This window comes from Barbus barbus (assembly GCF_936440315.1).
Source record: "Barbus barbus genome assembly, chromosome: 1".
In the NCBI taxonomy this organism is placed as follows: domain Eukaryota; kingdom Metazoa; phylum Chordata; class Actinopteri; order Cypriniformes; family Cyprinidae; genus Barbus; species Barbus barbus.
Window position 1 is genome coordinate 2,262,501 of NC_136729.1, and position 58,376 is coordinate 2,320,876.

The 58,376-nt window shown below is 38.4% G+C and overlaps 5 protein-coding genes across 9 annotated transcripts in view; 3 read left to right on the forward strand and 2 right to left on the reverse strand.

Moving 5' to 3' along the window:
* Positions 1–2,259, forward strand: part of LOC306872078 (rho guanine nucleotide exchange factor 11-like) — a 50,285-nt gene extending 48,026 nt beyond the window's left edge. For all 3 annotated transcript variants that reach the window (XM_079420442.1, XM_079420444.1, XM_079420443.1), the window contains one exon: positions 60–2,259. In XM_079420442.1, the coding sequence (XP_079276568.1) occupies positions 60–118 (59 nt within the window). In that variant the 3' untranslated portion in view covers positions 119–2,259. The remainder of the gene's footprint in view (positions 1–59) is intronic.
* A 2,809-nt stretch (positions 2,260–5,068) lies between these two features.
* On the forward strand, positions 5,069–19,939 carry LOC306863785 (vang-like protein 2). 2 transcript variants are annotated; one of them, XM_079407338.1, is made up of 8 exons: positions 5,069–5,348; positions 10,590–10,844; positions 11,124–11,247; positions 12,109–12,716; positions 14,004–14,140; positions 14,262–14,397; positions 17,215–17,458; positions 18,578–19,939. In XM_079407338.1, the coding sequence occupies exons 2-8, from the start codon at positions 10,774–10,776 to the stop codon at positions 18,836–18,838; spliced, it is 1,581 nt and encodes a 526-aa protein (XP_079263464.1). In that variant the 5' UTR covers positions 5,069–5,348; positions 10,590–10,773; the 3' UTR covers positions 18,839–19,939. The 2 variants fall into 2 exon arrangements, with proteins under 2 accessions (XP_079263464.1, XP_079263465.1); XM_079407339.1 differs by lacking the exon at positions 5,069–5,348 and adding an exon at positions 5,525–5,623.
* A 7,495-nt stretch (positions 19,940–27,434) lies between these two features.
* Positions 27,435–34,639, forward strand: LOC306871744 (SLAM family member 5-like). The gene is made up of 6 exons (XM_079419875.1): positions 27,435–27,823; positions 28,084–28,398; positions 28,483–28,764; positions 32,794–32,916; positions 33,004–33,052; positions 33,124–34,639. The coding sequence occupies exons 1-6, from the start codon at positions 27,775–27,777 to the stop codon at positions 33,215–33,217; spliced, it is 912 nt and encodes a 303-aa protein (XP_079276001.1). The 5' UTR covers positions 27,435–27,774; the 3' UTR covers positions 33,218–34,639.
* Positions 34,640–37,830: 3,191 nt separating this feature from the next.
* On the reverse strand, positions 37,831–45,445 carry LOC306871732 (CD48 antigen-like). Of its 2 annotated transcripts, none has more exons than XM_079419855.1 (9): positions 45,414–45,445; positions 45,169–45,231; positions 43,545–43,630; positions 42,223–42,531; positions 41,763–42,023; positions 41,538–41,642; positions 41,382–41,446; positions 40,519–40,593; positions 37,831–40,241 (listed from the first exon to the last, which is right to left on the reverse strand). In XM_079419855.1, the coding sequence occupies exons 3-9, from the start codon at positions 43,606–43,608 to the stop codon at positions 40,161–40,163; spliced, it is 960 nt and encodes a 319-aa protein (XP_079275981.1). In that variant the 5' UTR covers positions 43,609–43,630; positions 45,169–45,231; positions 45,414–45,445; the 3' UTR covers positions 37,831–40,160. The 2 variants fall into 2 exon arrangements, with proteins under 2 accessions (XP_079275981.1, XP_079275980.1); XM_079419854.1 differs by having other exon boundaries at positions 43,545–43,738.
* A 7,082-nt stretch (positions 45,446–52,527) lies between these two features.
* LOC306870641 (SLAM family member 8-like) lies at positions 52,528–56,669 on the reverse strand. The gene is made up of 3 exons (XM_079418032.1): positions 56,555–56,669; positions 54,652–54,960; positions 52,528–54,382 (listed from the first exon to the last, which is right to left on the reverse strand). The coding sequence occupies exons 1-3, from the start codon at positions 56,616–56,618 to the stop codon at positions 54,096–54,098; spliced, it is 660 nt and encodes a 219-aa protein (XP_079274158.1). The 5' UTR covers positions 56,619–56,669; the 3' UTR covers positions 52,528–54,095.
* Positions 56,670–58,376: the final 1,707 nt, after the last annotated feature.

Here is a 58,376-nt window from a genome sequence, read left to right on the forward strand (position 1 = left end):
GAACAGGAAATGTGTATAAAGTCTATTATGTTGTATTTAATATTTCTGTGTTCGTTCAGGTAAAGAGGGAGTCTCAACAGAACCAGCTCAGCCAGAAATCCAGTCCACAGGTTTCTGACGGTTTACACTGGACCTACTGGAGGACTTTCATCTCGCACACACAGACTCGCGCAAACACACGCTCTGCACTCTATGATGTAGCCCCTTCCCAGCATGCCTTGTGCCTGGAAGCGCCATCCAGGCTAAATTATGTGTTGTGTGTGTCAATCATAAATTCGTGACTTGGGACGGACGACCCTTCGGCCAGCGCTGAGAAAGAAAGGAGGAGAAAGAAAGTAGTAGCGCATTTGAGAAAGAAAATGTAATGATGTTGACGAAGAACGTAATTGCGATGCGTGAAGAACAGGAAGTGAAAAACGCAAGTGGACCGTGAACTAGTGCGGCTGAAGACATGACTCTGTCCCACGAAGGAAACCCAGCACTTTACCTGCTGTTCGTCTGTTTCTCCTCCATTCAGCTCGTCAGGAAACTCGCGAATAAAAACGGGCGATGTTTCGGTCGCGCATATCGTGAGCCGCGTCCATTTCCAGATGGACGGCGTCGACAAATTCAGGTTCTTTTGCACTCGGACCCCTGTGGAAATAAACACGGGGGGTGAATAAGGACGTCTCACGATTACCGTTGTTCGTTCGTTAATATCTTAGCTTGTATTTCATTGCGTAACACTATGCGAAAAAAAGGAAGGAAAGTGAAAAAAGCTGAAGTTTTGATTTTGAAGGTTTGTGCTCAAATGAACTTTTTTTTTCGGTTTGTACGCACACTATCGCACAGTTCGTAACTGGACTCCTGTTTATATATCGTACAGAAACGACAAAAAAGGGGCGTGTTTATGAATTCTGATATCATGTCATGTGACCTGCTAGCTGACACATTTGTATTACGTGTAAATACTGTGAACTTTTGTCGCACGCCGTTTGCGGTAGTTCATTCGCAGCTCAATGGGTGCTTGAAACGCAAATGAAGGGATCGGGAACTCTAATAATAAAAAACGACGTAATTATTACGTTTGAAACGCAAGCATCTTTATAAGTGTTTAACTCGTACACCTAACCTGCCAAAGGAGGATTTTTACCTCACCTCCTTTTAAGTTTTTGTTTCTTATTCTTTTGTATTTAATTGTTTTTTTTGCGAGTTTGTGTGACTGCAGAGCGTTTTTATCGCAAATTGAATTGGGTGCGGAGGCTTGTATGGATCACGACTGTTAACTCAGGTGGAGAAATGTAGAGGGGTTTCTCTCGTTAGGTTTAACTCCTCATGCGTTTCCTTCTCGTCTTTGGTTTCTTGCCTCATTCCTCCATCTTCAGCGGTCACTCATACTCGTCAACGGCTCGGCGATTTGTACGCTGCACAACGAAGAAACCCGTACTCGTGCGAACTACTGTACGTTAACGTTTGTTTTTATTTGTTTTGACATTCTCTCATGTAATATAGTTGACGGCCTGTTTTATATGTTCATTTTCTGTAAAGCTCTAGTCGTTTCTTTAATTTTATTTTTGTAGATATGACAAACGAAAAGATGTGTAAATTATTTTCTCTCCCTCTTTTTAAAAATGGCGAGATTGGTAGATGCACAGAAGGAAAACGAAAACACTCGTGTTTAAAAAAAAAACTCATTTGTTTTGTGAAATTAAAAATGTTTAAAAAACCTCGCTGTGTGTTTTTGGTGGTGAATTTTAAGAAGGGTTTCTCGTATTCAAAACCTGTCCGGACCGATTTTCTTCTCCCATTCCAGTAACTGTATCTCTAATACTGAATGAAAAGCTGCTTTGGAATTGGATCTGGTCTTTGAAAACAGGTTGATGCATGAAAATTGATATCTGCCAATATTGGAGTTAGCACTAATGATATTCAGTGTGAAAAGCACAGGAATGCAGCTTTTATTGAATTTGCTCAGTTTCCAAGATACTTTTTTGGAGGGGGATATATAATATATTTTTAATAGGCTACTGTCAGTTATTGTGGAATTATTTGTGGGATTATTTATTTTATCTTTGCGGTAAATTGGAACTGTGTTTTCAGGAAAAGACTTATAAATGTCGGATCAAAGAAAAAAAACTGAGCAAAGTTTTTATTTGTTTCAATTAGCAGTTTTGGATGGTTTACATTGGACCTTAATATAAACAATCAAGCTATTAAGATTTACTATATTGTAAATAATTACTAAGTATAAATTATGTAAATAAAATGCGTAACCAAGTCATTTACTGTATTTTTTTTTTAGTTTTCCAAAATGTTTCAATATATAACAGACAACAGAGGCAAAATAAAAGTCTAGAGTCTAGTTTAGTGTATGTGTGTGTGTGTGTATATATATATATATATATATGTGTGTGTGTGTGTATATATATATATATTAGTGCTGTCGAATGATTAATCACATCCAAAATAAGTTTGTTTACGTGTATACTGTGTATATTTATGTATATGTAAATACAAACACATGCATGTATATTTTTAAGAAAAATGTTGTTTATATATTAAATATATTTATATAAAATATAAGAATATAAATGTATATACATGTAAAGATTTTCAAAATATATACTGTATTTGTATATACATAAATATACACTATCATTTGACAGCACTAATAAATATATATATGTGTGTGTACTTAAATGTTACTTAAAGTATTAATTATATAAACGTAAATCAATATACAAGTACCAAAAAAATCAGACTAATCTCATAAATCTCAAATGCATAAAATTGAAAATGAATTTATTTGGCTTGAAGTGAAATCAGTCATATCACAGCATAATCGTTACCGCTGTGCACTCTATATTCCACCTCAAGACTGTCCCTATTACAAACAGCAAAGCTTTCTAGAGTTGACATCTTACACTTTCAGTCAAGAGGACATACTCTCATATGTGGAGACTTAAATGCCAGGCCCGGAAGAGAACCCAGAACTTTTTAAAAAAGCTTTCGGCTGTATTTGGCATGATGGTTTACTATACAAATTGGCATTGGTGGAAAAACATTTGATGTTATACATCCATGTATAAAAACAGTAAATGTGAATCTCAGAAGTTCTTCCAGCAGGGTCGTGGAGTGAGGCAGGGATGCAGTCTGAGCCCAACCCTGTTTAACATCTACATCAACGAGCTGGCAGAAGCTCTGGACCGCTCCGGCAGCATCCCGGGCCTCGCTCTGCACGACTCTGAAGTCAGATGCCTGCTGTATGCAGACGACCTGGTTCTGCTGTCCCCCACAGCCGAGGGTCTCCAGCACAGCCTGGCCCTGCTGGAGCAGTACTGTGATGAATGGGCTCTGACGGTCAACCTGGACGAAACCAGAGTCATGGTGTTCCAGAAGAAGGCCAGGTCTCAGGGAAGCAGATACCAGTTCAGTTACGGAGGAGAAGTCCTGGAGCACAGCACCAGCTGCACTTACCTGGGCATCCAGATCTCTGCATCAGGGGGCTTCAGTCTGGCTGTGAAGAAATCAAAAACATTTTAGGGGTCCACAGAGGTATACGTCCAATGATGCCTGCAGATCTGAATTAGGCTCATACCCACTGAAGATTGAGATCCAGAAGAGATGTGTTCAGTTCTGGCATCACCTCCATCAATCTGATCCTGATTCAATCCAATGAAACCGCAGAATCTCATCCTCGAAACACACTCGCTCTTCAGCTAGTCCATAAACCCAGCTCCTCGCTGACTACAGCTTCAACACCAAAACCATTATTAAAGAACTTGACAAATCTAAAAGACACTCGTGATGAATCTCTAAAAATACCTTCAAAATAAACTCCAGTGCTAATCAGCCCTCAACAGAACCACTAAACTTTCCAATTATTTATTGATTAAACCATTTAAAAAAAGACAAATCCTCTCCAAATACAGATGAAGTAAGCATGATTTAGAAACAGAGAGAGGAAGACACAGACAAACATGGACCGAGCGAGAGCAGAGGATCTGTAGACACTGATCTACAGCAAATAGAGGACGAGAAACACTTCCTGCTGATTTGTCCTATATATCACAATGTGATGGAAACAGTTCTCCCCAGATCTGAAGCCCTGATCACATCATTTACTGAACTTATGATTCTGAGAAAATGCCCTTCTTACTTGAAGGTAACACAGCTGCACTAGCTGCTAAATATGTATTAACCAGTCACAATGATAGATGTTACACATGATTAACTTGAAACTGACTTACTTGATCTTTTCATTTATTTAGATGGATTTTATTATTATGTTGTTGTTATATATATGTTAATGCTTTGGCAACATTTTGTTACACAGTCATGCTAATAAAGCTGAATTGAATTGAGAGAGAGAGTAATGTGTGTGTGTGTGTGTGTGTGTGTGTGTGTGTGAGAGAGAGAGAGAAGTGTGTGTGTGTGCGTGTGTGCGTGTGAGAGATGTGTGTATGTGTCTGTGTGAGTGAGTAGTGTGCGTGTGTGAGAGAGAGGTTTGTGTGTGTGTGTGTGTGTGTGTGTGTGAGAGAGTGAGTAGTGTGTGTGTGTGTGTGTGTGTGTGAGAGAGAGATGTGTGTGTGTGTGTGTGTGTGTGTGAGTGAGTAGTGTGTGTGAGAGAGAGAGTAGTGTGTGTGTGAGAGATGTGTGTCTGTGTGTGTGTGTGAGAGAGAGAGAGAGAAGTGTGCGTGTGTGCGTGTGAGAGATGTGTGTGTGTGTGCGTGTGAGAGATGTGTGTGTGTGTGTGTGTGTGAGTGAGTAGTGTGTGTGTGTGAGAGAGTGAGTAGTGTGTGTGTGTGTGTGTGTGTGTGTGTGTGTGAGAGAGATGTGTGTGTGTGTGTGTGTGAGTGAGTAGTGTGTGTGTGTGTGTGAGAGAGTGAGTAGTGTGTGTGTGTGTGTGTGTGTGTGAGAGAGATGTGTGTGTGTGTGTGAGTGAGTAGTGTGTGTGTGTGAGAGAGTGAGTAGTGTGTGTGTGTGTGTGAGAGAGAGATGTGTGTGTGTGTGTGAGTGAGTAGTGTGTGTGAGAGAGAGAGTAGTGTGTGTGAGAGAGAGAGTAGTGTGTGTGTGTGTGTGTGAGAGTAGTGTGTGTGTGAGTAGTGTGTGTGAGAGAGAGAGTAGTGTGTGTGTGTGAGTAGTGTGTGTGTGTGTGTGTGTGTGAGTGAGGGGAAGGCGGAGCAGGAACGTGGGGGAGGTCGGGTTTATTCTGGGCGTGCTTCAGCTCAGGTTTGAATGGAGAAGGAAATATATGAGTTTCTGTGAAGAAAATAGAAAAAAGAGAAACACGGACGCAGCCAGAGAACATTTCACCTTCACTGAACCAGATTAAACTACTACAAGAGGATTTTACTCATCTGCAAACTGTGAGTTTACCAAGAAAAGCGGGATTTTTCCTCTTTTTGTTGTGGATTATTGTTCTACTGAAAGAGACACAAAGAGCTGCTGCAGGGGTAATTTGCAGAGGGTATCATTATAATTCTGTTTTAAAACATTTTCTCATTAATATCTCATTCGGGTGAGTTTCTACAGGGACTCTTATATTCAGTCTGGTGTTGCAGGAGAGGTTTAAAGTGAAGCAGTTGGCCGTGAATCTGTCGTGGACTGCGTTGAAATGCATTGTTTGTGTAACTGAATGAAGGTTTGTTTCACAGCTTCTTTTGTGTTCAGAGATCCACAAATCCAGCTGTTTAGAAGAAAAAACACGGCCGATTATAGCCCAAGACGTTTTAGGTGTTGAAACTTTTTTTGAAACCATAATTAATAGTTTGAAATCGAAAGAAAGTGTGTGTTTTTCAGTTTGGATGAGTCTCAATACAGTGATATTTAGCGTAATGATTCATTTTAGTGAACCGATTCGCTTTAGTCATTGTTCGAGACCCTCCCAGAAGTGTTGCGTTTGAAACATTTTGCGATTGATTTTGTACATATTTACCCTTTTAAACTGTTATTTAAATACGCGTTTATGTTCATGATTCCAACATACCAGCTGCCTCGCAGTCGAGTGATTTATGAATGTGGAGCGAGTCGGTTCGTCTGAACGATCACACTGAATCGGTTCAATAGAATGATTCGTTGGCATCGCTGATGAGAATTAATCACTGGATGCTGTTACACTTAATGATGATTATTACTCAGTGCCAGTAATGTTCGAAACATTCATACAATTAATACATTTAACTTTTCAGAAATATTTAGTTTTTTAATCGTTAGCGTTTTCCACCAAACTAACTGCACACCATCTGAGTTTAGTGATTTTCATATTTTAAGTGCATCATTGTAAAACAAACTCGTGTTTTTCATTGCACGCATGCTTTAAAAGTGATTTATTTATTCATTGTTTGTATTTCACTCTCTAAAGCGTAACGAGACCTCAATAAGAAATGCTTGCAGTAACGTTAGTTCATATTGTGTGGTTTTTGTTGTAAACTTTTTTATTTTATTAATTATTTACGTGCAGAACGTAGACAAAATAGACTTATGTGTTACTTGGTTTTGTTCGGTTACGTCGTATTTAGGTTAGTGTGTCACGTCGAGTAAGGTCGCATGAAGGCCCTAAAGCCTCGGACTCTCGTAGGCGAGGGTGGCGGGGATGTAGTGCATATCACGTGGCGTGATTGACGCCGCCAGTCCGCGGCTTTGAGGCCCGCGCGGTGCGATGAGCTCAGATATCTCCTGTGCAGTCTCCTAGGAGACTGTAACCCGAGCATAGCATTGAAACACTCAATGGACGCTCATTTATAAACAATCAGACGTTCACAGTATATTTTCCATTCATCATAAACGAAAGTACAGTGTAGGTGATTTGTAGGCTTCATTTGGTGCCTGTAATGTGCCTTGTGACACTCGAACGTGTGTTTGTTCAACTGTGTTGTTGTTTAAATAGGTCAGATGAGACCAGCAGTAATGAGTAACTGTATATGCAGGCAGAATCCACACCTGGGACCGGTGTCTTCGTTCATAAATCACAGCTGCCACGCCTCACCTTCACAGTTATTACTGCAGCTGCCAAACCAACGCATGGCACTGAATACATGATCAACTTCTGCACCTTTACAGTAAAACTGCAGTGTCCTGAGCTGATATATTTAGATGCAATCTTGTAGGATGCGGACACTTAGTTTGGGAGCATGGACTTCTTCAGATCTTGAGCTATTTTTCAAGGTCTGTCTGCTGATTTTAATGTAGTCTCATGTGGTTGTGCAAAGATTTATATATTAGATACTTATACAGAAAGCTGAGATTGCTAACTGATATTGTGCATGTTGTTGTTGCAGTGCCTGTTTTCTTTTTTCAGAGCTGGAGCATCCTCTCATATTGTCCATCTTATGTGATTCATATTTTAGTTTCAGGTTGTTTTGCTCATCACACCTGTATCTGAAGCATTTACGAGCGCTTCCCACATAAACACAAGAGTTGGCAGCTGGGTCACAGGTGTCTCGTTTAAAGGTGCAGACACAATCAAATTTTGCTGGCAAAAAGGTTTGTCGTCAATTAAAACAGCTTTGTGTTGGTCAATGGAGCAAATTCACATCCCGATCACGTGGATTCCCATTGAAATGACTGGATTTCGCTTGCAAAAATTCACCGAACAACATTAAATGGAAACCTATATACGACTGTAATGATTCTGATCCAACTTTACGATTTAATGAACGATTATTTCGGTGATTTGGGGGCTGATTGCTATCTTGTACAAAAAAACACACGTGAGAAAGTAGCACTGGGTCAAGACTGCAGAGAGGGAGAAAAAAGCACAGTTAAGTAGGATTTTGTGAAACAAACATTAATTTAGTTGCCCTCACTCAACAAAATCCTTTAAATTCAACAGAATATAGAACAAAAAATTGTAGAAAATAGAAAATGTAGTGGCATTCCTTATAAGCAACATGTATTATAAACAAGTCTGTTTAATGTGAAACTGAGTTTCTAGCATGTAGAAATTGCTCTATATACAAATAAACTTAAGTGGCAACAGTTGACTTGTTGCACTGATCGATATTTCCATCTTTGACCAAAATCAGAGTCACGGTGTATATAAAGTATAAAGATAATTAATGATAGCAATGCAAGAACTGATATGTTGTGTGTGCGCTTTATCCTAAGTAGCTCTTGAAAATAATTTAGCATGTTTTAGTTAGATGATTAAAAAAAAGTTACGTGCATTCTGTCAAATCTGGTAGTGTAGACTAAATGATACTGTTCCAAAAACCTATATTTGAGTTTCCAACACTGCTTGATTCACAGCTGGGACTCAGAAGACGGGCGTTCCTCCTCAGACTGATGGGTGACACATGTTCTGAGTCCGTCCTGGACAAATGGTGTCTTATCAGCTCTGTAAACAACTCCTGACGGCCCACACACACACACACACACGTGTGTGTTTGTGCTTAAACGCTGTCTGTCTGCTTCCGTCTCACATGAGTCCTGTTAGCAGACAGAAATGTGAGTGTTAAGAGCAGAAATAGACTGCAGAGTGCTGGCTCTTATTTAGATAATCAGATTGAGCCGTTACTTAAGAAACGGGCAAAACAACTCGGCTCATTTGTTGAAGAAAACAATGCATAAATAGACGAGTGTTATTCTTCATAGTGGTTTGAGTGTTATATGTTCATATATGGTGGATGTGTAAAGGTCAGAAGCACACAGCCCCTCCTGACCCCTCACACATTCATTCCCATAGAAACAGCCAAGCTCGGTTGCTGTGGAGATGACAGGCGATGGCTGGGGAATGTGTGTGTGTGTGTGTGTGTAATGGGGTTTTTATGGAGATGCTGAAGTCCTTGTGCAGGACGCTCGGCTTAGATTAGTCTCTAAAGTGTTTTGATGATCTTAAAGTGTTACAGAAATGCTTTAGTTCCTGTTTATCGCAACAGAAGTCTTTAGAGTTATTTCAAAACGATTAGGAATGCAGATAATGTGTGTGTGTGTGTGTGTGTGAGATGTTCAAATACAATGGCCATCATTCACTCACATGAGCAGAACGAATTTCTGTGGAAAACCGTTGTTTGCCTGAATTGTTGTGATTTAATTGAATGAGACAATTTACGTGAGAATGATTTAAATACAATTTCCGCAGCCTGTGTTTCTCAAATGAAGCTCAGTGTTTTTACACAGAGGTCAAGTGTTGGGTTTCTGGTTTGAATATGTTCGTAAATTAGGGCTGCGTTGTATTGAAGAAAAACACCATATGCAATAATTATTAACCCTACTGTTGCGTTGGGGTGAATTTGACCTATATTTAATCAAGTAGCTTGAAATACTGGTTAAACTGTTAATTTCTTCTTAAACTCGGGTGATTATTTCTCGTTTAGGATCATGAATGTGCATGCAAAGTTTCAACACATAGATGTCTTTTGGAAAGGCTGTTTAAAAATGACAGATTTTGTGTTGGGATTATGTTGACCCCCATTGGTTTGCATGCAGTTTACCAAAAATCATTGCTTTAAAAAGCAATAAAGAGTCGGGTAAAGCAAACAGAAGACTTTCATTATAGCTTGGCAAACACTAAATATGAAATAAATGAGTGCTTATGAAATGTAAAACACAAAGTTTCCTCAAAACTGAGACTTGTCTTCTAGAGTTGTCCAAGAAAAGTTTGTTGTTGTTTTTTATCAAATTGAGTTTCTCAAATCTGTTAAATGTTGTTTTTGGTTTGTTAATTCTTTGGATCTCAATTACTAGTCTGTTGCAACTAAAAAAAGTGTGAGATATTCAGCTTACCCTCACAAGGGTTTGAGGAAAAAGACCAAAAACAAGGTGAAACAAGTACAAATACTTATTTGCACCTCAGTGTAGATTTTTGGCAAATGAAATGGAAACCAGTGTGGTTAAATAACTCTTAACATAAAGGTTGTACCCAGTTTTTGAACATAACAGGAGGATTAAATAATGTGATATGCAAGCAGTTTAGGGCCCGGTTTCACAGACGGGGCTTAGCTTAAACCAGGACTAGGCCTTAGGTAAATTAAGACATTTATGCAGCGTTTATAAAAATGCCTTGGAAGAAAGCGTTACTGGTGTGCATCTTGACACAAAACAATGTGACTGGCATGTTTTAAGATATGTCAGAGCAAGATATTTAGCTAACACTTTAGAATAGGGAACACTTATTCACTATTAACTACAAATTTTCCCTCAATAAATTGCTAATTTGCTGCTTATTAATAGTTAGTAAGGTAGTTGTTAAGTTTAGGTTTTGGGTAGGATTAGGGATGTAGAATAAGGAGTTAATGTGTTTAATTTGTACTAATAAATGGCTAATATTGTAGTAATATGCATGCTAATAAGCAACTAGTTAAGAGACCCTAAAATAAAGTGTTACCTATATTTTTAGTTGAGACGGTTCAAACATGCATTTTAGTCTAGGACTAACCTTAAGCCTTGTCTGTGAAACCGGCGGTAGATGTGTAAAAGCAATTTAGATTTTTATTTTTTTTTATATTTGAGAATTTAATCTTTGACACTTGTAATTTACTTGAGTTACATATAGCTTGGATATTTTGTAACTTTTTGAAGTATGATTTGGTTGTTGCGCTCTGTTGCGATATGCATATCCATAAGTCCAGAAATTCATAAGCGTTAATTTTCCGTGGTTTTCTTCACAGGTCCATCCTCTCCTCTCAGTCAGCCTCCAAGATAGATTCTCTCAGGAGTAAGGTGGAACTACTGAAGTTGCCGTTGACTCTGTCGTCCAAATCCATCTCGGAGCGCAAGACTCAGCTGGGCGGCACCACCGAGCGCTCCAGGGGCGGAGCTGGGGCCCACAAACCCCGCCCACCGGCCCCAGACATGGACAACGAGTCGCAGTACTCGGGCTACTCCTACAAGTCTTCACATTCACGCAGCTCTCGCAAGCACAGGTACACTAATCACGTATTCACACAATCAGTCCTGCCCAATCCTGTTCCTGCAGAGCTCAGTTACAGGCCTCATCAAACACACCTGTCTGTAATTGTGAACATGGACCACAAAACTAGTCAATTTTTCGAAATTGAGATTTATGTATCATCTGAAAGCTGAATAATCTTTCCATTGATGTATGTATTGAATGGTAGTTTCTTCAAATCTTTCAGTGTAAAGCGTGTTTGTTTTCTGCTCTGCTGTGTTGTGTAACTCGTGGCTTGTCCCGTGTGTTTCAGGGACAGGAGAGACAGGCATCGCTCGAAGAGCAGAGACAGCAGCAGCAGAGGAGACAAGTCTGTGACCATCCAGGCTCCTGGAGAGCCGTTACTGGACGCCGAGTCCACACGCGGAGATGACCGGGTCAGTACACACTGCAGAGGAGGATTAGAAAGTGTTTGGAAACAATGAGTTTCACTTACTGTATTACAGGAATGAGAATAATACAAATGACCAAAAAACCTTCAGAAGTCAAACATCAGGACACATAAGCTCAAAACATAGTTCTTTTCTTTGGCTTTCAGCCAGCCCTAGAGATTGTTTTATTGCTGCTTATTACTATATATTCTAGCCCTGTATTTATTTTTGTAAAGCACTTTGGTCAATATGTTGTTTTTAATGGTGTTATGTTAATATAGCAAAGTGGAAAATGCGTCATGAAACTGTCACTAAACACAAATATTATCGTTTCCCAAAATAGACTTCAGCTTATTGGCACCAAAATGGACAAAAAGTACAATAAATATATATATATATATATATATATATATATATATATGTATGTGTGTGAAATAATGTCTATTACTATTAGCAAAAATATTTAAACTGAAGGTTTTATCTGTTTACACTTATTTCAGCTTTTTCAATGTTTTAATGACCTTTTATTGTTGTATTTTTAGTATTTTAATTTTAGAGTAAATTGTAGTTGCAATTATATATAATGTTTATTTAATATTCATATTTAGCTTTTTAGTAACTTTAATAATTCAACTTAAACTTATTTCAGCAAGTTGCCAAAGCAACATTTCTATTTTTTAAGTGTTCATCTAATATTTATATTTTATTTCAACTTTTAGTTATGAAGCATTATTTGTAATGGTTTTAATTGACAAAAACAGCCGTGCCTCATGAGCATCGTCTGATGTCGTACGATGAGAATCGGACTCATATTTCAGACGTCTCCTCTCAGCATCACTCACAGCCTCTCTCTTGATCTCCCGTCAGGATGATAACTGGGGCGAGACCACCACCGTCGTGACCGGGACGTCCGAGCACAGTGTGTCTAATGAGGACCTGACGCGGGCGTCTAAAGAACTGGAGGACTCGTCGCCGCTGGAGTGCCGTCGGTTCGCGGGGCCCGTCGTGAGCGGCGTTCTGGGTGTGTTCGCGCTCCTGACGCCGCTGGCCTTCCTTCTGCTGCCGCAGCTGCTGTGGCGCGACTCTCTGGAGCCCTGCGGGACCCCCTGCGAGGGCCTCTACGTCTCGCTGGCCTTCAAGCTGCTGGTGCTGCTCATCTCGTCTTGGGCCCTGTTCCTGCGGCCACCCCGCGCCACGCTGCCACGCTTCTTCGTCTTCCGTTGCCTGCTGATGGCGCTGGTCTTCCTCTTCGTGGCCTCGTACTGGCTCTTCTACGGCGTCAGGGTGCTGGAGCCCCGAGAGCGCGACTACAGGGGCATCGTGGGATACGCCGTCTCGCTGGTGGACGCGCTGCTGTTCATCCAGTATCTGGCGCTCGTGCTGCTGGAGGTCAGGCACCTCAGACCGGCCTTCTGCCTCAAAGTGGTTCGCACCACAGACGGAGCCAGCCGCTTCTACAACGTGGGACACCTCAGGTTAGTACTGCTCATTACTAGCGTAAAGGGATAGTTGCTGTTAATTTACTCACCCTCGGCCCAACCGAGATGTAGGTGACTTTTTTTCTTCTTCAGTAGAACAGTAAAGTAAACGGTTTCTTCCCTCAAGCAATCCATCTCATGAACATTTGACATTAAACGTGGAACACACAACTCTATACATTATTTATTCACCACACATACTTATTTACATTTCTAATTTGCACACATCAGACCTGTACACACATAATTGTCTATATTATATATTGTGTTTTTGCTATTTTGTTCATTGCCTATTTGTATATTATTTTATTATGTGTCCTGTCCTGTTGCTGTCTGTCTGTTGCTCTGTGGAGCTTCTGTCACTACAACAAATTCCTCGTATGTGTAAACATACCTGCTAATAAAGCTCATTCTGATTCTAAAGATTTTTAGCTAAAACTACAGTACTTGCTGATTCATGTAATCCAGCTGCCTGTATTTGAGGGAAAAAAGCAAACCAGGCAGCACAAAATTAATAAATATATGTACCTCCAGAAGATATACTGAGGCCTTATGAAGCAAAATCATAGGTCTGTGCAATAAACTGAATGTTATTACCTGTAATCCAGACCCAAATGGTCCAGAGTGATGTCTGGTATGTGAACAAATCATTGTTTTGAACCAAATGAATGCACATAATATTAATCACAGTCCTATCCCTGGTAAAAAAATAAATAAATTCAAATGCAATGTTAAAATGCGTTTATTAAAAAATAAATACTATATGATTTTATATATAAATGACTTGAATGAAATATTTAATATTACTAAATATAAAAAAAATGCAATTTTAAAAATGAAAATGAGTAGTTATATAATATAAAGTTTATAGCATTATAAAAAAAAAGTTTACCTTTATTTTACAATAATTGTAGTTTTATTTTACATTACAACTGTAAATTTACAACACTCAATTTCTGGCATTATTAGTTTTCAAATGTTCAAACGCTGGGCAGAAAACTGTATGAAGACCACAAGCTTCGTCTTTGTTGACGAGCTGGTTTATAAGTGCTGTTTATGAAGTTTAAGGAAGATGCTTGGCACGTGTTGCTCTTCACTCTGAAACACACGTGAAGAAAACAAAGTACGTTTTATTTCCTTAAATGCCAGCGTTTGATAACAGCACTAAGCCATATTGCAATTACTATTTTATTTCAGTAAGTCATGCACCTCTGGAATAAATCAGTAAATAATGTGATAAAAGCTGTGAATTCAGAAGGTTTGTGTGTCTGTGTTTTATCTCAGTATCCAGCGAGCGGCGGTGTGGGTCCTAGATCACTACTACACTGATTTCCCCGTCTACAACCCTGCTTTACTCAACCTGCCCAAGTCCATCCTGTCTAAAAAGATGTCTGGATTTAAGGTGTACTCCCTGGGAGAAGGTACACCAAATCTTCCCCATTTTACAGATAGTTTAGTCTCTGTTCCACACATTCAGCTGATGAGAGATTGAGCAGGGCTGTTTGTTTCCAGTGCTTCTGACCGCTTGTCTTTCGTCTCCAGATAGCAGCACCAATAACTCGACCGGTCAGTCTCGAGCGATGATCGCCGCCGCCGCCCGCAGACGAGACAACTCTCATAACGAATACTACTACGAGGAGGCCGAGATGGACCGCAGGATCAGAAAACGCAAGGCCAGGTCAGAGTCAAAGAAATACTTCCTGATAAATCATAAATATCTGGGTAAATCTCACAAAACAAAAGTGAAAAATTACTGTTACATTAATGACAGTCTAATGAATATATAAAACTCACTGTATTTAATCAGAATGTGTTTATGAAAATAATCAATGCAGAAAATCTTACGTATGCATTTTTAAAAATTATTATTATTTACGTTGTATTATTTGTAATTTAATTTTTAGTGCTGATTAATCGCATACAAAATAAGTTTTTGTTTACATAATATATGTATACTGTGTATTTATTATGTAAATATAAACACACATGCATGTATATATTTAATATAAATATATAGACAACATATTTTTATGTAATATAAAAAATATGTAAATATTTCCAAAATATATACTGTATGTGTGTGTATTTATATATATATATATATATACACAATACACATGCATATATTATGTGAACTTTTATTTTGGATGCGATTTAATCGTTTGATAGCACTAATAAATACACACATGCATGTATATATTTTTATGAAAAATATTATGTTTATATATAGTAGGGATGCTCCGATCGATCGGCCGATAATCACATTTTATGACTCGATCGGTACTCATACATTTGGCCGATCTCACGAACCGATCGCAATTTGATGATGTCACCGCGTGACGACGTATATGATACGTGGGGACATATGCTGCAAGTCATCGCCAGTGTGGAAATGCTATGACGTTTCGAGAAACAATGAAAAATGTGTTATATGTCGTGTATGTTTTGCGTGATGATATGATGAATGGGTGGTTCATTTTTAACAGCAGATACAGTGACGTTAGAGCTGATCTGCGCATCACTGCACGTGTCTGCAGAGCCCAGGCTTTGGAAACGTCTTGTTACGTCTGGTTTGAGTCGTAGGTTATAGAGCTGATAAAATGTAAAAACTGTAACTTGAATGCAATGTAAGTCGCTTTGGATAAAAGCATCTGCCAAATGCATAAATGTAAATGTAATAGATAGATAAATAGATGGTAAGAAAAATAACTATATTTGCAACATTTTTTTTTCTGCTGTATTTTAGTGAAAGTAATCTATAATTTTGCCTCTCGCCATGTTTCTGTCGTTGTTAAAATAACTGCGGCAGCTCTTGAACTTGGTGTCGACGCACGTCCGGAGACAGAGAGAAAGCGCACGGAGCTGAAAGGGCTCGAATAAAGCGTGTTTAGCTTTAGATAAAAATACTAGAGTATATAGCGCTGAAAGATATTTACCATAAACGACCCTGAGCGCTTGTTACGTGAACCGCTCCGCTGTTGACGTGCTGCTCACTTAAAACAGTGCTGCTGTTACGGCTCGCGGTCCGGATGGATGGCAGGGTGCGGATGAGGTCCGCCTTTTGAAGATCAGTTATATAAGTATTTAAGGATAAAAGACTCGAGTTGCCTTTAAATATCCACAAGTCCTTTTCCTCGAGTCGAGTAAAGTCTGGAGTCATTTCAGGTCAAGTCCAGTCTGAAGGCTATAAACATGTGACTCGAGTCCGAGCCCATCTCTGCCTTGGGTTGCATCAGAAACATTTTGTTTGCATTTATTTTTGTCTTATATTGAGTATCCTGATACACGTTATGCATAAACACCATTTTAAAGGAATAATAAAATTCACTGTATAAGGAATAATTTTTGTGATTATTTATATAACATTATTACATATGTTATATAAAGCTTGAAGCATCAGAATCGGCATCGGTATCGGCCGATCACCATGACCAGAAATCGGTACTCGTATCGGCTGCAAAAATCCCGATCGGAGCATCCCTAATATATAGTATACATTATATTAATTTAAATATATTAGTGCTGTCAAATGATTAATCGCTTTACATAATATATGTGTGTACTGCGTATGTTTGTGATGTATATGTAAATACACACACATACAGTATATATTTGGGAAATATTATGTGTATATACATTTATATATTTTCTATATATATATATACATTTTTCTTAAATATATACATGCATGTTTTTGTTTTTATGTACGTAAGTATACACATTATGTAAACAAACTTTTATTTTGGACGTGATTAATCGTTTGACAGCACTATTATTATTTTTATTATTTAATATTAAATTAATTAATTAATTTATTAAGTTATTATTAATTTATATTTTATTAATAATTATTATTATTTTTTTTTTTGCTCTTTATTTTTATTTTATTTTCTGGGTGAATTGTGACCAGGGGTCCGTTCTTCATACCTCACTTAATCCATCTGAGATGATTTGAAAGATTCCAGATCTAATAATCTTGATAATTGATCTCTGGCTAATTTGGTTCTTCAAATGAATTTGCGTATTAGATTAAAATATCTGGATTAAGTTGTCTAAGATTACTGCGCGTTCTCATGTTCCCCGGAAAGGGCAGATGTATTGATACTCGAAACCACGATCAGCAATGCAGCGATTATCACTTATTTTGTTATTATTATAAATTATTGTCCTTGGACCAGTAGGGTGATCTTGTAATGAAGTAGCGGTGGCTGGGACAGATTTTAATTACATGAAATAAGCTGCTCCCGAGCAGGTTTAAGCTTACGGACCTGTTGCTATGACAGCAAGTCCAGGATGAGCTTCGAAGAACTTAATGAGCCAAGATCAAGTGAAATCGGCAGCAATCAAATCCTGCTAACTGAGTTAGCGACGTACGAAGAACGGACCCCTGGACACATTGTGTGTGTAACTGCATGTTATTCTGATGTACCTGACTCTTGTATTCAGTTTTTCTCCTGTGGAGATCGTTTGCTCACAGTTGTGTTTCTCCTCCCAGACTGGTGGTGGCAGTAGAGGAGGCCTTCACTCACATCAAAAGGCTTCAGGACGACGAGGCGGCGACGTCGCCCAAGCACCCGCGTGAGGTGATGGACCCTCGAGAGGCGGCCCAGGCCATCTTCGCCCCCATGGCACGAGCCATGCAGAAATACCTGCGCACGACACGCCAGCAGCCCTACCACAGCATGGAGAGCATCATCGCCCACCTGCAGTTCTGCATCACTCACAACATGACGCCCAAGGTCAGCAAACACAGACAAAACTCAGCCGTCCGCTACTGTCCTCCACACCGCAGCTGCTCTGTAACTCACCGGTTCTGCAGAGTGTGTCATGTAATACTCAGACAACTTATTACATGTGCACTATCTACACAGACTTTACTGTGTGCTATATCCCACAGTGCAATGTGCTCAGCAACAAGAAGTAACATCATTGATTTTTAACCTCTCTTTCTTGACTGAACTGCTGAAAGCAAAGGCATTTTGCACAAAATTGGATTAAAATAACTAGACTGCACTTAGCGAATTAAATGTGCAATGTAGTGATGTCATGAGACTTAAAAAATGTAATATACTACATTCAGAAATATTGTTCAAATTTGCATATACTATTTGGCATTGCATAGGAAATTTGATTTATTTGACTTTTTTTTTTTTTTCTTCTTCTTTTTGACAGAATGGAAAAAAAACATTTGATAAATATCAAAATGTGTTTTTAAAATGTTTTATTTTTTTATATTAATGTTCTTAAATTAATATTTAAATTACGCTTAATTTATTATTTAATATTAATATCTTTAAATTTCTGCAAACAATCCTCCTTTTCTTTAAACCACGAACAAACTTTACCTGCATAAATTTAAATAAATGTATTTTTATTTATTCATTTATTTGTGTGTGTGTGTATGTGACCAAGTAATTTTAATTTATTTATTATACAAATAAATATACTTAAACATTACATATGTATTTGAATATTAAAAATTATTATTATTTTAGCCTTTTCATTAAAACACAAACAAACATTTGAGCCTTTCTTTCAAATACATTTAATTATTTTCATGTCTATATGGGTAGAAAAATACATAATGTGCCCAAAGATCTTTTGTCATTTCTATATGCGTGTTAAAGTGTATATTTTACTGGTCAATGTTTCACTTTTCATGTTTTCAATCAGCTTTGTCTCTCACTAGTTCATTGTAAATGGTCCTGTGTTGTGAGAAAGTCAGTAAAAGAATTAGCAAAATGCCATTTATAGTACTTTTATGTAGAGCATAGCATGCAAATAAGCATGCATGTAACACAAGGAACACACACATGATGACTGGTCCTAATGTGCTAAATGTCTCCGTGTGTGCTCAGGCGTTTCTGGAGCGGTACCTGGCCCCGGGCCCCACCATGCAGTACCAGCGTGAGAACGGCAGGGGGCGCCAGTGGACTCTGGTGAGCGAGGAGCCCGTGACCTCAGCGCTGCGGCAGGGGCTGGTCTTCTCCCTCCGCCGCCTCGATTTCGCTCTGGTCGTCACGGTGACGCCCCTCCCCTTCCTCAACCTGGGGGAGGAGTTTATCGATCCCAAGAGTCACAAGTTCGTCATGCGGCTCCAGTCAGAGACCTCAGTATGAGACGACCACAAGAGACTCCGTTACAAGGACACAACCACTCGTTTTTTCTCTTTTAGATATCACTTTTATGACCGTATGTTTGTTTTTTACACTACATGAACTGCTTTGATCTAGAGACTGACTCTGGGCCGACTAACTCTTATGCATTTCAGCTGTGAATATAACGTGTCACGGTGAAATACTTTCACACATCAGTGCTGCACAATACAGATGATTTACCAGCAATCCCAGGCGTCATAATAACACTACGCCCACACATGAAATAATCACTCAGAATTGATGGAAACACTACAAGATTGTAGCTGAGCAATCAAGTGCTTTAATTTTATGATTGTCGGTCCAAAAAAAAAGAAGCATGTTTGTAACTCTGTATCTGTCGTGAATGTTTTTAAGACGTCGTATGTATCGCAGTACTTTATTCTAATGAATCGAGGGGCCTTTTATATTGTTGGTTTACATTGTTGAAACGCACCAGCAAGCTCACTGACTTTCTTCAAGACGCTGTGGTTTTTTCTAGCGGTTGATTGGTGCTTCTGTCATACATGACCAATCAAATGTGACCTTTATATGACATGAAATGCAAAAACATGAATGTGTGCCAAATGTCATATCTGTGCCTCGGCGGCCGGCGTTCTCGTGGCTGCACACACACCCTTTTCTTGCTGGTTAAAGGGCAATGAGTTAACTGGTCCTTCCCTTTTCCCTAACCAAGCTACCAACTGTGGGCCATTGTAGTCTGTTCCTCCCTCCTTCACCTTTTGTACATAACTCATTTTTCTTTTAGGCGCGTGTACGTCACTGAAAGCAGGATTTGAAATGATGTAGGTGGTGATTTTCAGAACTGACTGTTTCATTTTTAGGCCTGATGCATGCATATAGGCGATGCGGTTTTGTACTTTTTTTTTACTTTATCATTTTTTTGTATGGAAGTTAAGCTAATCTTTTAACATTTTCCCTTTAAAAAAAAAATGGTTTGTAAAGAGATTAGTAGATTATTATTTTTTTTTGGTTATTGTGTGAAGACCTATTTGGCAATTCATAATTTTAGAACTAAAAATGTTGGAGCATTTTTTTTTTTTTTTTTAAATAAATGATCAACTCTTACAGAGTTTGGCTCCTCTTTATAGAAGTATGTATGAAGTTGAATGTGTGGTAGCAGGATGTTGATGGTGTAAGTGGGCGTGCAGCGTGTCTTTAAGCAGTAGTTCGCAACTTTAGTTGGACACCAATTTTCAAAGGCCACCTTAAATAAAAATAGTTTTAAAAATAGGTTTTTAAAACCGTGAATTTCCTTATCCAGGTATTATTGGTTAAGGTTTTTTTTTTTTTAATGTTAACTGTTTCTACCCAATTAAATATTTTCGAGCTTGGCTGCATAACTTATAAAATGCAAATTCATTATAAAAAAAAAAATACCCATTGTGCTTTAAGATTGTATTGACTGATATGAGTTTTCCAGGTCTAGAAATCACACTTTTAAATCCAGATTTTCCAAGAATGTGTATTCTAGTAACTAGAATCTAGTTCCGGTTGAAAGCTGTTGTGGATGAATTAAAATGAGTATTTTATAAATCATTATTTTAGCTCATTTTAACACACTGGTTCTCTTCGGTCATTTCTGACCAACAAAAAGTGACCCCCCCCCCCCCCCCCCCCCCCCCCCCCCCGTTCCCCATCTAAATGGTACAAATCCTGATAAAGGTTTTGGCATGGACATGATTTGAAAAGGTTAAATGGTCCTTTGTGGTCAAAAATGGCTTTATTTGAAACAAATTTAATCTAGTGGAAATATTTGGTACTGCGCCCAAATAAATTATTTTTTTATCAACCTAAAATTTGGAACACAACTTTAGATTTATGGTTTTCATTTAATTACAGTTTAAGTAAAACTTGTTTGACTGTAAAACAGCTCCTGTGGCAGGTTGAACTTCCTCACAGAATAACTCACGGTGACTCTGTATCCAGCACAACACTGGGCCAATGTCTCTTACAAACTTCCACTTTATGTCCTCTTGGCGCTCCTGTTAAAAATACAGAATACGTGTGTGTTGGTCCACTAAATATTTGTCATAAATAGAATTTACGTCATCATTTTGCATACAAGAATATTTATGATTTTAAACCACAAAAATCAATCACTACAGTACCTAGAGAAATGCTCCCACCATTCCTCAATACGTCTCTTTACTGTTGAAACAGCAGCAGGAACCCCTCATCCCAGCAGAACCGCTCTGCATCAGGCTAGGAACAAAAATGCGTAGAATGCTGTAAAACACGACAAACAAACATTGACAATCATTATGTGATTTTTCCATTAATATAGAATAATACAAAGACAATTTGTCACAAACACAGTTATCCAACAATTCATAGTGAAAAGATGTGGTTGCTCAACCAAGTTACTGTGCAAGGGTACTGTGATCAGTGTATATGATTAAAAATATCATGTATGTGAGTGAGTGAACTGCCAAAATACAGACAGCACATCACATGTCCCACCAGAGACAGTAATATATTGGATCACTGTTACGTAACAATAAAGGACACATATCACTCTGTTCCACGAGCAGCTTTAGGACTCTCTGATCACTGTTTGGTTCATCTTATTCCATCCTACAGGCAGAAACTGAAGTCAGCTATACCTGTATTAAGGTCTGTAAAGAGATGGACTAATGAGACAGAGTGGAATTTACAAGCCTGTTTCTCTTGGACTGTTTTTGAAGCTGCTGATGATCTGGAAGAGCTCACAGAGACTGTAACATCATATATCAGTTTCTATGAGGATATGTGCATTCCTACCAGGACTCATCTAACTTATAACAACGACAAACCATAGTTCACTGCAAAACTCAGACAGCTCCGTCAAGCCAAAGAAGATGCTTACAGGAATGGGGACAAAGTCTTGTATAAACAGGCCAAATACACACTGGAAAAGGAGATCAGAGTGGCAAAGAGGAAATATTCCGACAGGCTAAGGATCCAATTCTCTTCTAGTGATACGGCTTCAGTGTGGAAAGATCTGAAAGACATCACCAATTACAAGACACCATCCCCCAGCACTGTGGAGAATCAACACCTGGCAGACGATCTGAATGAGTTCTACTGCAGGTTAGAAAATACACCATTCACACCTCCTGCAACCCCCCTCTCCCCCACACATGCACTGCAGATAAGAGAAGATGACGTGCGCCAGGTCTTCAAAAAGAACAAGAGATGGAAGGCACCAGGCCCAGACGGTGTGACACCAGCCTGTCTGAAATCCTGTGTTGACCAGCTGGCCCCCATCATCACACAGATCTGTGAGAAGGAAACCCAAGATAACAGGACTTAACGACTACAGACCTGTGGCTCTAACATCTGTGTTCATGAAGTCATTTGAAAAACTGGTTTTGGCTTATCTGAAGGACATAACTGGACTCTTACTGGACACCCTGCAGTTTGCCTACAGAGCAAACAGGTCTATAGATGCAGTCAACATGGGACTGCATTACATACTGCAACACCTGGACAGACCAGGGCCTTATGTGAGGATCCTGTTTGTGGACTTCAGCTCGGCCTTTAACACTATCATTCCAAACCTCCTCCTGCCCAAACTAACTCCGTCTCCGTCCCCACCTCCGTCTGCCAGTGGATCAACAGCTTCCTGACAGACAGGCAGCAGCTAGTGAGGCTGGGAAAATACACATCCAGCACTCGTACCATCAGCACTGGAGCTCCTCAGGACTGTGTTCTCTCCCCACTGCTCTTCTCCCTCTACACCAACGACTGCACATCTAAAGACCCCTCTGTCAAGCTCCTGAAGTTTACAGACGACACCACACGAGTCTGCTTCTAGACGAGTATTTTCCACTGCGTGGTACGACTCGGCTCGGTTCAGAACGGCTCAGTTCGACTCAGTTTGTGTTTCCACTGCAGTTTAGAACCGCTTTAGAGTGGCCAGGATTATTCACGTGTTGTTATAGTTGCTCCGCCTCTACTGCCGTGACTCCTGAAAAACTTTTTAATTCCGCATCACTCCATCACGCTCTCACTGGAGCCGCTCCTCGGCTATCACGAGAGGACAGTCTGTACTTCCTCAACCGACAACGAAACGGCCATTTTTTAGTTGTTAAAAGAAAGGTGCGCTCATTCGAAACAGTTGTGTTCGATCCTTCGCTGGCTGTGCTGATTTAAATCTAGCAGGTCTATTGTGTCTCGTGTCGCAAGTTCAAATGACGCAAAAAAGTTAAAATGACGCAGGCAGTGACGATTTTCTCCGGCCAATCAGTGATCAGAAGGGTTTACATGTCACGTTTTAGTAACGGTACGGCTCGCTTGGAACCTCGGCTGAGGTGGTACTAAAAAATTACCAGATACTGTACCCAGTGGAAAACCCCCCAAAAGTGAGCTGTACTAAACCATACCGTGCCGTACCATGCAGTGGAAAAGCACCATTACAGACAGGAGGTTAAGGAGCTGGCTGTATGGTGCAGTCTTAACAACCTGGAGCTCAACATGCTCAAAACAGTGGAGATGATTGTGGACTTCAGGAGAAACCCCCCTGCTCTCCCCCCACTCACCATCATGAACAGCACTGTGACTGCAGTGGAGTCATTCAGATTCCTGGGCACCACCATCTCTCAGGACCTGAAGTGGGATATTCACATTGACTCCATTGTCATAAAGGCCCAAGAGGTTGTACTTTCTTCACCAGCTGAGGAAGTTCAACCTGCCACAGAACTGTTGAAACAGTTCTCAGCTACCAAATCTGACCTCAGAAGACTACGGAGGGTAGTACGGACTGCTGAGCGAATCACTGGTACAACCCTCCCCAGTCTCCAAGAACTGTACTCTTCCAGAGTGAGCTGGTAACATCACCCTGGATCCCTCACATCCAGCACACACTCCCTCTTTGAACTGTTACCGTCTAGACGGCGCTACAGAGCTCTGAGCACCAGAACGACCAGTTTCTTCCCTCAGGCAATCCATCTCATGAACATTTAACTCTTAACAATAAACATGAAACACACAACACTATCATACTTTTTTTTTTTATCATTTAACACACATACTTATTACATTTCAAATTTGCACCTAACATGCCTGTACATACTGAATTGTCTATTTTGTATATTATGTATTTGCTATTTTTCATTGTCAATTTTGTATATTTGTACATTATTATTATTATTTTTATTTTTTATTACTGTGTCCTGTCCTGTCGCTGTCATTCTGTCGCACTGCGGAGCTTCTGTCACTAAAACAAATTCCTTGTATGTGCAAACATACCTGGCAATAAAGCTAATTCTGATTCTGATTTCATTAAAGTTTTAAAAGGTCATTTTTGACTGCCACCTGAGGAGCACCAGAGGGGTTAAAGCTTTTGTCTGGTTTTAAATATTCTTGACTTAGAAACAAAACGTTTTCTTTCCCTCATGTTGTTTAAAATCAATGGTGTTGGGTAAAACTGTGATGATTCTCTGTATCTGTATCTTCAGAAGTAATATAAGTTTTATGCAGTGGTGGTCAGTAACGAAGTAGCTTTACTTCGTTACTGTACTTAAGTACATTTTTCAAGTATCTGTACTTTACTGGAGTAGTTTTATTTGGAGTAACTTTTACTTTTACTTCACTGCATTCCAAAGCATAAGATCGTACTTTTTACTTCACTACATTTCAAAACATATCGTTACTCTTCTTCTAATCTTTTCAATGATTATAATATTATAATATTCTTTTCAATGAACGTGTTAAATCGGTTCGCAAATCGCAACAAACGATTAATTCACTAATTGGAATGATCCGATCGCAGCTGTTCTCGAGTCGACTCACTGATTCAAATGATCCGTTTAGAGCGAGTCTCCAGTGAACTCAACTCACTGATTCAAATGATCCGTTTAGAGCGAGTCTCCAGTGAACTCAACTCACTGATTCAAATGATCCGTTTAGAGCGAGTCTCCAGTGAACTGAACTCACTGATTCAAACGATCCGTTTAGAGCGAGTCTCCAGTGAACTCAAATCACTGATTCAAATGATCCGTTTAGAGCGAGTCTCCAGTGAACTCAACTCACTGATTCAAATGATCCGTTTAGAGCGAGTCTCCAGTGAACTCAACTCACTGATTCAAATGATCCGTTTAGAGCGAGTCTCCAGAGAACTCAACTCACTGATTCAAATGAACCGTTTAGAGCGAGTCTCCAGTGAACTCAACTCACTGATTCAAATGAACCGTTTAGAGCGAGTCTCCAGTGAACTCAACTCACTGATTCAAATGAACCGTTTAGAGCGAGTCTCCAGTGAACTCAACTCACTGATTCAAATGATCCGTTTAGTGCGAGTCTCCAGTGAACTGAACTCACTGATTTAAATGAACCGTTTAGAGCGAGTCTCCAGTGAACTCAACTCACTGATTCAAAGGAACCGTTTAGAGCGAGTCTCCAGTGAACTCAACTCACTGATTCAAATGATCCGTTTAGTGCGAGTCTCCAGTGAACTGAACTCACTGATTTAAATGAACCGTTTAGAGCGAGTCTCCAGTGAACTCAACTCACTGATTCAAAGGAACCGTTTAGAGCGAGTCTCCAGTGAACTCAACTCACTGATTCAAATGATCCGTTTAGTGCGAGTCTCCAGTGAACTGAACTCACTGATTCAAATGATCCGTTTAGAGCGAGTCTCCAGTGAACTGAACTCACTGATTCAAAGGAACCGTTTAGAGCGAGTCTCCAGTGAACTCAACTCACTGATTCAAATGATCCGTTTAGTGCGAGTCTCCAGTGAACTGAACTCACTGATTTAAATGAACCGTTTAGAGCGAGTCTCCAGTGAACTCAACTCACTGATTCAAAGGAACCGTTTAGAGCGAGTCGCCAGTGAACTCAACTCACTGATTCAAATGATCCGTTTAGAGCGAGTCGCCAGTGAACTCAACTCACTGATTCAAATGATCCGTTTAGAGCGAGTCTCCAGTGAACTGAACTCACAAGTAAACACTGGAGATCTTGTGAGCGCCCGCGCGCGCAACTGATGCTGAAAGTAAATTACTAATGTCGAATTTTAGGATGAATTATTGTAACTGAAAAGTCAAAACTGTCATTTGTTTATGAACTAAATCTGCTGTAAAGGGTGATCTATTTAAGCCCACTGAAATGCTGGAATGCACACAGATCAATGTCAGTGTCTCTATGTTTTAGGTCAAAAAACGAAACATTAAAATAACACAGATTAAATAAAATAACTCATGCACGTTCATATCCCCCCCCCCCCCCCCCCGCTGCTGTAAAGTTAGCAGTTTTATTAAATTGCTATGCATTTAGCCCTATGGGACGTCTGTACTTATCAACAGTACAATTTTTTATATTGTTTAGATCATCGAGCCGAGCAGACAGATATGAATGTTTATTCATAACCATACTGAAAATAAGTAAATATTGTTAGCTAATGCTAACTGTCTAGCTAACAAGCTTGCTGGTGCTAAGTTGAGGAAATGTTTTGATATAAAGTCCAAATATTTTTATTCAGCCACCACCTAGATAGATTCCATCTGATGTAGAAAGAAAGGATTTTCAGAACACAGTAACTACAGTAATTATCAGAGTGGGAAGTGATGCCCTCTGGGGGCATTTGGCCAGGGGTGCTTTTACACCACAGATGAGGTTTCAGAAGAAAACAATCATCAAAATATAATGATATTTTCCTTAAAATGTTCTTCCTAACTTCAGGCCTAATTCTCATGTCATATATAACCGACGTTCTGCAAAACAAGAAGTTTTAAAACACTTTTTTTCTTACTGGGGAAAATTAGACGGTCAGATGTGTTTTCTCTCAGGTGCATCGCAGTGTAAGCTTCACAGAGAACATCACTACATCACTCTTATCAACGTAGTCCATATCAACAACATGTATATATCTCTTGACTCCATATAGTGGTCATTTTGGGAAAATTACAGGTATTTTGGGCAGTAGGATTATAAAAATGTGCTAATATAAAGGTAGTCTATATAAAATTGCTAAATAAATCTATCATACTTTTTTTACTTAAGTACATAAAAAATGAGTACTTTTGTACTTTCACTCGAGTAAAATTTAAAAAGCAGTACTTTTACTGGAGTAATATTTTATTATACGTATCTGTACCTTTACTCAAGTACTTGATCTGTGTGCTTTGTCCACCACTGGTTTTATGTGAGGAACATCATGTTCAAACAAGCCATTATTCATTAAAAACACCACATTGCTTTGCATTCAAATATGGTTCCTCAAATCAGTCACACTAAACATCAATGGTTTATAATACTGGCCAAACGAACATGATGTCTGACAGGTACAACAAAGACAATTCATTTTATGACCACAGCAGATGAACGTTTACAGTCACTGTGTATAAAAGAGTGACAAACATGTTCTGCAAAACAGTGTTTGCATTCCATGGGATTGAAACATTTCCTTTGTAATCAATTTGCTGTTGTAAAAACACATCAGGACTAATGCGATGGTTTAGCTTTCAGTTTCAGTGGGCGTCAGTCACATTTAAAATGTGACAACGTGGGTGATGAAGAGGAAGTGTCTTGTGGTTTAGGGATGTACATACCTTAAGGCTAGAAAAATATATATGCTAGAGTTATGACTGATGTAGTAACACTGGTGTCAATCACATGTAATGGGGCTGTCTCTTTATTTTCTTCCCTAGAAGCGTTTCTTCAAAACACCAATGCTTCCTACAAAACGCCAATGTTTGTACTTTCCATCACTAATGAAGTATCAAGATAACCGATGAAAGGAAACACATGTTTAACACCACACTTCCCGTGTCGTTCAAGCGAACTGTTTGTAGCATGACTCTGAAGGAGTCAGTTGGCTGTGTTTTTGGATAAGGAGTCTCACAATCAGAAGCGGCGTGAAGGAAGGCCAAGGGCTTCAAAGACCTCGTTGATTAACGCCGACAAACCAACAAGCGATGAGTCTATGTAGAGTTGTGCTGCTGTGTATTGTGTGTATCCATCAAGGTGAGTTGACTGGATTTCACTCTTATATCGTACAGGGTTGGTTGTGTTATTGTTATATTATAGTTTGGTCCTTCGAGCGAGATTATTTGAGAATGTTTGAGAAGAAAATAAAATGTCTTTCAGTGAGAAACAAAGAAAGTGAACTTAAATTCTGCTTCGTTGGAAACAGAGTGTTTCCCTTTTCTGAGAAACAACAAAACGTTTCCTCTCACATGTTAGAGCGTTCACATAAATCAACGGCTCTGTGTTTATTTTTGCAGTGCGCGGCATAGACAGATATATTACTGGTTACAGTGGCCAGCCAGTCGTCCTGAAATCTGGAGCGGACAGATCATGGAATCTCACCAGAGTTCAGTGGTCCATTTATAAGAACACCACATACATTGCAAGTCTAAAGGATGGTGAAGTGATTATATATGATTTCTGGAGACATCAGGGTCGACTTGACCTCAACAAAGAAACGGGAGATTTAACGATCCGTAATGTGACAATGGAGGACAGCATGCCATACAATATGGCTTTGGTCACCTCAGATGATGGGCGTGAACAAGATAAAGTTCATCTCACAGTTCAAGGTAAGCAGTCTTGAGTGTAGTCAACAATCTAGTTCTACTTAATGACTGTCGGCCAGATTGAGTAACTGATATAACATCCTGCAGAAAGTCTCAAGACACCAGACATCCAGAGCCAGATGCTTCATTCCCTCAATGACAACCAGTGCTACATTATCCTTGAGTGCACTGCATTTGGCCAAAATGTGAATTTGTCCTGGGCGCCTGATGGCGAGATCAACGGATTGTATATTTCAGGAATCCCAAAGTCTGTCGTCTCTCCGTTGGTTCTTTTCGCATCATTTAGTGGCAACAGAAACGTGACGTTTAATTGCACTGCCTCCAGTGGTCAACAGACAGTGACCAGGCAAATGACAGTGGGATGTTCAGGTGAGTTTCAGCAACACATTGTCGCTTCTTTATGGTTGCTGTACATTTACATATTAAGTCACATGCTTCCAAACAAGCCAGACTCCAATCATTCAGTCCACTTAAACTCCAACTCTTCAAGCTCACATTCACCTCATTTTTGAGTCCTTTGCCCACATTTCAAAATCCAAACATCAATAGAACCATGTTCCTTATCTATATGTTGATATTCTTCGGTAATCCGTTTAGTTTGCTTACACTACACTGACAGCACACGTACATCTCAGATATGTCTATTTGATGTCTGCATTTACATCTGCAAGGTGTAGTTTTTTAGAGTTTTGGCACGTCTTAGATATGTTTTGCAGATGAGATGTCAAATAGACGTTTAGAAAATGATTTAGAATGTAAGTAAAACTGACATCTTAAAGATGTTTATCAGATGTTTGCACACAGCAGATGCTTTCCAGATGACGCAGTCTTTAACAGATATCTTGCAGACGTACATGTGCTATCTGGGTAGGTTATGAAAACTGTGTGCGTGAAGTAACTTTAAAGGGGTCATCGGATGCCTATTTTCCACAAGTTGGTATGATTCTTTAGGGTCTTAATGAAAAGTCTGTAGCATACTTTGGTTAAAAGTTTTCAATGGTGGTGTAAATCAACACCCTTTTTACGCTGCCAAAACAGCTCTATTCACAGCAACCTGTTTCTGTGCATGTTCCTTTAAATGCTAATGAGCACCGCTGACCCTGCCCCTCTCTTCTGTGGGGTGAGCAGCAGTTCTCATGAGACTGTAAACTTCAGCTGCAATTAGCCACCAAACGTGCTAACTTGCACATAATTAGGAAAGGCGATTTGCAAAGATTCATAAAAAACCTTATGCTCACTTCTTCTGGAGATGAAGCTGGATCACGAATGATTCGCACATAAGCCATTTAAGCCAGACCAGGGGCGCATTCCCTTCAAAAACAAAAGTAATCCACTGAATCTGCAGAGTCTCAGATGTCAGGAGTAAATGATGACTGCTATGTTCATTTTTACATCCAACAACAAAACACCTCAATAGTTTAGGAGATGTTCTTGTCTACATCCGCTCCAGCGTCAAAGCAATAACATATTGTTTCCAACAGGGATGGGAATATTCCCAGATTCACTGCATCGGCAAATGTTAACAATTCAATGCATCGGTTTAAAAAGTGTGCATCGGATACAAGTTGTCATTTATATCACGATGCATCATTTCGAACATGTTTGCATCAGTAAAAAACGATTTATTTATATATAATTACTAGTGGGTGCGCTATACTTTTATTATTTAAAAAATGGCCAGTAAACTGTGACCAATATTTTATATGTAGATTGATTTCTCCTCTCGAAACTGTGTCTCAAGCGCGTTCTTTCATCACCACTGCTGCGTGAATATGATGAATCACAACACTGGAATTAAAGCCTAACAAAAAATAAAATTCATAAACAGACCTTAATGTCAAACATGGATCAAATCGATCCACCATGGCAAACAGTGAATATATCTGTGCTGTTTAATGCATTTGAGACATTGTGTTTTCCTCTAACTGACACGTCACAGGTATCTTTTTCATGTGTGTATGTTAGAAAGTCAAGCAAACATATCTATTTTATTGTCAGGAGTGGGCGTTGCACGCGAGAGCAAAGAATAGGGGCACAATAATTCAGAGTAAAATATACGTTTTGCTAAAATATTTGTTTTTGGACATTAAATATGTCTTTGTGGAATTTTAAACCTACATATAAGTCTTTTTGTATGATAGCAGTGACTGTAAAGGGATTATTGTAGTATTATTTTTTTTCTTTCTTTATTCAGTGATTTTAACTTTTAATTGAGTTATTTTAATGCTTTAAATAGGAATTTTAGATTGTAATGCTATAATGTTCTGCTATCAGTTCTGCAGACTATAAAAGGTACAGCTGTCATAACAACAGGTTACTATAGACCAGGGCCCGTATTCATAAAGATTCTAAGAATCCTCTCAGAAAACTCTTAATTTAGCTTAAAAACTTTTACGTAGGAGTCTTAGCTTAAGAGCGATTCGGGACCGATCTGAGAGCAACTCTGAGTAAGGAAAAGACAAAAACTTTCATCTTAGTGAGGAGGCGGGGTTGACCCCGTTGCTATGTATGACACAATCTTTTGAAGACTGTGATTGGTTGGTTGTCAAGAAGGAAATAAAAGAGTGCTTTTAAGAGTAGGGTATATTATAAGCCTTCACTTTGAAATTACAGGCGGAATTTTTCCTCTCGCTCTTTCTCACACACACACACACACACACACACACACACACACACACACACACACACACACACACACACACACACACACATTATATATGTATATATATTCTTTATTTTTTATTTACCATGCTACCATACAGAGCCGGCGCTAGGGCACCTCCATCGGGGGGCATTTAAATTTCTAGGGGGGGGTCACAAATCACGTTGTGTGTGTGTGTGTGTGTGTGTCGGGGGGGGTGAGGGGTCTGCAATCTGTGGTCTCGTGCAGTTGCTGACGCTCGCTAAAGCGTGCAATCGCATTATGTGCTGCTTTCAAAATCGATCGCGTTCAGCAAGGAGGGGAGAGGCCCCCTTGGCGCCGGCCCTGCATATTTACTGTGCTTTATAGGAAATGAACAGAGACATATGAGCCTAATAAGTGCTGTAACAGACCCAAATCATCACTGCTGCATAGTTGCATTTTTCCAGTTGCCAAATATTTTAATGTAGTGATTTCTGGCGCTATGGATATTCTGCGCGGTGTCTGAGATGTTAGCATGTCATTAATAAGATCGGTCACAAACATGATCCCTGCACGAACTAATGTGTAGTGTCTTATTAACTCACTGTCATGCATTGTGTGCAACACATTTCTTCTCCCTCTTCATTTTCGTCCATTTTCTCCGCTGCTAAAGAAACTCTTAAGCCCCTTAAAAGTCCTCGTCCGTACTCCTAACAAGTTTGACCTTAAGACCTCTTTTAAGGGTTAAGATGCTTTCTGAATTACTTTTTTCTTTACTAGGATTTTTTTTCTTTAATTTTAAGAGTAAACGCCCACATTTCTAAGAATTTTCTTAGAATTTTGTCACTAGGAGCTACTTTTTGCATTAAAATTCTTCATGAATACGGGCCCAGGTTAGTTTCCCAGCATGAGTGACTAAGCTTGATCTAGGCCTATGTTAAATTTGCTTTATGGAACCAAATCATTTGACAATGAGTCAGACTAACTGAAATTAGCCTGGCTTATTTGGTTAACTTGTTTTATGAAAAAGTGATCTCTTGTTTTTTAAAAGTGATCTCCATTGCATCTTATTGCATTGAATCACATTGTGTTGAATCAAAATCGGATCGCACTGCATCGTAATAGGCGTGAATCGCATCGCATCGGTAGCTGCTTCATATGTATCTTTAATGTATCGTATCGTTGGCTATGCATCGGGATGCGTATTGTATTGGCGTGAGTCATGAGATGCACATCCCTAGTGTCAATCAATAGTCATGGGAGGGGCCTGGGTCTGTGTGACGTACATCAGGCCAGAATCTGTGAAAGACTTGATCTGAGAAAGGGGTTATTATTTGGGGGGATTAAAAAAAAAAAGCACTGGGTGGATTTCTATCATTATAGGGTGGATGTGTACACACAACACCATGTAAAAAGTGAATTTTGCATCCGATCACCCCTTTAATTGTCAGCATTGCCTGATTTTTTTAACTGCTTGTACTCTTGGTGCATCAAAGTCCTCCTGAGAAGTTCGTATTCACGATTTGGGAAGTCGTAATTACCACATCAGGTGCATTCAAGTCACTTTGGTCTGAGAAGATACTTTGAAAACCTGATGCTGCATTAATTGAAAACCTAGCGTCTGCTTAACACATCTATTCAAACCTTGAGCTATTTTTTAAATTAGTTTTTGGTAAAAATGAATTCACCGCACTGGACAGTTTAACAGGGCAAGGCCTTTGAAAAGTGACACATGCAAATATATGAAGAGTTGTTTGATTCTTTTTTTTTTCTAGAGGAGAAGCAGAGGGGTGAAGTCTGCACCGTTTGCAGTTCGTGTACTTCCTCTGTGATATGGAGTATTCTGGTTACAACTGCATTTGTGCTGCTTTCTGTATATGCAGTTACAAAAAATAAAGGTAACAGACATATCTTGTAATCAGCTTTACCGTGCAACTTTCACATGACTTGTATTGTCTTTATTAACTGTAATCAATGTTTTCTAGACAAAATTCGAGCTGCTTGCCCTGAAAGTCTCGGTTTCATCCAGAATAGGTAACATCACACCACAGACATAATGGACTCAGTTTACCGTGGTTCTTATACTGGATATTTGTTTTTTGAAGAACCACCAGTTCCAGTCTTGCCTCCCGTGGTGTTCAGAGGAAACAAAACGCGGTGCAAGAAGAAGAAAAGTCCTCTTGCATAGGCTTCAACTGAACAGTTATCAGCATGTGTGTTACTCACATGGTTCATTTTAAAGAAAACAATGTGCAGACGTTGTGTTGGTTTGACCTCGTTGGATGTGGTCTGTGAAATGTGTCATCTATCACTTGTGTGAATGATAATTCCTGGTACTTTAGGCAACATTTTCAAAGATACAAAAAATGGATGTTGTTTCCAAAACCATTTGACTGAAAGATCTGAAGTCTTGTACTCCTTCACTTTGAACGGACATGACATTTCTGGTACTGATGGCCTTTAAGTATTGTCTCAGCATGTTAATGACGTTTAATAAATTGTCTAGCTTCTTTGTTCAAAAATGCATGTGAAACGTATGATGAATTGTAGCAGTATGTGGTCAGTGTGTCGCAGTATTCTCAGTAACGTCTATTTTAAGTCATCGTGAATGCTGTTTTGGTCTTGTCAATGGGAAGTGGTCAGTTACCTAGAAATGGACACATTTCAGCATTTCTCGATATGAGAAAATACTTCAGAAACTGGTTCCATTAAAAGGATGTTGCACTGAATTTTAACACTTTTCCAAACTGCCCAGCGACTTTATTTCAGATTTTTTTTCAAAGTTTTATTTACATTGTCACTTGGTCACAGAAAGAACATAAGACAAATCAGAACAATACATTTAAACAAACAAAATACAAGGGAATATCAGAGTAACTTATTCTAACTGTAACTTATATAACATGCTATTTTGGCCAAATGACAGAAAGAAAAAAAACTGACCACAAAACTCCAATAAACTTTATAACCTGTAAGTTTATGAAAATGTAATGCAATGCATTTACTGCCTCAGATGTGACCGTTTTAATGTTGCAAAACACTCGCTGAACTCCACTTCAGCTTGACTTTGGTAAAATGCTAATATGACACATGCAATAGTCTTATTTAAAACCACAATATCAAATTTGACACCACCATCTGAGAGCTCAAACGAGTTCAAGTATTCAAACAGAGCGTTCTGATGACGGGGTTAAAAACAGGACAGAAAATAGCTTATTACTTCTAAATTATGTTTTTTTGATGTACAAATCTTGAAAACATTAAAAGTGGACCTCGGAGAGTGGACCTCCTTTAAGTGTAGGTGATACCTTAAATTTACCTGGTTTTAAAAAAGGTTTTAACTTCATAAAACTGCAGAAACCATGATGAAAATGGCCTTTACTGACAGCAGAGTGAACAAAGAGACATTGTTTGTGACAGAAGCGGCCTGTAACTTCACCACACTAGACACAGGGCAGAGCCACTGAAAAGGGACACATGCAAATATGAGAAAAGTTTTAGGCTTTTTTCTAGAGGGGCAGCTGAAGTGTGAAGTCTGCACAGTTTGCAGTTCGTGCAATTCACTGCGGTCCTTTTGGTTTTAACACATGCATTAACAAAAAATAAAGGCTACAAACGTTTCGTACATGTGTTGTGAGTTCTGGAAATGATTCGGTTCAGTTCATCCGGTTGCTTAAATACAGGACTGACAGCCTTTTTTGGCACGACATGTCAACAAACTCTCAGTAGAGTATTAGTAGACGGTGTGCTTCATATTTGCTAACTCTTTATAGTCTCCCAACAGACACTCAACTGACTTTAAGTATCTTTGCAAGTACATATCAACTTATTCTAACCCTACCAGTCTGCCCCTACATTTCTACTAACTCTCATTATAGTGTTAGTAGTGTATCAGTAATGTTATTTATAGTCAACAGAATGTGTTAAAGCAGGGGTAGGCAACGTTGGTCCTGGAGTGCCGCTGTCCTGTAGAGCTTAGCTCCAACCCTAATCAAACACACCTGAACAAGCTCATCAAGTCTTCAGGATTACTAGGGCTACAGGCAGGTGAGGGTTTCAGGGTTAGAGCTGAACTCTGCAGGACATCGGCACTCCAGGACCGACGTTGCCTAGCCCCTGTGTTAACCATCAAAAGTGAAACCCCCTTGTTTTTTTTGCTGTTGTGTGAACGTGAACTCTTAGTCAGGTTAGTGGCATATTGACAGGAGTGAAAACAAGGCTGTGATAGAAGTAATGTCCGTTCAATGGATTGTACTGTTGTTTGACAATATAGCTATTATTCAGCTGACAAAAAATATTTCTATAAAAAATAACAATAACTTCGGCGTTCGGTGCATTCCAAACAGGATATATCACCCTCCGAAGGGCACTTCAGAGTGAAAACATTCATGGCAGCCATATTGAAGGGTCATTACAAACCGAAGTGCTCAAAACTAGCCACTTCAAAGGGCCCTTTGGGCTCCCATGATCCTTTGCGGTGATTCTTTGCATGATGACGGCGCTTCCGTGTGGGCACAGGATGATGATGCAGAAGGGGCACTTCAAGAAACAGTTGTTTGGTCCCCTACACCCGTCGAAGCTCTCACTCCGGAGGGTAAACCCTTTGAAGGGATTAGAGTATAGGGAGGAGCCCTTCCAAACGGAACGCAGGGAAAAACTCCATAAAACAGTTTTGAAAGTTGTGAAAATGAGCTCATCTAGGACCTTTATACAATGCGTCCCATAGTCTATCCCTCACAGCCTTTTTTTCATCCTGGCACTTAACCTGACTAAAGTCTGTAATGATTGTGAGACGACTTTGGAGTGACGGCTTCAATCTTATAGCGTTATGTGAGAGAAGTTTTAAAGGGTTAGTTCACCCAAAAATAAAAATTAGCCTGTGTTTTACTCACAGGCAACCTAGGTGCATATGACTTTCTTCTTTCCGACGGATCCAGTCAGAGTTATATTAAAAATCATCCTGGCTCTTCCAAGCATTAGAATGGGAGTAGGTGGGTGTTTCTGTTCAACAGTCCAAACGTAGTTAAATAAAGTGTGCGAATCCATAATAAAACATGCCTCACATGGTTTCAGGGGGTGAATAAAGGCCTCATGTAGCGAATCCGTGCATTTTTGTAAGACAGATATCCATATTTAAAATGATATAAACACCTTTTCCTCACTTCTGCTGATTGTCATACGTTATGATGTATTTGACTACATTTGGACTGCTGAACAAAAACACCCACCTACTCCCATTCTAATGCTGGGAAGAGCCAGGATGATTTTTAATATTACACCTGTTGGATTCGTCTGAAAGAAGAAAGTCATATACAACTAACCCTTTAAGGACATAGATGGCAGGTCAAGCGTCGGGCTGATGAGTTTGAGATATTAAGTGACCTAAATGCCTGGCAGTGGTGTAAATATAAAGAGGGGAAGTGACTTTAGTTCTACATTGTATCAGCATTCTGGAGTCTGAGAGCAGCTGACTGACTCAAAGGCTATCTATACACTCCTACACAGACAGAATTAGCCTACATGACAAACTGAGGTTACAAGACAGATTTTACTGGATCAATCACAATATTCCAGCTGTGAACTTACTAAACATGTTTAAATACCATAGAAACATGCAGAAACTATACATGTTTATTCTTGTTATGTTACAGATTCACTAGATATGTAGAACAGACATCTGTAGAGTGTGATGGAATGATGTTATTAAGAAAAAAACAACTTCAAAAACGTCACTTAAATAGTCATGTCAAAGAGTCATTCACACAGACGTCTTGAGCTTAGATGATTTCAATCATCGCTAAACTGTTGTGTCTTTGGTCTCAATATTATTGCTTTACTTTCGATTTTAATGCATATCAATAAGTGAAACTAAGCAATTTTAAGTATTTGTCATATACAGAAAAATGTGTAGAAAAATACATACATTACCATTCAAAAGTTTGGATTCAACAATGATTTTTAAAGAAACTGTAAGATACTTTTATTCAGTAGGGACAGTGCTTGAAGTGGAAAAAAAGTGCAGGTACTCTGCTCACCTACACCCCCCCTTATTAATTTATTTATATTACATAAATACGTACTTTTTAAGATATGCTTTTCGTTATAAAGTACTGATTCAAATTAGTAATCAATGAAGTAGACCATTGTAGTAACCACACAATGAAGTAGACCGACTCTGCTTGTGTTCATTCACATGATTGGTCGAGATGAGAGGTGATCCCGTCTGGGTAGTGTGATTTACATAGTTTCTATATCATTTCTAATCATATATAGGATCATATAGCCTAATCACCCAGACCCTGACGATTTTACTCTGAGTGCCGGCAACATGTCAGAAGTGCCGGTACTCACAAAGAAGTGCAGGAACTTTAAAGACTAAAATATGTGAAGTGCGGTACTGCGTACCAGTCCACTTCAAGCACTGAGTAGGGATGCATTAAATTGATCAAAAATGGCAGTAAAGACAAGTACAATGTTACAGAAGATTTCTATTCCAAATAATTGCATTTCTTTTGAACATTCTATTTGTCAAATAATCATGAGAAATATAATGTGTCACAGTTTTCTCGAAAATATGAACTGTTTTCAATAATAATTAGAAATGTTTCTTGAGCAGCAAATCAGAATGATTTCTGAAGGATCATGTGACACTGAAGACTGGAGTAATGATGCTGACAAATCAGCTTTGATCACAGCAATAAATTACATTTGAACTTATATTCAGATCAGTTTATTTGAAATTGTAATAATCTTTGGTTACACTTTATTTTGATAATCCACTTTAGACATTCTATTTTTTTTTTTTTTTTTTTAAGTGACTTGTGGCCAAGTATGGTGACCCATACTTGGCTATGAGTATGTGCTTTGCATGTAACCCATCCAAGTGCACACACAGTAGTGAACACACACCTGGAGCAGTGGGCAGCCAATCATCATGCTCCCCGGGCGCTGCGGCAGTTGGGGGTTTGGTGCCTTGCTCAAGGGTCTCACCTCAGTCGTGGTATTGAGGGTGGAGAGAGTGTTGGTTATTCACTCCCCCCACCTACAATCCCTGCCGGACCTGAGACTCGAACCCACAACCTTCAGGTTACAAGTCCAACTCTCTATCCATTAGGCCACGACTGCCCCAACTATACGTAACTTTGTAACTATGTGTCAACTACATGTCTACTAACTCTCAGTTGGGTAGGTTTAGGGTTAGTACAATAAGTTGACATATACTTGCAAAGTTTGTAATAGTCAGTATGTTGTATGTTGTGAATAGGGATGCAACGATTATAGATTTTGCTGGTACGATTATTGTCTGATGAATAATCACGGTTTTACGATTATGACGATTATTAGGCATTTATTCATTTCCCAACATTAATAATGTATAAAATCACATGAACACTCTTTAGATGTTAAAGTGTTATTTATTGCTGGCTTTTGAAATAGAAATAACACAGTAACCAACAATACAGCACAAAATAATAATAAACAATCAACAAACAAAAGTCCATCTCTCCCATTAGAATTAAAAAAGGTGACCGCTGCTCTGTAAACATCCATGACAGTATTTCTCTTTTGAAAATAATGAACGAAAGAACAATAGGTAGGTCCCATTTGTTAACATTAGTTAAAGCAGGTTAACATTAACTAAAAATGTGCAATAGCTAATTGTAGTTAATATTCTTTGTTAATGTTGATTAATAAAAAATACAACTATGTTAGTTAATGTTAGCTCCATTGAATTATATTAAGACAACTTTTGATTTTATAATGTATTATTAAAAGTTGAAATTAAGATAGCATTATTAATAAATGCAGTCATTGTTTTTTCATGTTAACTAATGTAACTTGTGTTACTGAACAATAATAACGAATCAGTCGTTGATATATAGATAGGCCCGCTGTTCTCTATTATAGATCAGTGGATGGGCCATGTTTAGGTTAGAAACAATGTTGGAAAATAAATAGCTCATTAAGTCTTTAAGTAAGAATTATTTGATGCTATTGTGAAGACTAAAGCGAATATAAATATCTAAATGACTGTGAGTGTGAAACATTATTAACACAGTTTTAGGAAAGTAGCGCAGCTGATTTGTTTGCTGGGTTACCGGGGTAACGGCAGCGCCCTCTAGTGGCGAATGTGCGTCATTCAGCGCGTCTTCACTTTAACTCGCTCCGCTTTTCTTCTCATCTGTGCTCATTTAAATTAAACCGTTGCCTTTTTAAAGTTCTAAAGTAATCATATGAGGCTGCATCGCAATTTTTCCATAAATAAAGAAGAATAAATTAATATGTTTGTTATAGGCTACTGTATAAGTTAGGCTGTTTTGTATTTTTATTTTTTTGTATTCGCACTTGTGCTCCTAAATACATTTTCCAGTTCGCACACATCTATTTTTAGTCGCAAATGCGAGTGAAATGCTCGCACTGTGGAGCCCTGCACACTACTATCGACAGGCATTTCTCTGGTGGAAATAAAGCTTTGCTGTTTAGTCCCTCTGTCACTAATGTAATTAGTGTAGTAGCCTCCTCTGATAAGCAGCGCGTCATTTGAAGCTGGTGCACCACTAGCGTGGCTTTGTTTTCATTTTGCACAAGCTGCAACAGTTCAGCTCCGTGCAACAGAAACACTCGGTTTTGCGAAACCTTTACGATTAATTAACCGTGACGTTTTAAAGCGCGGTTAATCGCAGAACCGGTTAATCGCTGCATCCCTAGTTGTGAACCCATCAAAATAAAGTGTTAGAAGATATTAAAGACAGTCTACTAATACTCTAATGACTGCTAGTTGACATGTAGTTACTTACTGTTAGTAGAATGTCTAAAGTGGACTATCAGAATAAAGCGTTACGTAATATTTCACAGTTTTTCCTGTATTTTTGATCAAATAAATGCAGCCTTGCTGAGCTTAAAAGACTTCTTTCAAAAACTTTAGAGAATCTTACTGAGCCCAAACATTTGAATGATAGTGTGCATAATGTAATATTGTGTTACATTGTGAACTCTGCACACTTTATAAAAAGGTGTTTCAACATGATACATTTAATACACAGCACATTTAATGCAAGAGTTCAAAGGTCAACCGATGAAGTTTAACCGGTCCAGAAATGAGAGGACAAAACGCTACACAAACCGTCTGTCTGTGGCTCACTCACAGGACATAAGGGGAGGAAGTGCTGGGGCTGACCGCAGGGTGACGCTGATAGCTGATTTTGTCATACAGGGTTTGAGGCTGCAGGGGGAGTAAATGTGTGACATTACAACAGATTCCAGAGAAACACTTCGCAACAGAGCATTCAACTTCTCCAAACATGCAACAAAACATTTCTCAGTCTCACTGATTCACTGTATGTGTCGAATGCTGACCGTGCCATATTGCCATATTCATTTAGCCTGCTATGCTATGTGCAATAATTATGATTTTGTTGGTAAAAACATGCTATGAGCATTATTTATAAGCAAACAAATGGATGGCAGCAGTAATAATGTATGCATGCAAGTGCACTCACCAAGTTTTGTGAGAGTTTTGTGTCACCCACAGTTTCATAAATGGACATCCCATTTACAACACTTTCAGAGCGTTTCTGTAATATAGATTAAATCTGGTTAGCTAGAAGTTTATCAGCATTTCTATGCCACAAATTCGGTTTATATGCATCTGAAATGAAGTTCATATGTCTAGGATGCAGAGGCGTACAATTTCTTGTTCTTGTTATCGTTGGAGTGTGTGTTACAAGAAAATACTGTTGCAGTCTTTCTACCTCAAAATTGCATGCTAGTTGAAAATAATTAGCCCTTTCTGAGTAAAAATTGTTTCATCACAATTTTTTTGTCTTCTTTTTTGCTCAGAAATTGCTGGTAAATTTCACAAATTACAAAGAAACAGCAAATAACAAAGGGAAGTGGTGTGTGGCCCAAGTATGGTGATCCATACTCAGAATTTGTTCTCTGCATGTAACCCATCCAAGTGCACACACAGTAGTGAACATACACCCGGAGCAGTGGGCAGCCAATGCTGCAGCACCCGGGGAGCAGTTGGGGGTTCGGTGCCTTGCTCAAGGGTCTCACCTCAGTCGTGGTATTGAGGGTGGAGAGAGCGCTGGACATTCACTCCTCCACCTACAATCCCTGCCGGACCTGAGACTCGACCCCCACGACCTTCGGGTTACAAGTCCGACTCTCTATCCATTAGGCCACGACTGCCCCACGAATGCAACGTGACAATTTAATAATAATCTAATAATAAAATTTAGATAATAATTAAAATAATAATCTTTCTTTTAATGACAGCTTAGAAAAATTCTCTGAAATCTTCTTGTAGAACCACAGGAACCTTAAAAAGTAGATATATAGCCAGAACTGAGCCGCTCACCTTTGCAGTGGCATCAGTGTTCACGTCTTCATAGACTGTAATACCAACCTCACTTTCTCCTTGTCCTGAAAGTGTGTGAAAACAGCTGTGAGGTTGTGGTTGGAAAGCTGTATAACTCCTGCACTGTTTGTGCACATGCACACTTGTTTAACTCACCTTTATTCTTCCTCCACCTGCAGCACATGGCAAGCGTTCCACTGAATATGACGACAGCGACGATACCAACGCCTACAGCGATCAGCAAATACTCCCAAGGAAAACCTGCATGTTTGCACCAAGTTGCAAATTTATTAGTGCTCTTTATAGATTTCAGAAGAGGTTATATGATTTCTTAATCATTAGAGAATTTAAGAAATTCTATATTTTATTGCAGAACAATACCTGATGACATGCTTGTGCACACTACAGTCTCAGTAGTATTCTTGGCGCTGAAGGTGTTGTTGGCCGTGCAGGCGAGTGTAGCGCTCTCTGCTGGACGGAGGCTGATATTCAGGTGAGATCCTTGAGTCGGGATCTGATGACCGGTCCAGCTGTAGGAGGGATTCTGATCACCAGACGCCAGACACCAGAGATGAACCATGCAGATGTTTTTTGATTGCAGCCAGGAAGAATTGTACTCAATCTTTACCTCTTTGATGAGATCTGTAGGAGAATAGTATCCGAATTATATTAGCATATATTAATTATATTAGCAAACATATTTCTTCATAAAGGAACCATTTAATTTCTTGACCCTGAACGTATTCAGCATCAGTTCTTAAATGTGTTGTTTTAGAATTGCTTCATAGAACTTGCATCTTAAACAGCATTGACAGGAAAAATATCAAACAATTAAACTCACCATGAACATGGAGCACAATTATTTTTGTTTTGTATTGTGTAGATTTTGCTTCTGCAACAACAGAGAAGCTTCCAGAATCCTGGAGTTTAAGGTCTGATACTGTTACACTAATATTGTCTTCATTCATCTTTAACCTTTTGTGAAATAATTCAGTTTTAACTTTTTGGAAATTATTATTTCGATATTCAGCAAAATTAATCCCATTATATTTCCACTGCACTTCAAGATGTTCTTTTGGATAATCAGCAGTTAATTCCAGTGAGTCTCCAACAGCTTTGTGCACATCTGGATCTGGATCAACACACGACCCTACAATACAGAACAAACAACACAAAATGCTTACATACTGTCACAAATTCACATATTTTTCACATTTAACATAAAATAAAATGTGTCCATTGACACACTTCATTAAATATCAGTTTGACATCAACATCAACAAAACCAATGAGAAAAAAGGGAACAGAAAGTTGACATCATAAATAAACCATCAAGAGAAGCTCACAGAGTTTGAGTTTATGCTATCAGCACAGACCATCTCTCTGTCTTCATGAGGACGACTCCACAGCACCATCAGCATGAAAATAACATCATTCCCACCAGATCTGGATGCACTTGGTGTTGTTTATAATGTAAATTTGCAGTGCACAGTGACTCCTAATCTGTGTCTGTATTTGGTCACTTGTGCCCACTGTAAGGAAGTGTTTCACAGCAGCACTTCTACCCTTCACTATCTTCACTACTGTCTATTTTCATTTTAATTTTATTTTCTCATATCCACTTATTTACTCTCCTTCAACAGTTGCATGTCTTTTTGCAAGTATTCCACATTTTTGCCATTTTGGTTAACATTAAGTCATATGTTTTTTATTATGGTGAATTCAGGTAAATTGGGACACTTTTTGCCATTGAGATGACTAGACAAATGTCCCAGTTAACCTGATTTCACACTGTAATGCTGGTTGCAACAGAAAAACGGTCTATTACAACAAGCCACATTCTCTAAAGATAAGGCTTGAGGTTTCCTGAGTCGAACGCCCTTTTCTCAGATGAAACTCTGATATTACCTTAACATGCATGAACATTTACGTCAAAAAGTAAAGTAAAAATACAGCTATAAGCATGCACTATATTTAATTTTGTATTTATTAAGCAAACATAGTTCATTTCATTTACTACGCCACATGGAATCTAGAGCATTGCATATATTAGCATTACACATATGGAAGCAAGAGCAGTTTTCCAGATCTACATTCATTCCGCATTCATACATAGGCGTCTTACAACCTGTTGGTTAAAACCTCCTTTCTCAAGTCACTCACCTTGGAGAAGGAAAACCAGGAGAACTCCTAAAATGGAGCAGCAGGACTCTTGAAAGACGTTCATGTCCAGAAGTTTAGACGACAGACTGAGGCATCCGTGACAGCAGATACAGAGAAACAGATACAGTGAAACAGAAGAGACAAAAACAGACTTCCTCACACCGACTGCTCTGCGCCTCTAAGTTTGTGCATATCTGCAAATATAACAACACACAAAAGAGCTTTGGTGAAGAGACCTTAAAGAAGCGCTTTCTTAACGCTGTGGGGCTTTCTCGTGTCTAAATTAGTTTGCACCTCCCACCACCAGGATCTAGTGCCACCAACACTGCAGTGTGCGGGAAGTGAAGGTTCAGAATTTACATGCACAGTACTATAAACAAGCAGAAGTACTGGCAGCTCATCAGGGAGTGAAAGTGAAGTGAAATCCTAGAGGAACAAGGATGTTTTACTTAGAAAAGAGACTCTCTTTGTTAAAGGTCCTGACGTGTCAGAGTTGAAACAGTAAGCTTCATTTTGCTGATGGAGCTGTGAAAGTATAATATTAGTTTGCTTATAGTGACCACAATGTAACCAGACTCATCTAACCACACTGGGCGCCAGTGCAAAGCGACTTTCTCACCATCTCATCTTCTCACATCCAAACGAGAAGGCGTAAAAAAGTACATATATTCAATTGACACACCCTTTAATGATTCGACTGCACATCAGATCAGGTTTTTTAGACTGTATAGGACATTGCAATGCAACAACATTGAGTCCATCAGAGGAAGTGAAACTCACATAGACAGAAGTTTTAGTTCTAATGGAAAGTATTGGTCAGGCGGTCAGCAGAACAGTACGGCCCAGCAGGGGCTAAAAAGTGTCCCTGGACTTTCTGGCACAGAGCAGCCCACCACACCCGGCCCGCAATACACCACACCATAAACCCACCGGCTAACACAATTCAGAAATAAAATGCTATCTATTGTTGTTTTTTTTTATTATTGAAATGATCATTTTTAACATTAATGAATGACTGGCTTTTACATTATAATTAGTCATTTCTGGTTTATATGACAAATAGTAAATAATTTAGAAGAATTTTTATACATCTTTTTTAGAGGGACAGTTTATCACTAACTACCATAATATCAGTCCATATGACACAATGCTGCTTAAAAGACTTTGATTGTAGTGCAGAAAGTGGACTGTTTTTTATGGTGTCTTTCTATTGGTTCTTTAGAAATCAATCTAATATGCTGATTTCCTGAAACATTTCTGAATATTATCGTTATTAATGTCTTGGCTCTTTATCTTTCGACGCCATCCGACTATTCTCAGTCATTGCATGTGTAACCGAATACTTCTGTGGTCTGCGTTGTGTTGAGTATCCGAGTAAATAACAACAGAAGAGCGCTGGATTGGGTCTGCATAGAGAATATATTTTTATATAGACAGATCGTTACAACAGCTTCAGCTCACACATCAGTAACGCTCTTCCATTCTGGAGAGAGACGGAAAAGCGACAGGGGGGGGACAGAAACGGGAAGACGACACTCTGTACCCTTCAACTTATAAAGAAGAACGCATGAAACACGACAATATTGATGTTAAAACAACATAAAACATGTTTATCAGTGCATACCTGCATAGAGAATATACAGTTAGACAGATCGTCACAACAGCTTCAGCTCACACATCAGTAACGCTGTCAACAAAAATAACATCCCAAAGTAAGCCAATTCACGTCAGTGAAAAATGTTATATGATCTTACATCTGTAAGTAATGAAAAAAAACTAATAAAAACAACTTAAACATTGTGTATTTTTGTGTGTGACTTATTTTCAACCAATGCTAACTATTAATCTGTAGCATGGAGTATAGCATACCTCTTCCATTCTGGAGAGAGACGGAAAAGACCGCTAAAAGAACAATACATCAGGTATGGCTGCCTGGACTGAACCATTTCGTTGTCAACAGGGGGTGGGGGTGGGGGGGGGGAAGAGGTGAAACCATCACCTCCTTACAGACTCTTTTTTAATGTATTTTATAAAAACTGATTTAAACAATTATAGATCAGCATTGAATGCATAAACCAGAAAATCTAGTGAAACAAAACAATCTTAACCTCGTTACACATGGGCCCATGGAAAGAGTTATTCAGTTATATAACTTCTTCAAAGTTTATTGTCTCCTACATTATATATTGTAAGGGGGTGGTGCAGTGGTTTATCCAGAGGTTGTACTTTCTTCGCCAGCTGAGGAAGTTCAACCTGCCACAGGACTTACTGAAACAGTTCTACTCCGCCATCATTGAATCCATCCTCTGCACCTCAATAACTGTCTGGTTCAGCTCAGCTACCAAATCTGACCTCAGAAGACTACGGAGGGTAGTCCGGACTGCTGAGTGAATCATTGGTACAACCCTCCCCACTCTCCAAGAGCTGTACTCATCCAGAGTGAGCAAAAGGGCTGGTAAAATCACTCTGGACCCCTCACATCCAGCACACAACCTCTTTGAACTGTTACCATCTGGGCGACGCTACAGAGCTCTGAGCACCAGAACGACCAGACACAGGAACAGTTTCTTCCCTCAGGCAATCCATCTCATGAATACTCAACAATAAACGTGGAACACACAACTATAATACATTATCCATTGACCACACTCACATATTTTATCTTTATTTTCTCATTTCTAATTTGCACATACTTGAGCTGTACATACATAGTTGTCTATATTATATATTGTGTTTTTGCTGCTTTGTACATTGCCTATTTCATTAATTGTTGTTATTCTTTTATTATCTGTGTCCTGTCCTGTTACTGTCTTTCTGTTGCTCTGTGGAGCTTCTGTCACTACAACAAATTCCTTGTATGTGTAAACATACTTGGCTCATTCTGATTCTGAACCTCACAATAATACCACTTCTGCGCATGCGCCGAAAATTCATACAGTCATCTGCGTTAAGATGTTTCTGTTAGCAAGTGGAAGGATAACAAATGTGCCACCACCTTCACATAAAGTTTAAACGACAATGATTTTATAGACAGGCACAAAGACAGACCAACATCACTTGGTGGAGCTGAATGAAACGGTGCAGCGGTGCAGGTAATGTACACTAATTTAACGCACTTATTAAAACTCATATGCTAATATTACATAGAACCTAAGTGTTATGATTGTTTTGGACTGCAAGAGCCTCTTTCTCTATACAGATCTGTTTAAAATATTCCCTGTTAGTGTTTACTTTAAGATTACAGCTGCATTCATGTGTTTTGCTCACGTAAAAAAGTTAATTTTAACCATTTACTATTGGTTAGCTTAATCTTTATAGAGATACTGTATTTATGGAAAATGTAAAAAGTTCATGCTACAGTGAAATTATATCATGAAAGTAGGGCATTTAAGTAGAAGCATGCAGTGGTAATTTCTTCATCTCAAACAAACGGTGGTGGCTATACCATAACAAAAATGTCAATGTCTCAATAACTTGTCATGTGTCCTTGAGCATCAATTACAGTTTGACAACGATGTCTCATGCTGTTAACAATTCGACTTATTGTCTGCTGAGGCATGGCATCCCACTCTTCTTGAAGGGCTGCCCTCAGGTCACTGAGGTTCAATGACTACCAACTGAATTTCTGAACATGCAAAATAAAATAAAAATCATAAAACCTGACAAAAGTCTTCTCTACACCTTCCTACACACACACACACACACACACACACATATTTTGTATGTAAATATAATTTTGTATATAATTTTGCCTTCTTCTCACACCATGTGCTCCTGTGACCATGTGTCAGAACAGGACGTCCCACCTTCAAATAGTGCTTGATAGTGACTCCCACACCCTATTGGACTGTTCTTTGATACTTTTCAAACATTTTAATTGGTTGGAATCATTTAAAAAAACATACACTTAACATGGAGCATAAGAAAAACTTTCCGTTGCCTGAGGGCAACACTATGCAGTAGAGGGTTAATAAAAATATAATTTGATAGTTCACATGCATTATTTTATAGGCCCATACACACTGGTAATCAAATGTTTGAAATAATTAAGACTTTTCATTTAGTTAGTTTTTGAAAGAAGGATTCATTTATTTGTTCAAAATTACAGAAAAATAATAATATGAAATAATACACTTAACCTCCTGTCTGTAAGCAGACTCGTCACCGTCCTGGATGAGGCCAATCAGTGTGGTGTCATCTGCAAACTTCAGGAGCTTGACAGAGGGGTCTTTAGATGTGCAGTCGTTGGTGTAGAGGGAGAAGAGCAGTGGGGAGAGTACGCAGCCCTGAGGAGCTCCAGTGCTGATCGTACGAGTGCCGGATGTGAATTTACCAAGCTTTACTAACTGCTGTCTGTCTGTCAGGAAGCTGTTGATCCACTGGCAGACGGAGGTGGGGACGGAGAGCTGAGGCAGTTTATTTTGAAGGGTTTCCGTGATGATGGTGTTAAAAGCGGAGCTGAAGTCCACAAACAGGAATCACATAATTCCCTGGTCTGTCCAGATGCTGCAGGATGAAGTGCAGTCCCATGTTGACTGCATCATCCACAGATCTGTTTGCTCTGTAGGCAAACTGCAGGGGGTTCAGTAAGGGACCAGTGATGTCCTCCAGATAAGCCAAAACCAGTCTTTCAAATGATTTCATGGCTACAGACGTTAGAGCCACAGGTCTGTAGTCATTAAGTCCAGTAATTTTGTGTTTCTTTGGGACGGGGATGATGGTGGAGTGTTTGAAGCATGAGGAGACTTCACACAGCTCCAGTGATCTATTGAAGATCTGTGTGAAGATGGGGGCCAGCTGGTCAGCACAGGATTTTAGGCAGGCTGGTGACACACCGTCTGGGTCTGGGGCCTTTCTTCTTTTGTTCTTCCTGAAGACCTGGTACACATCTTCTTCGCTGATTTGAATTGTAGGTGTGGGGGAGAGGAGGGTTGCTGGAGGTGTTAATGGTTGTGTGGAGAGGTGTTCAGGGCGGGTGTGGGGTGATTTTTCAAAACGACAATAAAACTCGTTCAAGTCGTCTGCCAGGTGTTGATTCTCCAACAACAACTCAAGCACAATCGCGCTGATTCACGCATGTAGTATAATGAATTGCGTTTTAGTACAATCACGATAATCGCAATGATGAGAGCGCATATGGACAAACAGTTAAATTAAGTGTGTACTCTATAATACATTCATTTTTCTACAACAAGTACCTCATCCAATCATTAACATTTAGGCTTATTGGCATTTTTTTTTTACGTTGCACATTCTTCTCTACTTTTTCCCCAGAAAACTGAATTGAAACAATGAATAAAGTTAAGCAAAAAGTAATTTTGTTATATGATTTACAATGAGCAGTATATTTTAGGCATATATGGCTAATAAACTTGCATATAAATTCAATATATATTGTTAACAAATGGTCAAAACATATAGTACCATATAAAATGTTGATATATATTGTTAACATATATGGTCATAACATGCAATACCATATAAAAATTAACCATATAAATACTTTAAATACATGTTTATATACAAATTTTACTATGGGAATTTCATTTATGTTATAAACACATACATATATCCAGAAGATGGATATATGTGATAATATATTGCCTTGTATGTAACATATATGATAACATCACTACTGATATAGGGACATATATGTCATATATTACATTTCCGTATGGGAATGGGTTTATGATGTACTTAAGCTTAATGCTTTTGGGAAACGCAGCCCTGCAGAGTTCAGCTCCAACCCTAATCAAACACACCTGAACAAGCTAATCAAGCTCTTCAGGATCACTACAAAGTTCCTGGCGGGTGAGTTTGATCAAGATTGGAGGTAAACTCTGCAAGAAAGTGTACCTCGAGGTTGATGGTACGAGTTGAGAAGCCCTGATGTAGGCCATACTGGTACTTTCAGTTGTAAAATATTGCACCTGATGTAGCTGCTGTGCCATCTTGTGGTTAAAATGTAGTTAGTGTGCTCATGTAAAACAGAGGAAGGAGATCTTATTCATTGTTTCTGGTTTTGTAGGGAGATTGAGACGTTTTGGGTTATGGTTGAACAAGAACTTAATGTTATTTTATCTATTAATATTTGCTGTGGCCCAAAACATATGTTGCTTGGGATATATGATGACATTATCGTAGACAAACATGAAAACACACTTTGCAAGTTCCTAACATTTTGTGCATGAAAATGTATCCCTTTGAAGTGGTTAATGGATAAAGCCCCTTTAAAGGCACTATGGCACAGGGTTATACTTGAATACGTATAATTAGATTACTTAACCTGTGCTTCTTATAGCAAAGATGTTATTTCATAGAAGGTGGGATCCATTTTTGATATATATGGGTTAAATAGATCCTCTATTCTTATTAGAGGGTTTGTTTAATGAGGTTTAAATATGTGAGGCACATTGGAATATAAATATGTAAGGTATATTGTTTGTATGATTATGCCATTCCCCGTTTAATTTCTTTCTCAGACTGATTTATTGGAGTGGTGAGCCACAATAATAATAATAATAGTAATATTTTATTATTTTATTATTTTAATTTGTTTTGTTTAAATCACACTTAAAGAAGAAGATATCTTGCAAAACTAATGGAGCAATTGTTTCCATTTTTACTGATAACCAACTATAAATATCAAAGCAGAATTTAGAAGAAACCTCAGTAATAGGTGATCAAGTGTTTCAGGAAAAGAATAACAATGGGTTCACTTTAAAATGAAATATTTTCTGTATAAAATCACTAACAGTGTAAATCCTAAACACAATTCTGTCTGAACCTCTGGAGCAACTGTAAGATAAAAGGTAAAAGCTCTTACTGAGGGTTAAACATCTGTGATGGTTCCAGTGAGTAACCGGCTATTTCTGAGTTGCAGGTGATTGGCTGAAGAGAGTTGCACACCTGAATGTAATCATGGTGCTCTATAAAAGACTGGGACAGAGATGAGCATGACCATGGCTTGAGTTTGTGCGGAGCTTGGGCTGTCTTTGTTTGCTCTGTACTTTGGGTTACTCATGAGGCTATTGATGAGATGTGAGGGATACGGGAGGTCACTGCAGCCTTTGTTCCATCTCCTTTGGGATGGTTGTTGTTTATGGCGGTTCCGTGGACTGTGAATGATTGGACTGATGTCTTTCATAAATGCTACACATTTACACGTATCTGCTGACACATTGATTACCATTTATACTGATATTCTATGTTGTTCTGTCTGACACGGATAAATCAATTAACTTAATTGGCTGTGGTGTGTGGTGACTCCCTTATTTTGTTGCGATTCAGAAAAGAGATCATAACACATCTCTCAGAAAATGGTACTGATAATCTCCTGTGATAAGAGCTACATTTAAATACTTTATAAACACGTTTGTTAATACACACTTACTATGGAAGAGATCTATATTAGCCTACATATTTTAAAAGAAGAAAGAGAAACAACAGGCCTAGGTAATGGGTCGGAAAAACTGCTGTACTTTACAAAAGGTAATTTTAAACATTTCTCAGTGTTCGAATTGAGGGAGGGGTGTGGGGGGTACTTATAAAGTACTTGCGTTACATACTGTAAATAATGTCAACAGTTCTAAAATCAATATTGAATTTGAAATCTAAATTTAGAGTTTAAAGATAGAATTGAATGCAACTTCTTTAACCCTTTGCGCGCTGGCATGTTCACTTTCAGTTTTTCCTGATTCACAGAGAAACCTTAAATACTCAGATATATAAGACTAAAATCCATCGAATCTAAAAAGGGCCTACTTTTATTTGTGTACACTGACAATAAGAACAAAATATTTTGCTTTTATAAAATAAAAAAAAACAAACAGGGTGTGCTTTTTGCCGTCTAGGCCTCTGTGAGCAACTTTCTATGCATCACAAACTCAGCAAATACTTGACACAGAGACATGAGAAATATGTCTTTAGAAAGCTTGAAGTGGCTACTTTTAAATGAACGAATTCAAATCGAAAACTAATATTATCTGATTATGTAATCTGTATGAAACTAAAGCGAGGTACAGTCTTTCCTGTATCTGAGCTCATTATATGCAGTCACCTGTGTGCCCTCACCTAGATACGAAAAAAATAGATAAAAAAAAAAATCAAGACTCATCTAATTTTCATCGTTTTTGAAAGAAGACCTGCTATGAGCAATAAGCCAGAATTTACCTCAGAAGAACAGTGTGATCTGATGCAGCTTTATTCAGCTGAGGAGGTCATTTCTGTATTCTATTCTTACCTATAACTTGTTATTTTTCCTGATCATCTTACCAAACTGAAATGTATTGTTTAACTTTTATTAAGCTTTTTTGTCATTCAGATATTTTGCAGAGTATTTCTATTTGTTAACCAAAGGTGGTTACATTTTTTTTTTATAAAAATGTTTATGTATTACAATTGTTTTAAAGCTAAAAGGCTAAACTATTCTATGCTTGACTCAAAGTGAAAGAACAAAGAGTTTAATTTCTATTGGTTTCAGGGATTTTTAAGATGTAGCCTAATTAGCGATTTGAATAATTAAGCTACTTATTAAGTAACTAAATTACTTTTCAGACAGAGTAATTAGTAAAGTAATTTAAATACAATGATGATGTAAATTAGTAACAGTAATTAATTACTTTTTGAAAGTAACTTCAGAAAGTAACACTGCGGACCTCCCATAAGCATTAAGGGACCCCCCCATAACACCCAAAAAAATACTTTGTCCTCTGTTTTTTCGATGAAACTATAATACTTGAAACATGAAACTAGTGAAAATGAAAATGAAATGAAAAGATTTTATTGCTGTATTAAATTTAGAATTGCTCATGTTACATCGTTATTTTATGTTTTTACTGACTGTGCTCATTTAGAGTGTGTTCTTTCCCCGCATAATTCAGTCTAATAAAATGCATTTAGAATGCTCCCAAATTTCAAGATATGTGGACAGAAAATGTAGGCCTATATACTTATTTCATAATATCACACAAAGAGTCCACAAATGTGATATAGATTTTATTCAACAGTTAAATAAAAAAAAAATATATCAACAGACTTATGTTTTAGACACCATATTGCCTATTTTTGCTATATTTCGCCACTAAAAATAGCTAATTCCAAACAGAGCCACAGGCGGATTTGTGTCTCTGAGCAACATGAGAGCATTTCATTACTGAATGAATCAACCATTTAAATGAGCAATGACTCACTTATTAATAGTGACTTGCTGCCACCTACTGGCGGTTTTACTTTCACATTTAAAGTACCTTTTCATTTTTTTTTTTTTTTAAGAATTTCAAATATCAGTAGGTTATTCAACATTTTAGGATTAAAATATCAAAACATTATTTATGCATTTGTAACTGCAGGTTAAAGCATTCATGCCCTGCAAATGAATCTAAATGCCTCTTCAGATGCAGCTTTGTTTCCTGAACATTGCAAATATGAATTTTGTTTATAATGATTTTATTGGTTAGGTAACAGCCACAAATGTCTTATTATTCTAATTCACTTTATTGATTAAATATAAGAATTTGATGCAAAAGATAATGCACACTTTATAAAAGTAAAAATGCCCATAAAGGGGAAATAACAATACATTTTGTTTGGAAATATTAATGTCTATCACTGCTGTGAACTGACCACGCAGAACATTAAAGGATTAGTTCACTTTCAAAGGAAAATTTTTCTCCATATAGTGAACTTCAATGGACTCCAAACGGTTGAAGGTCAAAAGGACAGTTTCAGTGCAGCTTCAAAAGGCTATAAACGATACCAGACGATGAATAAGTGTCTTATCTAGCGAAACGATCGGTCATTAAAAAAAAAAAAAAAAAAAAAAAAAAAAAGTATATGCTTTATAAACACAAATGCTCGCCTGTTCTTGCTTGGTTGCTAGGATATTCTGGTTAGTTGCTAGGCTCTTTTGATAGTGTGTAACGAGTGCTTACAGACATTAAAAGATAATAAAAGAAAATCAAACATTGTTTTCAAAACTGATCCAGTTTCACTGCTTTGACATTATTGTATTTCTTTCTAATGTTAGGAAATTCAAAAGTATTACTCTTACAAACTGTAAGTACAGGCTGTTGCATAACTTAGTTACATGGTAAGTACATTTTATTGCATGTAAGTACAACGGCTACTACTAAAACGTGATTTATAGCATCTAAGTAGCCTATGTAATATTAATAGAACCGCATGTCTTCATTAATGATACAAGCTCAGCAACATTTATAACCTATACGTTTTTTATATTGTGTATTGACTTGGTGCCATGATGGATATTGAAATGTTGTTATTTATTTTTCATTTTAAACAGTATAGATGATTACTTAATTGTAAGACAATATTTGTGAACACAACTGTTCATGTCAGACAATAAATCCCCAAAAACTATGCATGGGGGCTTGCTTTGGTGTTGCCACCCTAAACATTATTTTCAAGATGCAGTATACATAATATTTCCATTCAACTGGGTCTCCAAAATGTGTGGGCCTGTTTCTTAGTTTGTCTTCATTTCAAAGTAAACTTTTTGTAAATTATATAATCCTTAGATAATTTAAGCATTTAACTTTTTACACAAAACCTTTGTTCCTCAGATTTCTCTCTGCACACTACAGTCTCAGTAGTATACTTGGTGCTGAAGGTGTTGTTGGCCGTGCAGGTGAGTGTAGCGCTCTCTGCTGGACGGAGGCTGATATTCAGGTGAGATCCTTGAGTCTGGATCTGATGACCGGTCCAGCTGTAGGAGGGATTCTGATCACCAGACGCCAGACACGAGAGATGAACCATGCAGATGTTTTTTGATTGCAGCCAGGAAGAATTGTACTCAATCTTTACCTCTTTGATGAGATCTGTAGGAGAATAGTATCTGAATTATATTAATTATATTAGAAAACATATTTCTTCATAAAGGAACCATTTAATTTTTGTTTAATGTCCCTGAACGTTGGAAAATAATATGCAAATGTTAATTATATTAGCAAACTGATTCCTTCATTAAGGAACTATTTAACTTAATTTAAATAATCATTCGGCATCAGTTCTTAAATGTGTTGTTTTAGAATTTTCTGTTTGCATCCTAACAGCATTAACAGAATAAATATCAAGTCATTAAACTCACCATGAACATGGAGCACAATTAATTTTGTTTTGTATTGTGTAGATTTTCCTTCTGCAACAACAGAGAAGCTTCCAGAATCCTGGAGTTTAAGATCTGATACTGTTACGCTAATATTGTCTTCATTCATCTTTAACCTTTTGTGAAATAATTCAGGTTTATCTTTTTTGAAATTATTATTTCGATATTCAGCAAAATTAATCCCATTATATTCCCACTGCACTTCAAGATGATCTTTTGGATAATCAGCAGTTAATTCCAGTGAGTCTCCAACAGCTTTGTGCACATCTGGATCTGGATCAACACACGACCCTACAATACAGAACAAACAACACAAAATGCTTACGTACTGTCACAAATTCATGCCATATTTTTTTCACATTCAACATAAGATAACATGTCCATTGACACACTTCATTAAATGTCAGTTTGACAACAACATCAACAAAACCAATGAGAAAAAATGGAACAGAAAGTTGACATAATAAATAAACCATCAAGAGAAGCTCACAGAGTTTGAGTTTTAGACTTTGCTATCAGCACAGACCATCTCACTGTCTTCATTTTGTTCCTTTGTGCTCGGTTGTTATTTTTTGCCATTGGATGTATTTAGCATCAGTTTCCTTTTGAGAGGATTTTTGCTCTTTGGAGTACTTTATTTTTTGGAACGGTCTATTTTTCCCAAGACCGGATTTTTGTTGATTGTATGATTGTATGCTAAGACCTTTTGTTTTTGCTCTTGGAAATAAAGAACTCATTTTTGTGACTTTTGGTGCTTTGCATTTGGGTCCAACACCCCTCTGTGTAACAGTGGTAGAGCATCACACTACGGCACCAGACACCCGGGGTCGAGTCCTAGTCCTGACAGAGTCAGACTGCGATTAAAGAAATTTACTGAAGAAATGGTTTGCAGTGTCTTCCACAGAAGTCAGCTTTAACACTTGCAATGGAGTTCGTAGCAAGACCAGCTTTACAATCCAAAAACATTTACATCAAATGTTTGCCTATGCTAGTGTTTACATCAAAAACACCAGCAATTATACCCTAACAGAGGTTGCTAATTGCATCAAATCATCAAAATTCTGATTGGTTATAAAACCTAGATAAACTTAGACATTTTCAACATATGGACGCAAGCTTGAAGCATATCTTCTGATGACTATTTTAGTGACAAGTGATCAGAGGTCTGACACAATACATCTCTCCAAAGACGTATATCTGATACGCTGGACATCGGCAGCGGAACGTTTGTCCAGGGACTGTCTGAGCTTCTCCCTGTACAGACAGATACTAACACGCATACGCAGAGAAACACTTGTCTTACTTCAAGATTGCCTCAGCCCTAAACCGGGCATGGTCTCACACACACAAAGAGAGCAGCTTCTTAGAGAGTAAGGCAGTCTAAAGCCATATTCAACGTATTCTCTAACATGCATGAATGTAACTTTGATAATTATTCAAGAAATATTATAATATTATGAAGGTCATTGTAGATCTGCCATCCACTCCTTCAGATGACGTATTTTTTATTCCACAGCACTGAATGACATGTCAAAATAAACCCAGAAATTACATACTTTTTCAATTAGTCTAATGCTGGTTGCAACAGAAAAGCAGTCTGTTAATGGCACCTTCGCTAAAGATAAGGCTTGTGGTTTCCTGAGCCGACTTCATCATTTGCTTCAAACAGAAAAATTATAGTACACAATATATTTTAATTCTAAAATCACTTTAAGCATGCATTGCATTAAACACATTTACTTCACATTGAATAAGCATTCCCTATACAGGAATACACTGTAAAAAAAAAAAATTGAGCCAACTTAAAATTTTAAGGCAACCAGCTTCAGCAGATTTTTGAGTTTTTTTTTTACAGGGTAACTGCTGGATTTCTTGAGTCACTCACCTTGGAGAAGGAAAACCAGGAGAACTCCTAAAATAGAGCAGCAGGACTCTTGAAAGACGTTCATGTCCAGAAGTTTAGACACTGAGACATCCGTGACAGCAGATACAGAGAAACAGAAGAGAGAAAAACAGACTTCCTCACAACATCTGACACAAGAGTTCAAGCATTTCATCAACCAATAGCTGCAGTTCGTGAGAAGCTGAAGTGAAGCATTATGACGTGTCGATGCAGATGAGTATGTATCACTGACCTACAGGAAAATCATGACAATTCTATGATTATTTACTTATATTTAGAGGTTTCAGTTTCTTTTGAGCTCACCAACTGACACAATGTTCAGGCCATTTCATGATTGTGAATGTTTCACTATAGTCAATATCAGCTTTAGAGGAAAAGATCTGTCGGTGGATTTTGGCTGAGTATAATTAACAAACAATTACAAACATTACAACACTATTACAAAGACTTTCGAGAAGATGAGAATGACATTCAGTGCTAATTGTACTTCAACAAAAATAATTTACAGCTACCTTTCTCAGTCCATTCAAATGTTAAACAGTATATTAATTATATTTAATGTAAAAGACAGTCTTGTAATGTTACTACAGTAGATGAATGTATATTAATACAAAGAGTACAGCGGGGGAAAAAATGCATATCCATTGTCTATGCAAGTACGAAGGGTCCATCGAGGCGACCAAGCTCTTCAAAGAAATGGGCCAAGGTACAATGTACATTCATAGTAATTATGTTACGGGGTTGAAGAGACAGGAGATGTGCGGATCCATATGCAAGCTTTTATTCTTAGGCATGGTCAACACAGGCAGGGTCGAATAACCAGCAAACAGGTATGTAGAGGGCAAGACAGAACCGTAGTCAATTAACAGGCGTGGTCGACGATCGGCAAACAGTATCCAAACAGGGTAAGGCAGAGAGAATAATCCAGGAACACGGGCAGGAATCAAAACACAGGAAATCAAACAAGATAAACTGGGAACGCTTCGTAAGGTAGCTGGGCTAAACAATACTCGGCCGTGAAACAGAGAAAGTCCAAGGCTTATAAAGTGTGTGTGTGATTGGGTGATAGTTCACAGCTGTGAGTGATTAGTGAGTGCAATGGATGGTGGGAAATGGAGTTCAATGTGCTGTGTAGTGAGAAAGTCCATGTGGTGAGCGGGTGACCTCTGGTAGTGAACAAATGTTAATTCATGGCCCAGATTCGTGACAAATTACATCAGGTAACATTTTGGTGTCCATAATACAGAGTAATTACCTAGTTAAGTACTTAGTAGTAGCCATTGTACTTACATGCAATAAAATGTACTTACCATGTTACTAAGTTATGCAACAGCCTGTACTTGCAGTTTGTAATTATATAGATGTAATAGGCAGCTACTGTTATACATATGTAACAGGCCGAGTCTATAACTGTTATATAGTGTTTTAAGAATTACGTTTCTCCGTGTGTATCCTCGGTTCAGTAGCCATTTTGAGTGTTCAGCACGTGCGTTGTTTCAGTGTGTGTGCGTGCATGAGTTAAATGGAATACAAGAAAACAATTATATCAAATTAATATTACTTTAAGACTTTCTGTATCTTGGTAATTGGTGTTTGCATTTGTGATACTCTTTTTGCACTCTTCGTAAACTATGATTATTATTAGAACTGTGTCTCATATTCTCAGTATATCTATGAAGTGAAGTGACATTCAGCCGGAATTCGTGCTCTGCATTTAACCCATCCAACGTGCACACACACAGCAATTGAACACACACACACACACACACACACAGCAGTGAACACACACACACACACACACACA

Coding starts and splice junctions, on each gene's coding strand:
- LOC306863785 (XM_079407338.1), top strand. CDS start 10,774: ATGGACAACGAGTCGCAGTACTCGGGCTACTCCTACAAGTCTTCACAT. Junction 10,845..11,123: donor CGCAGCTCTCGCAAGCACAG/GTACACTAATCA, acceptor CGTGTGTTTCAG/GGACAGGAGAGACAGGCATC. Junction 12,717..14,003: donor TACAACGTGGGACACCTCAG/GTTAGTACTGCT, acceptor GTTTTATCTCAG/TATCCAGCGAGCGGCGGTGT.
- LOC306871744 (XM_079419875.1), top strand. CDS start 27,775: ATGAGTCTATGTAGAGTTGTGCTGCTGTGTATTGTGTGTATCCATCAA. Junction 28,399..28,482: donor AGTTCATCTCACAGTTCAAG/GTAAGCAGTCTT, acceptor AACATCCTGCAG/AAAGTCTCAAGACACCAGAC. Junction 32,917..33,003: donor TGCAGTTACAAAAAATAAAG/GTAACAGACATA, acceptor AATGTTTTCTAG/ACAAAATTCGAGCTGCTTGC.
- LOC306871732 (XM_079419855.1), bottom strand. CDS start 43,608: ATGAACGTCTTTCAAGAGTCCTGCTGCTCCATTTTAGGAGTTCTCCTG. Junction 41,643..41,762: donor GTGCACAAGCATGTCATCAG/GTATTGTTCTGC, acceptor GCAAACATGCAG/GTTTTCCTTGGGAGTATTTG. Junction 40,242..40,518: donor CAAAACTCTCACAAAACTTG/GTGAGTGCACTT, acceptor CTCCCCCTGCAG/CCTCAAACCCTGTATGACAA.
- LOC306870641 (XM_079418032.1), bottom strand. CDS start 56,618: ATGAACGTCTTTCAAGAGTCCTGCTGCTCTATTTTAGGAGTTCTCCTG. Junction 54,961..56,554: donor CCTGGTTTTCCTTCTCCAAG/GTGAGTGACTCA, acceptor TCTGTATTGTAG/GGTCGTGTGTTGATCCAGAT. Junction 54,383..54,651: donor AATTGTGCTCCATGTTCATG/GTGAGTTTAATG, acceptor ATTCTCCTACAG/ATCTCATCAAAGAGGTAAAG.